The 71,674-nt window shown below is 38.0% G+C and overlaps 4 protein-coding genes across 8 annotated transcripts; 3 read left to right on the plus strand and 1 right to left on the minus strand.

Moving 5' to 3' along the window:
- Positions 1-2,225: 2,225 nt before the first annotated feature.
- Positions 2,226-24,392, plus strand: pah (phenylalanine hydroxylase). The gene is made up of 13 exons (XM_028450325.1): positions 2,226-2,366; positions 4,591-4,713; positions 13,307-13,490; positions 16,682-16,770; positions 18,774-18,841; positions 20,095-20,291; positions 20,362-20,497; positions 21,539-21,608; positions 21,698-21,754; positions 21,997-22,092; positions 23,134-23,267; positions 23,348-23,463; positions 24,035-24,392. The coding sequence occupies exons 1-13, from the start codon at positions 2,301-2,303 to the stop codon at positions 24,076-24,078; spliced, it is 1,380 nt and encodes a 459-aa protein (XP_028306126.1). The 5' UTR covers positions 2,226-2,300; the 3' UTR covers positions 24,079-24,392.
- A 1,001-nt stretch (positions 24,393-25,393) lies between these two features.
- Positions 25,394-33,393, plus strand: th2 (tyrosine hydroxylase 2). Its single transcript, XM_028449796.1, has 12 exons — positions 25,394-25,676; positions 27,705-27,858; positions 27,929-28,017; positions 29,050-29,117; positions 29,760-29,810; positions 29,896-30,041; positions 30,623-30,758; positions 30,836-30,905; positions 31,257-31,313; positions 32,052-32,147; positions 32,231-32,364; positions 33,233-33,393. The coding sequence occupies exons 1-12, from the start codon at positions 25,428-25,430 to the stop codon at positions 33,336-33,338; spliced, it is 1,356 nt and encodes a 451-aa protein (XP_028305597.1). The 5' UTR covers positions 25,394-25,427; the 3' UTR covers positions 33,339-33,393.
- A 7,826-nt stretch (positions 33,394-41,219) lies between these two features.
- On the minus strand, positions 41,220-57,813 carry nup37 (nucleoporin 37). 3 transcript variants are annotated; one of them, XM_028450003.1, is made up of 10 exons: positions 57,749-57,813; positions 56,417-56,624; positions 56,212-56,333; positions 51,964-52,036; positions 51,794-51,888; positions 43,016-43,106; positions 42,417-42,592; positions 42,292-42,342; positions 41,461-41,554; positions 41,220-41,388 (listed from the first exon to the last, which is right to left on the minus strand). In XM_028450003.1, exons 2-10 carry the CDS (start codon positions 56,570-56,572, stop codon positions 41,275-41,277), a joined length of 972 nt encoding a protein of 323 aa, XP_028305804.1. In that variant the 5' UTR covers positions 56,573-56,624; positions 57,749-57,813; the 3' UTR covers positions 41,220-41,274. The 3 variants fall into 3 exon arrangements, with proteins under 3 accessions (XP_028305804.1, XP_028305803.1, XP_028305805.1); XM_028450002.1 differs by having other exon boundaries at positions 41,461-41,587; XM_028450004.1 differs by lacking the exons at positions 41,220-41,388; positions 41,461-41,554 and adding an exon at positions 41,636-41,699.
- Positions 57,814-57,946: 133 nt separating this feature from the next.
- On the plus strand, positions 57,947-69,298 carry parpbp (PARP1 binding protein). Of its 3 annotated transcripts, none has more exons than XM_028450621.1 (11): positions 57,947-58,086; positions 58,333-58,511; positions 59,322-59,555; positions 60,196-60,285; positions 60,795-60,965; positions 61,029-61,183; positions 63,146-63,323; positions 63,627-63,808; positions 64,528-64,609; positions 67,217-67,388; positions 68,560-69,298. In XM_028450621.1, the coding sequence occupies exons 2-11, from the start codon at positions 58,362-58,364 to the stop codon at positions 68,826-68,828; spliced, it is 1,683 nt and encodes a 560-aa protein (XP_028306422.1). In that variant the 5' UTR covers positions 57,947-58,086; positions 58,333-58,361; the 3' UTR covers positions 68,829-69,298. The 3 variants fall into 3 exon arrangements, with proteins under 3 accessions (XP_028306422.1, XP_028306424.1, XP_028306423.1); XM_028450622.1 differs by having other exon boundaries at positions 57,961-58,098; XM_028450623.1 differs by lacking the exon at positions 59,322-59,555.
- Positions 69,299-71,674: the final 2,376 nt, after the last annotated feature.

A 71,674-nucleotide genomic window follows, 5' to 3' on the forward strand; every position in this document is an offset into this window, starting at 1 on the left:
ACTAAAACCAGCAACAAACGCTGGCAACTGATTATATTAATATTCCTCACATCATTATTAGCGCAGCACTGCCCTCCTGTGGCTGCTGCAGGTTTTACACTGTCCTTGTTCATTTTATTTACAGTGAACATTTAAATTATATAATATATGTGACTAATATTTGTGCTGTGCTCCTTTTTTAATTACAGTAAATGTATAAAAGCTCATTTCCGCCAATAAAAACTAAAAAAAGTTAAATAAAATAACAATTCTTAATCATTATTATTATTTTACTATTCCTAGTTTTGTTTATGTTTTGTACTGGTGGAAATGGGCTTCCATATAAATGTGACTGAAACAAGAACATATTTTTTTGTCACAACTAAAAACTACTGATAAAGTTTATTGTCACATTAACTATTTTAATTTATATATATATATATATATAATTTTACTTTTTTTTTTAAATCTGCTTATTTATTTCCTACTGGGAAAGATCAATTATTTCTGATTCTGATTGTTTAAATGCATGTGTTTGATCTATTTTGACGGAAATAAAATCCTTTAAAAATAAAAACATTTTACAAATATTTTTTGCAGTTATTAAATTTTTTTAATATATATATATTTTATCAATTAAAATATTAATTATTATGTATTTCTAGGAAATATTGTTTTGCTTAAATTAGTCTTATTGACGGTAAATTAAAAACATTTTTGATAAATAGTGAATGTAATTACTATTTTCATTATTTTGACTATTTTGGGTCACGAACCATTATTGCAGAATATCTTATTCAACCCAGTCCAACCACTTTGGGTCCCAAACTATAAGATGACAATCACTCACATGTATTTAAAATATGTTCACGAGCATTTAAATGTTCTACATTGTGAGGTTAGAACCTGATTTTCCTTAAATCTGGCTCACAAAAATGGTTCTGTGACACTTTTGGGTCCCAAACCATGAGTTGAGAACCACATTACTACACACTATGGAATGTTTGACAATTATGGATCGCAAACCTCAAGGTGGGAAGAACATTTACCCATGGAACCCATTTTTAGGAATCTGGATGATGACTCAGCACAAAATGATTGTTAGAGTCAGGGATAGATGTCACGTTCCTTCAAAATAAAAGCTGGAATTTATTACTATCACCAAGGAGAGAATATTTCCACCTTTGTTTTCACTTTTTGCAGAATTACATCAAAAGTGCTGAACGGATTTAAAGTGAATTATAACTAAAGACTGACCTCAGTCTATGAAACATTCCATTACACTTTGGAGGCGATCCCGATCAATATATTGATTCTGGATCAGTTCTCACTGTTACCAGGAAGTTTACTATTATTATCGTCATCTTTAAGACGTAAATCCTTGATTTAATCAGAAATAAAATGGGTTCAAAGTGATCAAAAAAGGTGGTGAAATGGGATTTTAAAAATCACAGAAAATGGTTTAAAGTTGCGAATTAAAGTGAACAAAAACAGACAGAAAAAGTATTTAAAAAAGGTTTAAGTGTCAATATTGGAAAAAATAGTTTAAACTGGTAAATAATAGTCATGACGCATGGTGAATGTGGTTAAATTGGCAAAAATAATCATGAAATATGGTGAAAAGAGGTTAAAAGTGACAATAATGGTGAACATATGTGACATTAGGTGTAAAAGTGTTGGTTTATAAGCACTGAACATGTCTGGAAAGTGGAAAAATGTGCTGAAAATACATTAAAATGTGATGTAGAAATGCCAGAAATGGGAGAAATGTAGCAAAAAGACATTAAAAGGAGCAAAAATATGGCAAGAAAAAGTGATGAAAATAAGTTCAAATATGTCAAGTTTGGTATAGTTGTAGAAAAATGGTAAAAATAAGCAAAAATTGGTTCTTAGTTTCTTGAAAGCATCTGGGGACCCTCTTTCAGTGTCTCACGACCCCAAATGGGGTGCTGATCCCAAGGTTGACAACCCCTGAATTAATCGAGTTTCATTAAGTGTAATAATAATAATAATAATAATCCATACTGCCATTTGATTGGCTGACAGCATTAATGAGCCGTCAGACAGGTGTGTGTGTGTGTGTGTGTGTGTGTGTGTGTGTGTGTGTGTGTGTGTGTGTGTGTGTGTGTGTGTGCGCGCGCCAACTCAAAGCAGATGTTTTGATGTTTCACAACATCTGTCTCGTGACGTCACGTGGGGGGCTCCGTTAAATAGAGCGGAGGCCACAGTGTTACCTCACACCGAAGTAACGCTGTGAGCAGAGCAGAGCCTTCATCATCATCATCATCATCATCATCATCATCATCATCATCATCACCAGGATGGACGCAGCTTACAGGAGAGTGAACGGAACCCACGGAACGGACGGAGAGCAGCAGAATTCTGGGGTAACGACCCCATGTTCATCAGACACTGGTTTATCACATGTTTACAGCTTTCATTTAGAATTACATTTAAAAAAAAAAAAAATTATTTCTGACAAAAACAGTTTTGTCTGATATTTTTTTTTATCCTTTTATGTCTGTAGCTTTAGAACAAACTATTAACATGTTATATTATCATGTTCATCTGTTACTTTATGGCTTTCATAATAATATGAATGCATCAAATGTATAAAGCGATTTTTTAGAACTCAAAGCAGTTTTACATAAAAGACAAATGAAGAAAAGAAATAATTAAATAACAACAAAAAATTAAAGGTTTAAGGAAAAACTATTCTCCTTTACATTCATCAGCGTTTTTGCTTCATTTACAAATAAATATAAACTTTTAAAGCATTTTTCACTTAAAAATGAAGTTTAAACAGCAAACCTCTGTGTACTGATCATTTCAGCTTTTTAAACAATTACAATCCTTGTTTTTAACTTTTGTAACCATGTGTTTTTCCTAAAGTCGACAAACTTCATTCCCAACCCTGGTTATCAGCTTTTATTTTGAAAATACAAATCACAGTAGCAGGATTATTTTCATCTGCTGACCAATGCATCACAAGTTTTCTGATCTTTCCTTCAAAATGTGAGCAGTCAGCAAGTTTTCTATGTTTATGATTTATTACCAATTGAGAAACTTTTATTTGAACACTTTTGATTTAGCTTTTCGTTCTTTTTTTGCTGCAGAAATCCTTCGTCTGCTGCAGCTTTTTATGCTTTTCCTCCTTAAAATTAAAAAAAACATCAGTTTCTAGTGTTTTTCCTTCAAAGTTAAGAGTAACGACAAACTGTATTTATGATCACATAAAGCTTTGTTTGCACATTAAGTAATTATTATTTCATCTTCAAACAAAGGCATCAACTTTTAATTTATTCCAACAAAGTTAAGAAAAAAAAGACCCCTTAATTGAAGCCTTTAAGACAAAAATATTTCCACATTTCTTATATTTTCTGCTCTCTGTGGGAAAAAAACACATTATTGTTTGATAATCTTTATTTTCTGAGCTGACTGATTAAAAAATACTGTTTTTTTATTTTATTTCCGCGCCTTTTTCAGGTGTTTGACGTGTAAGTAAAAGGTGCGACTGCAGGGATTTGAGCTCTTTTTGCTCCAATGGAAGCTTCTAGAATGAATGCTGTTGTACAAAGAAAAGCTGACACTAAAAAGCAGAAACTGCCTCAGGCTTCGCTGATTATTCCCACATTACGGTTACAAAACAGACGCTGCGTTGCCAGGTTGGGAGGGAGCAGTATCTGGCAACGCAGCCATGACATCGACCTCTATGAGTTTAATGCAGAACAGTATGATTATATAAATGTTTCATATTTTTAAATATGTATTTAACTATTTATTATCGTATTTATCTATAAGAATTATATTTAGTGGTAAGACTTGATTTAAAAAAAAAATTGAATTAATTAGAGACTTTGTAATTAATTAATCTAAATTAATCTCATAACAATATTTGAACATTTTTCTAATTTAAATGTTGGTCTTTGACTGAATCAATGAAAACAATAAATGAGCTTAAACAACAAACTTAAATTCAACTATATTCACGCTTTTCATATTTATTTATATTTCTGAAAAGCAGTCGTCTGAATAAGTGGAACTGTAGCATATTATTTAAAAAAAAAAAGACGACAAAGAACTTGCTGGAATTAATACGCGGAAGTCGAGGAAACATCAAAGCGACTAGCAGATGCCTCTGAAGAAGACTGGCAGTTGACAGGCGAAACATGTCAGAAATCAAAGTAAATTTCCTGAAAAACAGTTGTTTGACAAATTAACATTAACATAAACATTAACTTAATTTTCCATTTTTTAAATTTAATTTACTGGTGGGAAAATGACTTTGTAAATAATTAATTAATCTAAATTAATGGTCTTTCAATATTTGACACAAGAAGCAATGTAATTAATAAATTATTCACAATTAACGTGATACAGTCCCAGCCCTAATTATATTATTGAATACTAAAATAAAGCGTATCGCTACAGTGCGAATTAGCAATAGATAGAATTAAATCGAGGGCCAAATGTGGCCCCCGGGCCACCAGTTGCTTATATTTGCAGTAAAACATTTGAGGGTTCACAGTTTGTTCCACATTTGTGTTGAGATTCTGTCCCTGGGTTGGATTTCACAGTGTGTGTGTGTGTGTGTGTGTGTGTGTGTCACAGAGTAAGAGGAGAGGATCCATGTATCTGGAGGAGGAAACGGATCAGAAGTCTGAGGTCATTTCCTTCATCTTTTCCCTGAAGGAGGAAGTGGGAGCTCTGGCCAAAGCTCTGAGGCTTTTTGAGGTAAACAAGTTCTGATGAACTACGTCCAGACCTGCGTAACGTCTCCACGCCAAATAGAACGTACCACGTTCCCGAGAATTCAGTCAAATGACTCGGTTCCACCGAATGAAAAAAGGTCTCAGAGAGATTGTTGACATCTGCTCATAGAACAGCAAGGTCAAATTACAGCCCGATGCATTAACGGAGAAGTAGTTAAAATGGGACCCCCGGGGGACCCCATCGCCCCTGTGGCACATACGGAGTAATGGGCCGCATTCATATATTGGTATGTGTCAATGATTCGGTTCCACCAACTGTCGCAATATTTGAGTCACAAATAAATGAGAAAACAACTTTAATAGAAATTGTCGAAAAAAGGGGGGTGGGCCCCCTGGGCCCCATTTCAAAAAAAGGGCTCTGAGCATCTAATCATATTTATTCATATACTATATATATACAAACTGCATTTTGATCTAACGAGAACTAACGGAGGAGTCGTCATTTGAAAAATGGGGCCCCCGTGAACCCCCTGGGGCCCCCGTAACAAGTACAGGTTAATGGGCCCCTCGATGTATACACATCTATAGATTATAGCTCCCAAATTTCAGCCTGATCTGTTCAGAGTAGCAGCGATTTTAACTAGTGTACACAACAACAACAACAACAACAACAACAACAACAACAACAACAACAACAAAGTGAGGGCATTTTGAGTCCGGTAGCCCGATGTCACGTACTGAGTTTATAACTCGAACCCAATCTAATAAACAATTAAAACACGTGTCCGTTCACTGTGAAAACAATTTTTTATTTTTTTTTTTGCAAAAATTAATTTTCCGGTAGTGTGCATAGGCGCGCATGTATACTGTATATATGCACATGTACAATCTCAGTACGATGCAAACTCAGTATATGACACCAGATTTATCATAAAAAAATTCACATGCATCTCTAGTTCTTAGTAAACAATTCCAGACATTATTCACCAAATATTTCAATAAAAAAAAAAAGATTTGAAGCTATTTTTCAGGCCTAAAGCTGTAAATGTTACTGTTCTCAGCATTTAAACCAAAACACACACACACACACACACACACACACACACACACACACACACACACACACACACACACACACACACACACACACACACACACACACACACACACACACACACACACACACACACACACACACAATCCTCTATGAAGAGCAAATCATTGCATTAAAGCAGCAGATCACTCTTTAAATGGTTTTATTTTCTTAAAAATTTGAAAAAAAAAGGAATTAAATTTATTTTTTTAAATCCATAATTAAATGAAATTATGTGTTGACAAGTTAATAAACAGGAGAATAAAACAGGAGGTAGAATTACATTTTTGTGACAGATACAATGTTTTTCACTTAACTTTTAATTCAAAAAGAAAAAAAAAACTCACTAATTTTTAATCAAACTCTCCACTCCATACATTTTTAAATATTGTATTTCAGTGTTTTTATAAATGTAAAAAAACATTTTGTTCACCAAAAATAAAGTTTAGTTTTTCTCTAATATTGAGTAGTGTTGTGGTGGTCAAGACCGGTCTTGGTCTCGAGACCGGTCTCGAGACCAAATTTTAAAGGTCTTGGTCTTGTCTCGGTCTCTGAAGCATTTTGACTCGGTCTTGTCTTGGACTCGGGCTGCCCGGACTCGGGATTTTCCGTCAAGACCGTTCGAGACCAGCACTAATTCCTGCTATTTTTAAACATTTTTATAATGTGATAATAACACGGAGAAGAACGGGATAAAACAATCCTTTATTCATTAATTAATCCACCCCGTATAATGACCGCAACCTTCCTTAATGTGACTGTGTGTGTGTGTGTGTGTGTGTGTGTGTGTGTGTGTGTGTGTGTGTGTGTGTGTGTGTGTGTGTGTGTGTGTGTGTGTGTGTGTGTGTGTGTGTGTGTGTGTGTGGCTGCGGTGTCAGTTTGGACCGCGGAGCGCAAGGGAGATATGAACTAATCACCGGTAAAAATCCCAGTAAAACTCCTGAAAACAATCACCAGTAATAAATATTATCTCCCTGGTAAAGACAGTAGCTCTAATAACTGGTAAAATGATAAACTGATGATATTACAGCCTGTGAAGGATGGATAGGTGACGCACTTACTCTGCTTCTGGGTCCTAGTGCCAGCCGAGCGGTGAAGCCTGTTCCGTTTACCGTGTTTACTGAGGTCCGTGTGTGTTTAATAACTCCGTGTGTGTTTAATAAGTCCTTGTGTGTCCGTGTGAAAGTCTGCATGTTTATGCATCTGTCCATCCACTCTTTTCATTATATCCATGTCTTTTAAGGCTTTATTACATAATATCGGCTGTAGTCCGGGCCGCCGCCATCTTGGATTATGTCGTCACCAGCGCGTCATCGCCGCGCATCACAGAATGAGTCAAATAACTGTAAAGAGGTCTTATATTAGTCTATTATCTTTTAAAGTGGTGTTATTTTTTTGTGTCTTTAGACTCCAATTACATGTATGTATACAATATGTTCCCCACAATATAAACAGGTTCACAATATAATTAATTTTTATAGTTTCTGTTTCCAGAATAATAATAATAATTCTCAACAAGAACAATTGATTAATTTGTCACATGACTGTTCCAGGGTTTGTTTGTTTTATTTAGTTTCACATCTACCTGTAGCTCTATGTTTTTTTACACTGATGACAACTTGTTTGTAGTTTTATTTCAGAAAGTTTCACTTTTACAGTTACAGTTGGAAACCTTTGTTAATTGAATATCCTAGTTACATTACAGCAACCAAATTAAACTATATCAACTAAGTGAATTAATAAAAATAACCTGTGTAAAGGCTTTTTCAAACTAAAAAAATATCTTGTGAAATCTGTGACCTGTTAAACCTGAACAACTGAAAGAATCAGAATCAAGAATCATTATTTCTTGGCAGAAATGCTTTTAAACACTTGCTGTACATTCAGCTGACATAAAAATCTTGTTTTCAAATATGTAGAATAATTGTGAATTTATCAGTAGCAGTAGTAGTTTTAATATTTTAGTTAATTTTTTGCAGGCACCTTTTTTGTCCGTCAAATGTATTTAAAATAAACTAAAATTAAAGAGAGAATGTTATTTAACTGTTGAACCTTGTCATAATTTTATTTATTTATATATTTTTTTAAATTGAAAAAAAAATGTTTATGGTCTTGGTCTTGGTCTTGGTCTCGGCTTGTCTCGGTCTTGGTCTTGACTCGGTCTCGGCTCCCGAAAGTCTTGGTCTTGTCTTGGTCTCGGTGCATTCTGGTCTCGGGCAAGTCTTGGTCTCGGATAGTGCGGTCTTGAACACAACACTAATATTGAGTCTTTGAAAGTCTTGATTTTCAATTTAATGACAAAATTATTAGTTTTTCTGATCCACAGTTAACTTTAATGTGTATATATATATATATATATATATATATATATATATATATATATATATATATATATATGTTTCTGTTTGAGTCCTTCTCTGAGTCCCAGCTGTGTTTATCCACATCGTTTGGCAGTAAAAAGTAAAGATCCGCCCCCACCGCTGACCCTCAGAGGGGGCGGAGCTAAACAAACGTTTATCTGTGTGTGTTTGTGTGTCAGAGCTGTGGTCTACTGACCCAGCGACGCCTCCTGATGCATCATGGGAACTCACAAACACAACTAAGCAATTAAATACACAATATTGAGTTTTTGTGTAACTCAAATTTGAGTTATTTTTCATTTTTAAAGAATTGAAAATGGTGTTTTATACGTTTATGTTTTTGTCTAATCTTTTTTATATTTACTTTATTATACAGTTACTGTTCAACACTTGTTTTTTTAACTCCAATCAATAAAAGATACATTAAACTATTATTAGCTCACGTCATTGATCTCTGATCAGATTTTATGTTTTCAGTGAAAATAAACCTACGATACGAACAAATATGACATAATAATATAATAAACATAATAAATGCACTGATACTGTCTTATCAGTGCAATGACAATAAATATTCTATATAATTTACATAATAATAAATGTGATAATTTGTCCCACCATGTCCTTCTGTTGCTCACATACCGGGGAGACTCTTAGGGTTACCATGGCAACTGGTTATCATCATAGCAACAAGCCACTTTAGCAATGCATCACCCTAGTGACAATTCACTGTAACAACAGTTTACCACAGTGACGACCTACCACAGCAACTGATTAGCGCAGCAACAAGCCCATGCAGCAACGCATCTCTCTAGCAACAAGCCCATGCAGCAACGCATCTCTCTAGCAACAAGCCCATGCAGCAACAAGCCACTGTAGCTACAGGTTACCAGAGTGATGATCCACCACAGGAACTGATTACTGTAACAACAAGCCATGTTGCTATGGCATCATTCTAGTACCTCCATTATTGGCCTGCAGTGAGAGCAGCCGTACGTGGCCCAATTTAGCCTGTACATAAAGCCAGGATTGCTCCACTGTCTGGGTGACGTCAAGGCTTGGTTAGCCCAGAATTTTTTAAAACTGAATGAGGGAAAAACAGAAATAATGGCATTTGGATGTACCCTCACAGACTTGGGATCACTCCAAAAGTATTTGCATCCCAAAGTCACCAGCCTTGGCGTCACCATAGACAGTGATTTTAAATTTGATAAACAGATCAATGGCGTCTTAAAATCGGGTTTTTATCATCTTCGTCTTTTATCCAAAGTTAAGCCTTTTTTATCATTTAATCTTTTTGAACAAGTCGTGCACGCTTTTATTTCAAGCCGTCTGGACTACTGCAACGCACTTTACTCGGGCATCAGCCAAAAGGCACTTTACCGCTTGCAGTTAGTCCAGAACGCAGCGGCACGACTTTTAACAGGGACCAAAAAGCGTGAACACATCACCCCAATCCTTGCTTCTTTGCATTGGCTCCCTGTTAAATTTAGAATTGATTTTAAAATTTTATTGTTTGTTTTTAAAGCTTGGAATGGACTGGCCCCTCAGTATATCACAGACCTCATCCAAATTTACCGACCCCAGCGCGCTTTGAGGTCTGAGGGCCAGCTCCAGCTCGTGGTTCCGAAGGCGAACCGTAAAACTAAAGGGGACAGAGCGTTTTCCGTTGTCGGCCCTAAGCTGTGGAACGCTCTGCCCCTCCACATCCGTACGGCCCCCACTGTGGAGTGTTTTAAATCTCGTCTCAAAACTCACTTTTATTCTCTGGCTTTTAGCACCGCGTAAGTTGTGTGGTCCTCTGTGTCTTTTATTTTATGTTATTGAGTTTTATTCTTATTTATAGTTTTTAATGTGTTTTTATTTATATTTATTCTTTTAAACTGTTTTATTTTTATTTATTGTTTTATACTCATTTAGTGGGAGAGCTCATTTGTAATGTTTTGGTTTTATTGTTGTGGTCGCATGTTCAGCACTTTGGAAACGTTTTGTTGTTTAAATGTGCTATATAAATAAAGTGGATTGGATTGATTAATCCTGTTTTGTGGAACAGGGCCCTGATGTTAGATGTTAGCGACTTCATCCTTTTCATCTTTTTGCTTCTCGTTCACGGCCAATCAAGGCGTTTAATCCCTGCGGCGTGTTCTGGATCTACATTCCTGGAATTCCTCATCCACACATGGCAACCCATACAGCGTCCAAAGGAATCCTGGTTTCACCTCCAACACTCACATGTTAACCAATCACATCGTTTTATATAAGATGAATTTACTGATGTCTGTAGGAAGTCGTAGAACTTCAGGAAACGTTAGAAAGTCGCTGTATTGGTTTTTACTGGTTTGTTTAGTTTGTTGTGTAAACGTTAGGTTTGTTCATTATTGATCATTAGCCATAGAACGTCAGAGGAAAGGCTGTCAGACTATTTGGTTTTATTCAACGTGTTTTGTTGGTAACTTGGACATTATTGATCATATGGAGGCCTAAAACCTACCATATATTAATAATTCATCATAATTCTAACATTTGGTGACATCTGATTCATGGAGGCCAACATTTCAACTTTTTGAATTGTTAAAATGTTGATTATTTAGCATTATTGATCATGCTAAATTGTGTTATTGATCGTGATAAATCAGATCAGACTTCTCATTCTTTTTTTTTTCACCCTCTCCTCCTATCAGCTGGAAACACCTGCAATGAACCAATCAGCTGATCCGCCCCGTGAGCCTCCCTCTGAGGCCCCGCCCCCTTTTCCCTACAGCTTTTCCTATAACTTCTTTGAAGTTTGCAGTGTGCAGACAGAGTGATCATGCTCTGATGGGTTAAAGGGCTGATCACATGATCCAGCACGAGTGGCGCCGTACGCTAGCCTGGGGTAACACGTCAAGCTAATCCCAGACGACGTCAAGTTAATCCCAGACAATGTCAGGCTAATCCCAGACGGGTGAAGATCAGAAAATCTCACAAGATGAATTTTAAACCAAAAAACGACTCTGCAAACGTTCATTGCACTGATATCATATTTAAGAATAAATAAACGATAGAAAGTTGTCGTAAACCTACAGCAGCAGAATTTAGAAAATACAACCAAACTTCATAGAGTTTCTGCTACGATGTTTTCATGTTATTCACTCTTTGTTTCTCATCTTCGGTTCTTAAATTTAGCGTGAGGAGGTTTTGGAAAAAACAAACTGTTGAAGCATTGCTGCGTTGCTGTGTTGCTGCGTTGCTGTGTTGCTGCGTTGCTGTGTTGCTGCGTTGCTGTGTTGCTGCGTTGCTGTGTTGCTGGGTGTTACAGCTTCTCAACTTCAAAGATAATTCTCAGGTGTTGGACTAAAGTCTGATCCAATGGCCACAGAATAGACTAAAGCAAACAATGTGTCCTGAACCCCTTCAGACATTTAACCTGAAGCCATGTACCTCCTACTCCTGCACACTTTAAAAACATCATAATGTAATGCTAAACAATGTAGCGCTACAGGGAAAATGCTCTCTTTTTGTTGCAATTGTGTGTTTGGGTCATTTTGGGTATTTTGTTGTTAGTCCATTTTAGAAACTTTTAAGTATTTGTGATTATTTTGTGTATTTTTGGAGTTTGTTTTGCCATTTTGTGTATTTGTTGTTATTGTTTTGTTTTCGTAGTATTTTTTGTGGTTACATTTTTTGTTATTTTGTGCATTTTTTGGAGTCATTGTGTATTTGTTGTTATTTTATGTATTTTTGCCGTTTTGTATATACGTATATGATTTGTATTTTTGTTGTAAATTGGTCTTTTCATAGTTACTTGTGTATTTTTATGATATTTTGTGTATTTCTTTGCAGTCATCTTGTATTTATTTTGTGTATTTTTATTATTCCTTCATTGCTTGTGTGTTTGTTTTTTGTCATGTTGTGCCCAAAAACACATTTTAATGCGTTACCTCACTATAGACTCTCTATGGTGAGATAACGGAAGCGGAAATACATAGTGTAATCCTGACGTGACGATGACATGATACGAGAAAGCTGATTGGTTGAACTCTCCAAAATGGCCACGCCCACATATGAAGGAATATTACATGTTTGAGGCTAAACGTTGATATAAATGAATCTAATGAAGACATTTCTCATCCATCTACGCTCTGGATGTTCCGGAACATTCCACCTGTAATAAACTGGTTAAATTGGATGTAAATCTTTCATGTTATTGAAGCCGTTTTCTTTACGTTTGTACTTTTTTTAAACACATTGTTAATCAGTGAAGTAAACACGGTGAGTCAGCACTTTCTAACCACTGATAGAAGTCAGGGCCGTGTGTTTGTCGTTTTGTGTTACGTGAACAATGGGATCCAGATGGGCGCCGCCCTCCTCTGGCTCTGGCCAATAGGAAACGTCCTCCCTCTGCCGCCCCAAACATCCCATAAACACAAACACATTGGGGCCTCTCAGCACCAGCACACGCTCTGTTTGCTCACATCAGGTTCAAGGCAAAGAACGCTCGGTCACACCGGCCTCCACTTAGCGTCACAGCAGTGTTAGCGTGATAGCAGTGTTAGCGTCACGCCCTCTAGTGGCACACAGAGGGTAACATCCATTTATTCAGAGTTAAATCAGTGTTCAACACCCTTTTCTCTGTAACTAACATTATACTAGACATAGGAAACATGTGGCCCTCAGGCTATTTTAGCACAGCCCCCAAAGTAAACCCACATGTCCCCAGGAAAAAAAAGACAAAATTACACAAGAAAAATACTGAGTAGTTTTAAAAAAACTACAAAAAAACAGGTAAAATATACAAAAGAAAAATGACTCATAATAAAACACAAAATAAACAAATACACAAAATGACTCAAAAAATATAACAAAATTACACAACATACAAAAATACATAAAATCACTCCAAAAAATGACAAAAATACACAAAATGACTCATAACACACAACACAAAAAATAGACAGAATGACTCAAACAAAAATACACAAAAACTACTCCTGACACAAATCAACACAAACACACAAAGCATTTGTTGTTTCCTGTGTTAAAGCTCTGATTGGTTTTTATTCTAATGCTGACATGAATGTTGATCATGTGACCCTCAGGTGTTGTGTGCATATATCTACTGTATGTGATATATATCTATGGTAGAAGCTCTCTGGTCTCACCACACATCTTGTGTTCCTCAGGACAAAGGCATCAACCTGATGCACATCGAGTCTCGTCCGTCGCGTATGAACAAAGACCAGTACGAGTTCTTCATCAGCCTGGACTCCAGCGCCTCACAGGTTCTGGACGACGTCATCGACGGCCTGCGCACGCAGATCAGCGGCCACGTGCACGAGCTGACGCGCAGCAAAGAGAAGAACACAGGTGAGCCAGAGCATTAAACACGCCAGTAAGAAAAAATAACAAGACATCAGACAAATATTCACCCAAACATTCTCTATGTGTTGCATATTGTTCAATCAGATTATTTTGATGAGCAGAAGCTAGCTGCTGCGTGCAACATTTTTAAAGCAAAGGTCAAAAGGTGGTGAAATGTGATTTTAAAAACCACTGAAATTGGTTAAAAGTTGCAAATTAGAGTGAAAGGGTTCAAAGTATTGGAACAGCAAATAATGGGTGAGACAAATGGTGACTGTGGTTAAATTGGTAAAAACAATCATGAAATATGGTGAAAAGAGGTTAAAAATTACAATAATAGATCAACTACTGTCTGCACACACAATCAAAAGACGAAGGGAGGCTGGCCCCACTGACTGTTCGTTGATTTTTGCGACAGCGCTGCAGGGCTTGTGGCCACTAGGGGCGCTTGACGTGAAAGTTACAGGTCTAGCGCCCCTAGTGGACAAAAGTTACACAATGTTACTTTAAATAATGAGGCATTATGGGAAGTTGCATTTACGAGTTACTAGTTTTGGGGTTATTTACACACAAGTTTCACCTTTGACCTCAGTCGTTAGCAGTGTTGGTGTTTGTTTTTTAATTATTTTTTGCAGCATTTAGAATTTTGCTCTTAGGTGAACAATTAAAGTCAATGCAAAAATGTATGTTTTTAACTAGGGATGTAATGATTCACTCAACTCCTGATACAATTAGATTCACAATACTGGGTTCACGCTACAATTCTCTCAGTATTTATTTTACAAAATGGGACTGTAGACAAATGATGACTAAAAATATTCCTTTATTTTTTTTGAGTACAAAACTATAAAAAACTATACTGTTCCTTTTATTTTTCATTGTCAAAAGAATCCCTTGATAAACTATTCAAAACAATGCAATTTAACTAAAAATAAATCTTGAATGAAATAAATAAAGGAATAAAACAAATGAAGAAGAAGCCTATTAATTTAAATTCCGATTCCATAGTAAACAATGCAAAACTGCATAATAGTGCTTTTTCTTTTTAAAAGTGCAACTGAAAATGTATTTTGTGCCTTAACATTTGGACTTTAAAAAAAAAAAAAACAGTCTGCACTGTATTTACGTCAGATATTTGTTTGGACCAGCAGAGGGCGCTGGTAACCCAGTGGTCGGTTGGCATCCAGATATTCTTGCGGTGACGAAGAGATGTTATGCTAGCAGACAGAGCTAATAGAAAAACGTGACTTTTACAGATATTCACGTAATATTACAGATATTCTTTCGGTGCTAAAGGGGTAAGGAATCATTTATGAACATGTTAAAGAGTAGAAGGTGGCAAGAAAGAAAGTAGTAGCTGATTCCGCCCGTCGCCTACACTTTTAGACGAGAAGGATGAATATATAGCGCCCTCTGCTGTTTAAAAAAAGTACTGCGATTAAATTTTCAGAGCATCAATGTGAACCGTGATACCTATGAATCGATTTTTAACTTCCTTACGATTAATCGTTACATCTCTAATGTATACATAAAAAAATATTATGACATCAGAATATAAAATTACTAATTATCTTAAATGGTTTCTAAGAAAAGACTTCTGGATAGCGCTGAATGCTGTTTAAAAAAGTACTGCGATTCAATTTTCACAGTATCGATGCAAACCCTGATACCTATGAATCGATTTTTAACTGCTTTACCATTAATCGTTACATCCCTATTTTTAACTTATGGAGACAATAAATCATTGTTAAAAACAAATGAGCAACAGTTTGAATTTCTGTCTTAATAACTGAATTGTTGCCAGTTGTTTAAAATCTGCGTTTAAACGCTAACAGCTGCTGACCTGCTCACAGAGCAAACAATAAAACCTCACGACTGGGAGTCCAACTAACAACCCTGGACATGCAAATGTAAAATGAATGCTTTGATAATATAATATAGTAATTAGAATACCTTCAAAATAAAAGCTGACATCAAAGTGTTGCTCACCTGATCATCGGTCCAGCCTCTGAATCGTTCGAGGGTTAAAACTTGATGTTCACCTCAGAGATCTGATGGAAGACATTTGATCAGGTTTATGATTGATGATTGTGATCAACTGATCAGCTCAGAGAGGAGGAAATACCGTTTTTATAATTACACTGAACAGAAAAGACGAGAACGTCAGGTGAGGGCTTTAGCTACGATATATAACATTACATTAAATATGTTACATATATATATATATAATTAGGTTTGAGGGACCTCCCCATCTTTGTAAACATGTGCTAGCAGCCCCATCTCATGGGTAAAAATGTCAATTACGGACAGACTGAAACACCTGAAACAAACTCACTCAGTGCCAATGACGCGATAACTCGTCATTTGAGTTTTTTCACAGATTACTAGAAAACACCCTGGAGGAGGTCCCTCATCAATATCTAAGATGTAATGTGATGTAGTGACCAACTGTGCCCTGAAGGTGGCAGCAGCGCACCTTTAGATGAGAGATTAGCCACTGATGCTAACATTAGCTAAGGAGGAAGAAGCAGGAAGAGTGAGATTATGGCGCTATGAAGTGATATTGTGATGTATCCAGTAGCTCACAGCTCCACATACTAACACACAACATGTGGACCTGAGTGGATTATTGATAATGTTGTGATTGTGAGATAAAACCATCAACTAACCGAGCAAAACGGGTCATCACTGTGTGTAGAGAGGAAGAGGAAGTTACGTCTGTGTGATTGACGGGGGGGCGGAGATACACGATACAGTTAGCAAAACATTATATTGTGAGCCAGATAGCAAAATAATAATAATTTTGCCAAAGCCTTGTCTCATTGTTATTATTATTATTATTATTTAGAAGGAAACCAATGTTCAGATGTTATAGTTTTCAATAAAGCAAAAAAAACAAAAAATAAATAAAATTCTTCAAAATCAATGACAGATTTATTTTTTTTTTTTAGAAAAAGCCTGTTTTCTCAGCTTTTTGCTCTGAAACTGGTGATTTGTGTAAAACTTGCTCTACAACAAAAAATACAGAAAATGACTTTAAAAATACACAAAATGACTCCTAACAAATAAAACGACAACAAAAACACATAAGACGACTTTAAAAAGACACAAAACAACAATAATGAAACAACGTCAGATTGGTCATTATTCTAAACGCTGGCGTGAATGTTGATCATGTGACCTTGGTTGTGTTTCAGTGCCGTGGTTTCCTAACGACATCCAGGACTTGGATCGTTTCGCCAACCAGATCCTGAGTTACGGCTCAGAGCTGGACGCAGACCACCCGGTGAGAACATGTTAGAATATAATAAATAAATAATAAACATGTTGGACTGAACGTGGTCCCACAGTGGAATCATATGGTTCTCAAACTGGGGTTTGAGAGCTGTAGCTTGGGGTCCATTAAATAATTAAAATATTTATATTATTCATGTTCTTTCAAATAAATGTGCAATTTGTTTTGTTGGTAATACATTAAACACATTTAATGTGCTATATGAGACTAGAACAGGTACTTCAGGACAGGGGTTCTCAACCTTGGGGTCAGGACCCCATTTGGTGTCGCAAGACACTGGGAGGGGGTCGCCACATGCCTTCAAGAAACTAACAATATTTTTTGAACAATTTGAGCCCATTTTTGATTATTTTTACCCTTTTCCTGCAGCTCCACCAAACTCACCATATTTTAATCTATTGTCATCATTTTTTCTTGCTATATTTTTCTTTATTTTACTGTATTTTTACTCCCATTTCTGACACTCCTCCATCACATTTCAATGACTTTTGTGTGTGTGTGTGTATGTGTGTGTGTGTGTGTGTGTGTGTGTGTGTGTGTGTGTGTGTGTGTGTGTCTGAGATGAAACGCTCTCACTCTTTTCTAATGCTAAATACTGATGTCACTGCTTTGATTGAGTTTCAGTAATTACAGATAATTGGGCTTAAAGGGCCGACGCGTCGTCTGCACAACTTTACAAAAGCTTCACTTGAATATGGATTTATTTTATACTTTTGCTACAAAGACGCTGAGCCTCAGAATCATAAATCTGTGATTTAAGCCTCAGATGCTCGTATGACACGTGTGTGTGTGTGTGTGTGTGTGTGTGTGTGTGTGTGTGTGTGTGTGTGTGTGTGTGCGCGTGTGTAACAACAAAGAGTCTTTGTATTTTTGCTGTCATTTTTACTCTTATTTTGTTTGTTTTTGTATTGTTTTGAGTGTTTTTATCTTTTTGGACATTTTTTTTTCTTATTTTGTATGTTTTTATCATGTTTTGTGTATTTTTATTGTCATTTTGTATTATTTTTTTTATGTAGTTTTGTCTTTTTTGTTATCATTGTGTGTACTTTACTCTCATTTGTGTATTTTTGTTTTGTATATTTTTCTCTTGTTTTGTATGTTTTTATGTCGTTTGTATTTTATACTGTATTTTGGTGTATGTCTCTTATTTTGTATGTTTTTGTGAAGTTTTGTGTATTTTTTTGTCAGTTTGCATATTTTTCTCTTATTTTGTATGTTTTCATGGTGTTTTGTGTATTTTTGTTGTCATTTTGTATATTTTTCTCTTATTTTGTATGTTTTCATGGTCTTGTGTGTATTTTTGTTGTCATTTTGAATATTTTTCTCTTATTTTGTATGTTTTCATGGTCTTTTGTGTATTTTTGTTGTCATTTTGTATATTTTTCTCTTATTTTGTATGTTTTCATGGTGTTTTGTGTATTTTTGTTGTCATTTTGCATATTTTTCTCTTATTTTGTAAGTTTTTAATGATGTTTTGTGAATTTTTGTTGTCATTTCTTGTCTTTTTCATATTTTGTATTGTATGTTTATGAAGTTTGCTTTTTGTTTTCATTTTCTATGTTTTTGTTGTCGTTTTGTGTGTTTTGGGGCTCATGTGGCCCCCCCAGGCAGCCAGTACTCAGTTTCGATTTACTAGACTTTACCAGTGAAACAAAACATGTCACTCGTACAAGTAGACTTATAAATGTTTACTACTAGTAAGCCTTATATGCTAATAATAAAATAGCTTTTCAAAAATATTCTAACCAATCAGGGGGCTGGATTTGGTTCTAATCCCTCCTACTTCACTTCTATGAGGTCTACTAGTACTACTAGTGAATCTTTTGGCTTTACTAGTAGAACTAGTGAGATATTTTGAGTGTACTAGTAGTAGTAGTAAACAATAAATGTGTTTTATAGTCGTTATAAAACTAGTGCTACTAGCAACACAAAGGTATTTCACATGTGACTACGAGTACTAGCTAAACTATGGTTGATATCATGTATGTTTTCAGGGCTTCACAGATCCCGTGTACCGAAGTCGCCGGAAGGAGTTTGCCGACATCGCCTACAACTACAGACAGTACGTGCTTTCTTCACTAATTGTCTTTATGCATAAAACACGTGTCTCGGGTCTTCTTTGAAAACAAGTGCTGGATAATTACTGGCAGGCAGTAGAGAGGACGACTCAGTAGGTCCTCGCTGAACTCTAAACGAAGGCTGCGTTCCAATATTCCGTCCTATCTCCTTTCCTATCCACTTTTCCTTAACCCTGTGGACAACATCACAGGGTTAAGGAAAGGTGTTAGGAGACTTCCTAAAGAACTTCTTGGTGCGACGGTGGCTTAGGTGGTAGAGGAGTCGTCCTCTGATTGAGAGGTTGAGGGTTTGATCCCGATCTATGTGTTGGGCACTGAAAATGTGAGTGTGAATGAGCTGATATGTAAAGCACCTTGTGACCTCTGTCTGTAAAAGGTGCTCTAGAAATTAACTTACTTACTTCCACTAGGTGACATAATAATACGGCTGTGATAAAGGTTAGTGACGTCTGCCGTGGTGAAAAAACTATACTTTTCCTAAAATGGACTAAAAGCTCATTTCTAACACTTTCCACTGATATAATTTAATAAATCACAAGGTTTGAATGTAGATCAAAGGAACAAAGGTGAAACTAAAAGAACGTCACATTGAGAATGGTTGCTCACACTCACCTTCCACTCACTAATCAACATTAATCCAAAGTTACATTTAAGCCAGATTTAGGCCTACATAATGTTGTAGACATACACATGTACAACCACACAAAGCATTCCTCGGTGAATGAAATATGTTGAATAAAATACAATGTGGCTAAAATGTCTTTGATCCATTTTTTTTGAACCACAGAGTATCTGATTTATGTCAGTTATAATCTGGTAATATGGGTTACATATAATATTATATGGGTTTTAGATTATTTAAAGTTGATCTGTGTCCCTTTTCAACCAGTTTCCGTGAACACTCTGATGAGTGAGTACCTTTGATTGTTGTTGCCGCAAAGAATTGTGGGTCATCATTATGTGGTCTCCTTTAGTAAAGGATGCATCAGTGTTTCCTAGGCTAAAGGAGGTTATAAAGGAAGCATTAAGCATCCTTTCCTTAGCTTTTTGAGAATTGGAACACTCCTTATCATGGCCGCCACTTAAACACTTCTGGGGGTCAAAGTGGATAGGAAAGGAGATAGGAGGGAATCTTCAGAACTAGTAGCTCTATAATCATCTTCCCTTGAGATGCGTGTGCAAATCACTGGAGGAATTGTTGACGTTGACGTTGGTTTGTTGTGATGAATGTTCCCAGCGGTCAGGTCATTCCAAAGGTGGAGTACACAGATGTGGAGAAGGCCACGTGGGGCACGGTGTTCACGGAGCTGAAGACTCTGTATCCGACTCACGCCTGCCGCGAACACAACCGCGTCTTCCCGCTGTTGGAGAAATACTGCGGCTACCGGCAGGACAACATCCCTCAGCTGGAGGACGTGTCCCGCTTCCTGCAGTGTGAGTCCCTGAGGCTCTGAGGAGCATCCGCTCTACTCCGGGACTCTCGCTCACTCTTTCTTCTATGCAGCGTGCACAGGTTTCAGGCTCCGCCCAGTCGCCGGCCTGCTTTCGTCCAGAGACTTCCTGGCAGGACTCGCCTTCCGTGTCTTCCACTCCACACAGTACATCCGGCACAGCTCCAAACCCACGTACACACCCGAGCCGTAAGTATGCGATCCATAATTGTTTATGTACAAAATCCAAACCAACATGTTGACTAATGTCTTTATTTGGTGGCAATAATTAAAAGTTAGTTTTGTTGTAATTACTGCTTGTGTCGCTGAAGACAATGACGAGAAATGCAAGAAGGCCACTTTGTTGTATTCATCATTTTTTGTCTGTAACTTTGACGACACTCACGACCAGGTGTCAAAATGATTGATATCGTGATAATTCATGAAACACCGTACAGCCCAAGTATGATATCCATTTTCAACATCTTCGAATTGATGAAAATATTTGAGGTTTTGGACTGCTTCTAAATGCAGTACGACCACCTCTCCACAGAGTGTCGCCGTTTCACTTTTTCACTGTGCAGCATTTCCAGTAAGGGTGAGGAAGGCGGTCGACGAAGCGCAAAGATTCCAAGAGGAGGGAAAAAATCCTCATGTTTCCTAATCTGACATTTGAAAAGAGACCATAAACACAACAATATTGGTAATTTTGTGAAGCTCCGTGAGAAAACCAGGAACAAGTCGGCAGAGAAACGGAGAAAAAGACAAAGACCTTCATTTTTTGAGAAAATAGTTACTTTTGTTTTTTGCTAGTTGAAGTTATAAATAAAGCACTCCATGCTTCAAATAATCATATGGAAGATTTTAAAACGGTAAAATGTGTCTTCCTGTAAACTTCTTGTTTCAGTGCAGAGCCGCGTCTGTTTGTTCTTGTTTTCGTCCAATAAACTACCTGTTGAAGTAAAACACATGGCTACTGAAGCATCTACTCTGATTTTGAGTCCGACTAACGATGCTTTATGAAGTGTGTGTGCAGCAGCAGAATAAGTCAAATAACTAAAGCCAGAAAGTTTGAAACCCTGACCAGAGTCACTTCCTTCTCCTCCTCACAAACCGCTAAATAACTCAAAACGGTCCTTAGCCGATAAAGTAATGACGTAATTATTTGAGGTTTTGGACAATATCGGTAAATAAACATTGAACAACTCTTCCGTTGTTTGTGTTCATGTTGTGTCTCTCTCTCTCTTTCAGGGACATTTGCCATGAGCTCCTGGGACACGTTCCTCTGTTTGCCGATCCCAGTTTCGCCCAGTTCTCCCAGGTAAATGTCGGCGCACCTCACATTGAACTCCAGTCTGACCCGGAATTTGATTTCTGAACCCAAACCTTCTCCAATCTATATCCACGCAGGAAATCGGCCTGGCGTCGCTCGGCGCTCCAGACGAGTACATCGAGAAACTGGCCACGGTGAGTTCTCCGTCCACACGACTGCAGAATCATGAGAACCTGTCCCTGCTTCTGTCCTCATGGTCCATTAAGCTCCTGCACACACTGACCAGTACTTCCTTAATCATCTCATGTCTGTCTTCCTCACTTGTGTGTCTGTCCATCATGTTTAACTTCTGTCTGTGTTTCTGTACGTCCATCTGTCCATAGGTCTGTCTGTCTGTCTGTCTGTCCTAATGTCCGTCCCTGGTCTGTGTCCTCAGGTTTACTGGTTCACTGTGGAGTTCGGACTGTGTAAGCAGGGCTCAGAGATTAAAGCCTACGGAGCCGGACTGCTGTCCTCGTTTGGAGAGCTGCAGGTAGGAGAGTAGAGTGGTGTCTGTAGACCACAGACAGACAAACAGACGTCCTGTTACACAACAGTGTGTGGCAGTGGGTTAGTGGTTTAATGTGTCACTGGGAGAAATGGAGGTCATGATTACATCAAGAGGAAGTTCACTCTGCACTGAGCGATGCTGCACTTCCTGTTTACAGAAGGAAACTCAGCCTCATTGACAAAACACTTTATAACATTTACTACTTCTATTAGAGTTACTATATTTACTCTTTACCAGATTTACTACCTATATTCGAGTTACTATCTTTATCCTGTACTACATTTACTACCTATATTAGAGTTACTATATTTACCCTTTACTACATTTACTACCATGATGATCTCTACTACCTTTGCTACATTTATTAGAGTTACTACCATGACCCTGTATTATCTTTACTTCCTCTACCACTCTTTACTACCGCTATTAGAGTTACTACCTTAACCTTTACATCTTTTACCATATGTACTACCTCTATTCAAAATACTATCTTTACCCTTTACTAAATGTACTACCTTTATTACCTGTACTAGCTTTACTACCTCTATTAGAGTTCATATCTTTTCCCATTACTACTCCTCACTACCTTTACAAACTTTACTACCTCTACTAGCTTTAGTAGCTCTATAGTAGTTACTACCTTTGCTACCTCTACTAGCATTAGTAGCTCTATAGTAGTTACTTCCTTTGCTACCTCTACTAGCTTTAGTAGCTCTATAGTAGTTACTACCTTTGCTACCTCTACTAGCTTTAGTAGCTCTATAGTAGTTACTTCCTTTGCTACCTCTACTAGCTCTATAGTAGTTACTACCTTTGCTACCTCTACTAGCTTTAGTAGCTCTATAGTAGTTACTACCTTTGCTACCTCTACTAGCTTTAGTAGCTCTATAGTAGTTACTTCCTTTGCTACCTCTACTAGCTCTATAGTAGTTACTACCTTTGCTACCTCTACTAGCTTTAGTAGCTCTATAGTAGTTACTACCTTTGCTACCCATATACAACTGCTTCTTGTGCTGCCCTCAGTACTGCCTGTCAGAAAAGCCCCAAATCATGGCGTTCGACCCTGATAAGACCTGCGTACAGAAGTATCCAATCACAGAGTACCAGCCAGTTTACTTTGTCGCAGAGAGCTTCGAGGACGCCAAGGACAAAGTCAGGTGTGACGTGATGTCTTTTAGAAAAGCTCCTCCATCAGAAAATACGGAAAAAGTTTCACGAAACCTTTTTGCGTTTCCAGGAAATTTGCAGGAACGATTCCCAAGCCTTTTTCAGTGCGTTACAACCCGTACACACAGAGCGTGGAAGTACTGGACAACACTCAGCAGCTCAGGAACCTGGCAGACAGCATCAACAGTGAGCACACACACACACACACACACAATACACAGGCACGTACACAAACACAAACATGCATACACACATAGACACACATTGTTTTAGGATATTGGACCCAGTTTAGTCGTTAAAAGCCCTTTGTGCAGTCACTCCTGTAGATTATACGAAGCTTTTAACTCATCCTGAGTTACCATGACTACCTGTCAACATTGAGCTGTTCTGCAAAGCTGCATTTAAGACAATTTCATGAAATAATTTATGAACGGTATCATTGCAGTCAAAACAAATTCAACGTTGCACACCCTTGAACAAAGCAGCAGCCATGTTGAAAATCTCAGGTCAATCTGAGCCTGATGCATCAGCCTGGACCAGAGAATACGTGTAGGAGAGAAGTGTGTAACTGCAGGTGCACAAAAAAGCGCCTAAGTCCAGATGGGAGAATAGAACCCTTAATAAGTCAGTAGATTTTTGAGCAGATTTGAAACTAGCACTTTGATAAGTAGCGCTAGGTTGCTGACTGTGTGCATTTTGTAAAGCACTCGTTTGAAAATATTAACGCTTTGTTTTCGTTAATTTTTGTGCCTTTCAGGTGAGATGGGAAAGTTGTGCGAGGCCATGCGGAAACTGGAGTAGCTGTGGGTGTGGTCAGACATCTGTGTGTTTATGCTAGCCAGCTAATACTATATAATACTGCTGTACTATGCAAGTTAAGTAATGCTAATCAAATAGTTAGCACATATTTTAGTGAGTAAAGATTATAGTTTAATTTACGGTAGAAACCTGTGGGAAAAGGTTTTCCTATTAATCGTATGTACTCGACTTTGAATATATCTTTTCAAAATAAGAGAGGTCGTCAGTCTTTTTTGTCCTTTATTTACTGTTGAGGCATGAACAGTTGTGTGTATGCATGAACGTTTTACTGAAACTAATAAAGCTCTTCTTTTAAATGTCGTCTTTGTCGTCTTTTCTACACCTAATACAAACTAGAAAAAATTGCATTGTCACGACAAAAAGAATTGCCAACTCATTTTCAGTGAACATAAGTTTGTACACATTTGGAAAAGCTTAGATATTTGTAGGCAGAGAATGAACAGCATTACGTTAACTCAATGAGAAGTCACAGGATTAAACAAACATTTAGTGAGTAAGTTACAGACTATGCAAATTTCAAACCAGGATGATTGTTCCAAGGAAGGTGGAGGTAGGCTCTGTTCACACTGAGGTAAAGCTACCTGCACAAGGCTCAGGATCAAAGTTCTACTTGTGGAAGCAAAGGGGTGAATGCTAAGCATTCCTGCTAAAGGTATAAGTTTAAGAAAAAGGAAGGTTGTAGAAATATTTTAAGTTACAGGATTCATTTCATGAGCAGCAGCTGTTTCACACCAGCAAACCTCATCAAGCGCTCTAAGGATTGCATAAGTTGCATTTTACAAATGAGATATTATCATTGTCACAAAGTAGCAGAACATTTTGATCTTTGAATGGTGTGACAAACAGGCTCATTTTAAAAATGTATATAAGTGCACAGCATTTTAGTGCTAAAATTGTATATTGACTGAGATATAGCAGTTTACAGTAAAACCATATAACATAATATTACATTAAAAGTAAGTGTTAGCATTTTACAAATAGATTGCAGCATTCCTACAATAAAACGAAACAAGTTTATTAGGTTTACTGAATAATAAAATTTATAATATATAATAAACTTTTGCTATTATGTATGGGGGGGGGGGGGGATGTTACTATTCCCTCACAAGCACTGGGAGAAAATGCAAATTCACATAAAACAAGGTTACAGGCCAGGAAGTGGCGTGTTTGTCGCAGTTGAACAGGCGTGCTTAATAAAGCGTGTGTGTGTGAGTGTGTGATTCACTACAGAGACAAACCATTATGACGCACAGGTGGGGAGGGGGGTGGATGGGGGAGACTGTAGGGAGAACCTCACCCCTTCTCACCCATCACAATATAAACCCCTCTGTATGAAGGTGTGGGACACACTCGTCTTTCATTCTTTGGAGAACACACACACACACACACACTCAGAGATGAAGGACATGAAGACGAACAGCAGTGGTTCACACACTTTCAGGGAGAAAAGCCTGATGAGGACCGCGTACCAGGACTTGGTCACCTCTGGTGTGGAGGAAGGGACAGTGACCCTGAACACCATGTTTAGTCCCACCAGCCGTAAAGACGTCGGCTTCTACAAAGTGGGAAAGATATTAGAGGTAAGACTCAAAGAAAGGTAATAAAACCTGCTTTTATTGTGAAAGGACCACGTGTTTTACAAATCCAACCGGCTTCCTGTGCAACTAACCTTTTGCTTTTATTATTCAGAAAAATACAAATATAATCTCTTTAAATGTTAGACGAGTGATGATTTGGTGGCGTTGTCATGGTGATCAATGTTTACACATTAAAAGGAAAAAGGGACTTGAAAAGTGTAACTGTTATTATTACTGTTCTTATTATTGTTGTTATTACTGTCATTATTACTGTCGTTTTTATTGTTGTTAATGTTGCTGTTGTCATTGTTATTACTGTCAATACTTATTATTGTTATTACTGTCGTTATTATTGTTGTTGTTACTGTCATTGTTACTTTCACTATTAATGTAGTTATTTTTGTTGTTATTACTGTCATTATAAATGTTGTTATTACTATTGTTTTTGCTGTCATTATTAATGTTGTTACTATTATTATTACTGTCGTTAATGTTGTTGTCATTACTGTTGTTATTATATTGTTATTACTGTCATTATAATTGTCGTTATTGTTGTCATTACCGTAGTTATGTTATTATTACTGTCATTGTTTTGACTGTTGTTATTATCCCCACAATGTGTGGAAGAGGGATATAGGGTTGAGCGCCGTCCGTCAGTCCAAGTTAAAGTGAACAGTTTTTCTCAGAAACTGTTTAAGATAGGACAACCAAACTTGATGTGTGGCTTCAGGGTATCAATAACTTAATGGTTCGAAAATGAGAAGTACACAATTATTTTTTCCGGAGTTATTGCCCTTGTTCCGTTTTTTTTTACTCTGTTCGAGGCATTTTCAAAGGGGACAGCTTTTCTTTGAAACCATTTAAGATAATTCGTAATTTTATATTCTGAGGTCATAATATTTTGTTATGTATACATTAGGGATGTAACGATTAATCGTAAGGAAGTTAAAAATCGATTCATAGGTATCACGGTTCACATTGATGCTCTGAAAATTTAATCGCAGTACTTTTTTTAAACAGCAGAGGGCGCTATCTATTCATCCTTATCGTCTAAAAGTGTAGGCGATGGGCGGAATCTGCTACTACTTTCTTTCTGGCCGCCTTCTACTCTTAAACATGTTCATAAATGATTCATTACCCCTATAGCACCAAAAGAATTTCTGTAATATTACGTGAATATCTGTAAAAGTCACGTTTTTCTATTAGCTCTGTCTGCTAGCATAGCATCTCTTCTTCACTGCAAGGATATCTGCATGCCAACCAACCACTGGGTTTCCAGCGCCCTCTGCTGGTCCAAACAAATATCTGACGTAAATACAGTGCAGTCCAATTGTTAAGGCACAAAATACATTTTCAGTTGCACTTTTTTTTAAAAAAAAGAACTATTATGCAGTTTTGCATTGTTTACTATAGAACCAAAATTTAAATTAATAGGCTTCTTCTTCATTTGCATTATTCCTTTATTTATTTCATTCAAGATTTATTTTTAGTTAAATTGCATTGTTTTGAATAGTTTTTCAAGGGATTATTTTGACAATGAAAAATAAAAGGAAAAAAATACAGTATTTTCCCCCCACAAAAAATAAAGGAAACTTTGTCTACAGTCCCATTTTGTAAAATAAATCGTGAGAAAATTGTATCGTGAACCCAGTTTCGTGAATCAAATCGTATCGGGAGTTGAGTGAATCATTACATCACTACTATACATCTGAGTTAGATTTAGGACATTTAGGAAAAGGTTGTGAGTTATAATGACAACCAATCTGGCGGGGAATGTTGCTGTTGTTATTGCTATTCTTAATACTCTTTTTCATTATTGTTGTTGTCTTTTCTGTTGTTCTGTTCTGTCTTTCTACTGTTGTTTTCAATATTTCTATTGTTGTTGTCGTTATTAATACTGTTGTCGTTGTTATTATAGTTATTGTTGTTTCATTTTTACTGTTATTATTACTATTATTGATTTTATGGTTGTTGACTTATGTACATATTGTTATTAATAGCTAATATACGCTGAACTCTAACTTCTCGCAGACCTTTGAGACCAAACTGCTGCACATGGAGAGCCGCCCAGGCCTGAGGTCCAAGAACCCTGAGTTCTACCTGAGATGTGAAGTCCACAGGTCGGACATGGACGTCTTCATGAGATCTCTGAGGAAAGTCGTTTGTTCTGTGCCTGAGGAGAAAGGTGAGCAGTGAGCACACCCACCCACAGCCCCCAGTCCACCTCCTGGTCTCACTGGTTTTATTCCTCCTAGTTTCCTGGTTCCCATGTCAGATGAAGGACCTGGACCGATGCAACCTGCTCGTCACCAAGTTTGATCCAAACATGGACCACGAGCACCCGGTGGGTGTCACACGCTAACGCCTGACATATCTGTACAGCCCTGTAACGCACCTAAGCTAAGCTAAGCTAAGAAAGGATAAACTTAGCCAAGATGATATAAACCAGGATATACTATAGGATTAGATAAACTAAGTTATGATTAAACAATACAAACCAAGATCAGATTAGATCAACCAAGCTAATGTATGATAAGCATAGCAAAGGTAGGCTAAGCTAAAATAAGCTAAGCTATAAAAAAAAAAAAAGATCAATTAAATTTAGTTAAGTTAATACAAGAGAACAAGATAAAATAAGCTGTTGTTCCTGAACAACAACAAACCTTTACCGTACATGCTAGAATAGACGCGCAGCATTGTTTTGAAGCTCGGATAGCGCGACCAAGGAAATGTGAAGCCTGGATGGCGTTACCGCAGTTAAGTATCTCACTTCACCGCAGTACTATCTCGTGGCCACGCATTTATTAACGCGTGGCCACGCTTTATTTTTTTTCTTCCAATGTTACCAGGGGGCTCTGTAACAATGAGATATTTTAAGATAAAATGAAGTAAGCATTGATAAGCAAAGATAAGCTAAAATGAAATGAGCTAAGGTGAGATAATATATGATAAGGTAAAATAAGCTCAAATGTGCTACAATAAGGTAAGATAACAGAAGATAAAGTAAGATTGAATAAGATAAACAAAATGGGATAAAATAAGGTAAGCTACGATAAGCTAAAATAAGTAATATATGATCACACGCTAAAAAGCTAAGATAAGGATAAGCTAAAATAGGCTAAAGTTAGCGATGATTAGACATTAAAAAGCTAAGATAAGCTAAACTGAGCTAGGATAAGCTAAAATAGGCTAAAGTGAGCGCGGATAAGCTAAAATCAGACAAAATACGCTAAGATAAGATAAGCTATACAAAGATAAATATACCCATATCCACTGAGGTCTTTGCGTGATAAGATCATCATACTAACGTTTCAAACAAATGTCAGTAAATATAATTATAACAACACAATCTTTTTCCCGGGGGTTTCATTGACAGGGATTCAATGACTCAGCGTACAGAAAGAGACGCAGCGTCATCGCTGAGCTGGCCTTTGCACACAAACAGTGAGTGATACACACACGCACACACACAGGTGTAGGGTCGGTTTTGTTGCTAGGCAACCCAGGTGGCCGCCTAGGGCGCCATCTGCTGAAGGGGTGCCAAATTGCACCCCTCCAAAATTTATAATAATCACCATGATAATAATGGTGAGAAACATGAGAGAGAGAGAGAGAGGATCAGATTATTATTAATCTCCATGGGGTAATGAGAAAGGCAAAGAGCGGCATATAAAGAAAATTATAGAAACAATAATAATAATAATATATATTATTATTATTATTCTTATACACACCCACGCAGAAAACAAGGAGGTTCTAAGGTAAAAGGACGGGAACATCATAAAAATGAGAGAATATATAAAACAGAAACAACAAGAATTCATGGAAGGTGAACATGTTAGAAACCCTAACATAAAACTTCAAATATGAGTTTAATGTTAGCAGGGCTGTTGCCTGTAATGTACCTACAGTATATGTAACCTATTATACAAATAAATTCATGTTTACCATTTACAATTATCCAGATGCAATGAGAAGGTATTCTATATAATTCTATTGTGTTATTTACACTCTTACCTAGGGCACCAAAAGCCGGCCCTGCACAAGTGTCATGTTGAACGTGTCAAACGTGTGCGTGTGTTGCAGGTTTGACCCTCTGCCTGTGGTGGACTACACAACAGAAGAGGTTTCCACATGGTGAGACTCACACACACAGACATTCAGACGGTTTGTCTGTGTTATGGGGACCTGTACAAAATGCAGTGTGTGTGTGTGTGTGTAGGGGGGAGGTGTACCGGCAGCTCCGTGGCGTCTATCCCAGCGTGGCGTGCCGACAGTTCCTGGACGGCCTTCAGCAGCTGGAGCGAGAGTGTGGCTACGGAGAACAGAGAATCCCTCAGATCAGAGATGTGTCAGCCTTCCTCAAAGGTAACACACACTAAACGCACACAAACACACACTAGACGCACACACACCAGGTCCTCGAGGCTGCTGCACCGCTCAGTTGTCAACACTCATTATAATAACAGTGTGTGTCAGATCACGCTGTTTGTTCAGCGCGCACACACACAGCACGCTGACTGAAGCCGTTCTGTGTTTGTTATTTTGTGTTTTCTGTGTAATTTTGTCATTGTTTTCTGTTTGTTTTTGTCCTTTTGAGTATTTTTGTTATAATTATGTTCGATTTTGTTGTCGTTTTGTGACTTTTCAGACATTTGTTGTTACTTTGTTTTAATTTGTGATACTTTTGGTGTCAGTTTGTATTTTTGTCATTGTTTTGTGTTTTAATAGTCATTTTGTGTATTTCTGATATAAATATGTTTGTTTTTATGACTTTTCAGAAATGTTGTGTCTGTTTTCTTTTTGATGTACTTTTGTCGATGTTTTGGGCGTTTTCGAGTCATGTTTTTGTATTGTGTTGTGTTGTGTTATTAAAGTGTATGTGTTAAACAAAGATGTATTTCTTCCAGACTCCATCATTTTTGCTCCGCCCCTTTTTTCTTCTTCAGGTAAAACAGGCTTCCAGCTCCGCCCAGTTGCCGGCCTTCTCTCCGCCCGGGACTTCCTGGCCAGTTTGGCGTTCCGGGTGTTCCAGTGCACCCAGTACATCAGACACGGCTCCGCCCCCATGCACTCCCCTGAACCGTAAGCCACGCCCCTTCTGGTTTCCTCCCACAATGCACCTGTGCAGCTTCCTAACATGCTGCTCTGTGTCCTTTCAGGGACTGTTGTCATGAGCTGCTGGGTCACATCCCCATGTTGGCAGACCCCGAGTTTGCCCAGTTCTCTCAGGTCAGCCCCCCCCCCCCCCCCGACCGACACACAGTTTCATCTAATAAGTCCAGTAACACAAGAAATGATAGGAAAATACACAAAAACTGAAAAAACAGAACAAGAGAGGAAAAATATAAAAAAAATTACAATAAAAATACACAAAATAAATAAATAAAAATAAATCCAAAAACACAAACAATAACAACCATAGTTGTTTATGTGTTAAAGCTCAGATCGGTCATTATTCTAAATGCTAAATACATGAATGGTGATAATAGACATATAATATAATGATATTAAAGACATTTACGTGCCCCTTGTTTTGATAAAAGCTCTGATAAATATTTAAATATTTTTTTGTCTTTACAGGAAATGGGTCTCGCATCACTTGGAGCTTCTGATGAAGACATTGAGAAACTTTCCACGGTAGGATTGACTCATTTATCTATTTATTGACATATGTATTTATTTATTTGTTTTTTTAATCGTTTATCATTGTATTTGTGTTTATTTATGTTTTATATCCACTCAGAAAGTTCATGGTTTGAAAACAGACTGTTTGCTTTTTAAATGATCATTGGCGCCACCTGGTGGCCAAAGACAAACAGTAAATGAGTAAATAAATAATTAAATAACTGATAAACCACTAAAAACCAATAAATTATGGACAAAAAAAGCACTAAATATATTTTTTTTAATAAATTACCAGTAACTGCTTGAATTTACTCAAACGTATGTCTGTCACTAAACTTCAGAAGTGCAAGAACAAAACACAATATGCACAACTATAACATTACCATTTCACCCTCACCTTCAAACAGTCACCTCTTCCCCACCCCTTCCATTTACTACCCCAACTCCCTCTCCCCTGTTCCCTTTCCCCCCACCCAGGTGTAACACGCCCCTTTCTTTTTATAACCTCCCTTTAATAAAGTGTTTCTAACCCTACGTTAGGGAGGGCTGCTGATGGTCACAATTATGCAATAAAATTAATGCATTTTTTAATTGTAATAATAATAATAATAATAAAGTGCAAGAAAAAGGTATTTAAACAAAAAATAATGAATGAATGAAATTAGTTGTGATTTAGTTCAGTCCTTTGTTTGCATTAATCTTTAGTCCTAGCCATGGCGTACTAAAACCATGTGACTGGTTTCCTCCCAGTTGTACTGGTTCACGGTGGAGTTCGGCCTGTGCAGAGAGGACGGAGAGCTGAAGGCGTACGGAGCAGGTCTGCTCTCCTCCTACGGTGAGCTGATGGTAAGGCTGAGTTCATTCCTCTAATGTCCACCCCCTGCTGGTTAATGTGTGTGTTAACCATGACCTTTGACCTGTGTTCCCAGTACGCCCTGTCTAAGGAACCCCAGCACAAAGCGTTCGACCCCGAGCAGACGGTGCTGCAGCCGTACCAGGACCAGACGTACCAGCCTGTTTACTTTGTGTCAGAGAGCTTTGAGGACGTTAAAAACAAGCTCAGGTAATAGTTCACTATATTATACACTTATACTGGTTATACTGGCAAGGTATGTGGAGACAGGACCGACTATAAGGGGGAATAAAGGGGAGAGATTTCTGGGGTCCATCCATAAAGTCAGTAAAATGATGGTCCATTGTTCTATGAATCTGTGATAACCACATTTATTTATTCATCTGAATAATATCCACTGTTATCCAGGAACGTTTATTATTATTATTATTATAGTCATCTTAAAGATGGAAATCCTGGTTTTAATCTGAAATAAAATGGGTTCAAAGTGACCAAAAATGGTGGAAAATGTGGTGAAATGGGATTTTAAAAACCACAGAAATTAGTTAAAATTTGCAAATTAGAGTGGATTAAAACAGACAGAAAAAAATGGTGAAAAAGGTTCAATGTGTCAATATTGGAACAATTAGTTTAAAATGGCAAATGATGGACATGACAAATGGTGAATGTGGTTAAATTGTCTAAAATAATCATGAAATATGGTGAAAAGAGGTTAAAAGTGACAATAATGGGTCGATATATGGAAATGGTTTATAAGCACTGAACATGTCTGGAAAGTGGAAAAAATGTGCAGAAAAGGCATTAAAATGTGATGTAGAAGTGTCAGAAATGGGAGAAATGTAGCAAAAATACATTAAAAAGGAGCAAAAATATGGCAAGAAAAAGTGATAAAAATAGGTTAAAATATGGTGAGTTTGGTGTATTTGCAGAAAAATAGTAATAATAAGCAAAAATGGGCTGAAAATGTTCATAAATAATGCGACTATGAGCACCAGGCTGGTAAACAGCGTCCAGTAATGCTGAGCACAGCAGTTCATCGTGTACGTAATGATTGTAACGTTGTTTCCTCTCTCCGTAGGAACTACTCAGCCAGCATTAGGCGTCCGTTTGCTCTGCGCTACGACGCGTCCACCTGCAGCGTGGAGGTAACGGGTCGACCAACGGAGAAGCTCCGCCCATCGTAGGAGTAGGAAGAGGAGGCGAGAAACAAATCCATCGATCGCGTCAACATCTTCACATACGGCGACTTTTTTCCTCTAAAATTAGTTTTTTAATCATATTGTTATAACGTGTTATAAATACAGAGTAGACAGTATTAATGCACAAAGTGACAATAAACATCAGCTCAGATATTTTCATACTGCATTTTATTTTAAAAAGATTTATATTTGAGAAAGTATAGAATGCTGTTTGTGTTTATGAGATTTCTGCCTCTTCCTGCACTTCCTATTTGTCTATTTCTGTGATAATATGTATATATAGATATATTACATTTCAATTAATTACGAAATAAATATAATATAATTATAATTATTTTTACATTTACATTTTTTTATTTCAAAAATATTGTTTTAGTTTTTAAAATTATTTTTTTAAAATTACATTTCATTTATTTTTACATTTTTATTTTGATTTAATAATTTAAAAGGATTTTTTAAATGTATTTAAAAATTTTAAACAATTAAAAATTTCAAATTACAATTTTAATCAGTTTTTATTAAATTTAATATTACTAGACATTTCAGCCGACCACATTTATTTACTGGCCCCAAGGTTGAAAACCCCTCGACTAAAGTGTTAAAATTATCAATGTATTTTTTTAACGTTTAAAAAATAAAACGAGAATCCAAATAAAATGTAAAATACATTTTTCTGAAAAACATTTATTTTATTATTTTTATTTAAATAATGTAAATTTTGTTATTCAAACTATAACTTTAATATTTAATTTTAACTAATATTCAAATCTTGTTTTCCCAAGCCTTGATTTTTAAAGTCTTGTGTCTGAGCACAACGTGTCACTATTAAATGTTATAAAGGAAGGGCTGACCTACTTCACTGTGTTTATAGTGAATCTAATCCTTGTAAACATATGTGTTACATTAAATGCTGCTAATAGTCATTCATTATTTTTATTAATAATGGACCATGTAACATAAAAACCATGTAAAAAAAAATAAAAGCTGTTTTTCAGGACAAACGTGTTCCAGAGGGTTTCTGTGTGTTTTCCTCCAAACCTCAGGTTTCCGTTCAGCGATGATTGATGTGTGTGTGTGTGTGTGTGTGTGCGTTAGTTAGTGCTTCAGAGGCTGAGAGCAAGCCAGGTCAACACGACCTCTCACACACACAGACACACACACACAAATTTCCAAATACATAGTTCTCGTGGGAGTTCTACTTTGTCGTAGAACTCCTCCTAGACTATTATTGCAGCAGTAATGACACGTACTGTATGTCATGTCATAGAGGCAATGTCAACTGTCAAGGATGTGCAGTCGACCTTTTGTGGAGCCAAAATGTCAAGGTCAAGGTCGAGTCAACAAAAACCTCAACGCTCTCAGGACGACGAAGCTCAGCCAAAACAAAAACAACAAAGTAGAACATGTGTAGAACATGTGTAGACCATGTGTAGACCATATGTAGAACACGTGTAGAACACGTGTAGAACATGTGTAGACCATGTGTAGAACATGTGTAGAACACGTGTAGAACATGTGTAGACCATGTGTAGAACATGTGTAGAACACGTGTAGAACATGTGTAGAACATGTGTAGAACATGTGTAGAACACGTGTAGAACATGTGTAGAACACGTGTAGAACATGTGTAGAACACGTGTAGAACATGTGTAGAACACGTGTAGAACATGTGTAGAACATGTGTAGACCATGTGTAGACCATATGTAGAACACGTGTAGAACACGTGTAGAACATGTGTAGACCATGTGTAGAACATGTGTAGAACACGTGTAGAACATGTGTAGACCACGTGTAGAACATGTGTAGACCACATGTAGAACATGTGTAGAACATGTGTAGACCATGTGTAGACCATATGTAGAACACGTGTAGAACACGTGTAGAACACGTGTAGACCATGTGTAGAACATGTGTAGAACATGTGTAGAACACGTGTAGAACATGTGTAGAACACGTGTAGAACATGTGTAGACCACATGTAGAACATATGTAGAACATGTGTAGAACATGTGTAGAACATGTGTAGACCATGTGTAGAACATGTGTAGACCATGTGTAGAACACGTGTAGAACACGTGTAGAACATGTGTAGACCATGTGTAGAACATGTGCAGAACATGTGTAGAACACGTGCAGAACATGTGTAGAACACGTGTAGAACATGTGTAGACCACATGTAGAACATGTGTAGAACATGTGTAGAACATGTGTAGAACATGTGTAGACCATGTGTAGACCATGTGTAGACATGTGTAGACCATATGTAGAACACGTGTAGAACACGTGTAGAACATGTGTAGACCACGTGTAGAACATGTGTAGAACATGTGTAGAACACGTGTAGAACATGTGTAGAACACGTGTAGAACATGTGTAGACCACATGTAGAACATATGTAGAACATGTGTAGAACATGTGTAGAACATGTGTAGAACATGTGTAGAACATGTGTAGAACATAGTGCGACCGCTGGGTTTACTTTGCATTTCCAGAAACAAGATCGGGTCAGAGTGTCGGTCCGTACAGTGTGAGAATATGAATCGTGAGCTGCGAACATTCAAACTGGAGCTGAGTAGAATGATTGAAAAAAATCACACAGTGTCTGCTTTTAGAAAGTTAATCTTTCCTAAAAGTGAAAGAACCAATAAGAGACATGAATGACCTTTGTGTCTTTGCTCTGGTTCAGCTGAGATGAGACGGATCTCAGGTTCGTCGTCCAGGAACCGTAAATCCAAAGCGAGTCAGTTGATGCTGAACAGACACAGACGCTGCTCTACTGCAGCATGGTCAAGAAAAAAGGCCATTCGTTATGTTGACAGGGTCTCTGAGCTCCAGAGGAAAACTGGAATACTGCGATGACCTGGCAGGAACGTCAGAGGAACGCCACGACCAAGGAGATCTGAGCTGAGAGGGTGACCATGTCCACAGAAATGTAAGCGTCCAACCCGAGGGACACTTTATCAAGATCTGTCAGCAGAGAGTGTAATCACCCTGACAATAACTAGCAGCAACGTTCATCCTCTCGCCTTGTTTCGTCTTTCCCAAAACCAGGAGAAGAAACCAGGTTGTTCGTTCCTTTCTCATCTGAACCCTTTCCATTATTTCAGCTCAACTTTTTTGCAGTTTTACTCTTGTTTATTTAACTGGAAGAAGAAACAGGGATTCAGCTTTTGCCCTGTGTTGTCTTTCTGTTTTTTTAGGTTTTTGTCTCCAGTTCACTATCTTTGTAACGTTTTCACCGTTCCGTGTTTCATTTTTGTCTTCTCTCGTCTCGCCACCGGTTTGTTTCCAGTTTTTCTAACATTTACACAAGTTTGATCTTTTGTCTTCACACATTGGTTGCATCTTTGGCCCATTTTCTGTCTCATCTTTTCAGGTTTTTGCATGTGTTTGTCTTTCATCTTCACGTGCTTTAAAACGCTCAAAAACCAACAATGTGTACTGGCAGGAACGTCAGAGGAACGTCTCGACCAAGGAGATCTGAGCTGAGAGGGTGACCATGTCCACAGAAATGTAAGTGTCCAACCAAAACCAGGAGAAGAAACCAGGTTGTTCGTCCGTTTCTCGTCTGAACCCTTTTCATCAGTTCTTACATAAGAGAGTCTAGAGTCTAGACAGAACATAGCAGCACAAACCATCAATGCATGTTAAGTCTTATCGAGCATTGTCAGAAAAGGGTTCTGTTTGCTAAAACAAATCTGCTCCATCTTAGCAATGAGAAGAATTTCATTGAGGCACCTTTTGAATCATGGAGGTGTTGTAGACTTAAGTAATATTAGTTTCTTAGCTGCAACCATGCCTATTTTGAGAGGCTGCTTTCGGTGGGAAGGAAAGGGCCTTGTCAAGTCAGTTTGTTTCATATTGTTTGGAAAACCAAATAAATATCTTACACCAGTTTTTTAACTGGAAGAAGAAAAAGTGATTTAGTTTTTGCCGTGTTGTCTTTCTGTATTTACATTTTTGTCTCAAGTTGACACTATATTTTTGTAACTTTTAACAATTCTGTGAGTCACTGTTGGCCCTTTTCTCGTCTAACCTTTTTGCTATAGTTTGTTTCCAGTTTTTCTAATATTTCCACAAGTTTGATTTTTTGTCTTCATGCCCTTTACTTCACGCTAACGTACTACTCATCCTAACGTACTACTCATGCTAACGTACTACTCACGCTAACGTACTACTCATCCTAACGTACTACTCACGCTAACGTACTACTCATCCTAACGTACTACTCATCCTAACGTACTACTCACGCTAACGTACTACTCACGCTAACGTACTACTCATCCTAACGTACTACTCACGCTAATGTACTACTCATCCTAACGTACTACTCACGCTAACGTACTACTCATCCTAACGTACTACTCATCCTAACGTACTACTCATCCTAACGTACTACTCACGCTAACGTACTACTCACGCTAACGTACTACTCATCCTAACGTACTACTCACGCTAATGTACTACTCATCCTAACGTACTACTCACGCTAACGTACTACTCATCCTAACGTACTACTCACGCTAACGTACTACTCATCCTAACGTACTACTCACGCTAACGTACTACTCATCCTAACGTACTACTCACACTAACGTATGTAATAAAGAATTATTGTGTAAATTACCAAATTATTACAATATTATTATATATAGTCATTTTAAATCTCAAATTGTTCAACGGACTCAATTTTCCTGAAATTATTTCTCATAATTTCGAAAAATATAATAAAAATTTGTCACAAAATCCTGCAGAGACTGATATTTGTCACATATTGCTTACATACTTTACATACATTTGTACGTCCAAGTACAAATGGGGAAGTTATTGTTGAAATTGCTTGTTTTCTCGTCTAAAATCTGCGACCCACTAAAGATCAAACTACTTAACATTCGGCCCCTGAACTAAGATGAGTTTGACACCCCTGGTCAGAGAATGACATTTCCACTTTCGTCTTCACCCGTCTTTGTCTTACGTTCTGACTGGGTTCGTCTTTTAGTCGTCAATGAGCTCAAAAACCAACAATGTGTCTGACAGATTTTGCTGCTGGTTTCTTTAATCCAGGGGTGCCCAATCCTGGTCCTCAAGAGCCCCTATCCACTAAAATATGCTGGATAGGGGCTCTTGAGGACCAGGATTGGGAACCCCTGCTTTAATCCATCAGATGCAGATTTGAAGAACATGTTTGAAAAACAGCCACCCACCAGATGGCGTCCTCGAGTCACTGGAATGGTAAGCCCATCATCAGGTTACTGTAACCACAGCTCTGATGCTTTCTTAGAGTGAAAGCACTGACCTGACATTAGTCAAAGCCTCACGTCCAACGACTGAAGATAACGATAAAAATCTCTCTTCACAGCAGCCGATCGTGTGTCGTAGGAAGAGTTCACATTAATTTAGTGAATGAAAGAAACTCTAAACGCAAAACAAGCTTCTGTCTGGAAAACTGAAGTTTCCTCTTACACGACATTCCTGAAGCAGCAAAAAGACTTGTTTCACTCGAGAGGCCCTGAAGGTTCCTGTTCAGTGATCCATCACCCACTCTGTACGGTCAGCGGAACTTTGACTATGATTGGGTAACTGGTAAGGCAAGGTAAGGGAACAGGTAAGGAAAGGTAAGGGAACAGGTAAGGAAAGGAAAGGGAACAGGTAAGGGAACAGGTAAAGTTAAATAAAAGACAAGGAATACGTCACTATAAAGGTAACAGTTTAGTAAGGTAAACGTAAAGGTTCGGTAAAGTGAAGACATATAGTAATGATGAGAGTAAAGGTAAGGCCAGATTAAGGTTAAATACAGGAAACAGTTAAGGTAAAGGTAACAGGTAAGGTAAGATTGGTTAAAGGTGATAATTGAGGAAACAGTTAGGTTTGGTAAAGGTAAGAGCATTAGTAAAAGTAAAGATAGTAATCAGATAAAGGTAAAACCAGATTAAGGTTAAATACAGGAAATAGTTAAGGTAAAAGTAAGGGTTAAGGTCAGATTAAATAAAAAGCAATGTTAAAGGTTATGAGTAAAGTAACAGTTTGGTAAAGTTAAGAACATTTTTAAAAGTAAAGATATAGTAAAAATAAGATTAAAGGTCAAATAAGGTAAAGGTAAGGCAGTGTTTTTCAACATTGGGGTCGTGATCCCATTTGTGGTTACCTGGAATTTAAATAGGGGTCCTAATGTTATTATTAAAATATTTTTGAAAAATGAAAACAACGCACAACTGTATTCTATTTTCTCAAATATAAATCATCAAATAAAATGCAGTCTGAAAATTTGGCACAATTTGTCACTAATTCTGTATTTGTAACACTTTAAGTACCGCGATCAAAAAGTCATTCTAGAAAAAAAAAAATTGATTTTGGGGTCGTCAGAAAATTGTTTTCTCGTAATGAGGTCACGATCCAAAAAAGGTTGGGAACCACTGGGTTAAGGGGAAATGTAAAGATATTGTAAAGTTAAGGTAAAAATAAGGAAAGAGTTGGGGTGAGGTCACTAACTATTAAGGCAACGGTTAAGGTAAGTTAAGAGTAAAGGTAAAGGATAAGTTAAGGTAATTACAGTGTCTTTCTTCCTCTCAGCGTGACCTGAAACGCCCTCAAAGCGTCCCAAAGCTCCTCCTGTAACTACACGTCGTATAATCCAGCCTCAAACTGGGATTTGTCCCACAGCTGGAGTCCGGCCAGTCCTGGTCACACATCCACAGCTCTGAGGGAGGGGCTCAGGGTGACCACGCCCCAACCAATCAATCAACGCATTCCATTGAACTCCGGCTTCTGAACGAGCTCATCTCAGAGTTTAGATTATTTAGACCAGGATTCTCAACCGTGTGGTCAGGAGCCCATTTGGGGTCGCAAAACACTGGGAGGGGGGCCCAGATGCCTTCAAGGAACTAAGAATTTTTTTTTTTTTTTTACCATTTTTCTGTAACGAGACCAAACTCACCATTTTTTAACCTGATTTTATCACTTTTTCTTGCCATATTTTTGCTACATTATTCCCATTTCTGACACTTCTACATCACATTTCAATGACTTTCCTACACATGTTCAGCACTTATAAACCCTTTTCCACCTAATGTCACATATGTTGACCCATTATTGTCACTTTTAATATCTTCTCACCATATTTAATGCTTTTTTTTTTTTTAATTTAACCACATCATGATTTTTCACGCCCATTATTTGCCAGTTTAAACTAATTGTTCAAATATTGACACTTCGAACCCGTTTTATCACTTTTTCTCTCCGTTTTTAGTCACACTAATTTGCAACTTTTAACCAATTTCTGTGGTTTTTTAAAAACCCATTTTACCACCTTTCTCATTATAACGCACAACCTTTTCCTAAATATAAAAGCTTAGAAGTATTTATAAGAAAATATTATCACATCTTAAACAGTTTCTAAGAAAAGCTGTCCCCTTTAATAAAGATACCTCAGTTAAAAAAAAAAAAAAAAAGGAACAAGGGCAATAACTCCGGAAAAAAAATAATTGCGTATGTGTCATTTTCTAACTCCATCAAGGTATTGATACCCTGAAGCCACACGCCTAATTTGGTTATCCTATCTTAAACAGTTTTTGACAAGAACTGTTCCCTTTAACTGGGACAGACAAACGGACGGAGCCCAACCCTAAATCACCCTTCCACATGTTGTGGCAGGGGATAAAAAAGAGTTAGATATATAGAGATATAGAGACAGAGAAAGAGTTGATATAGATAAAAAGATAGATGGAGATACAGAGATAGAGTTTGATAAATAGAGTTAGAGATACATAGATAAAGAGTTAGATAGAGATATAGTTTGATAGATAGTTAGAGATAGATAGAGTTACTGTAGATACATAGAGCTACATAGATAATTATAAACCCACAGACAGTGTGTCAAACATATTTTATTGAATATTAATCAAACATCTATATCTGTAGCGTCTACATCTCCGTCATCCAGAAGCAGAGTTTCCTGTCGCTGCCGAGCACGCAGAGCGGCAGCGTGCGGTGCCAGCTGAGCCCTGAACCCACGGTGGCACAGCCAATCACCACGGGCTGTGAGGACGCCAAACACACGTGATCAGATCTAAGAACCGTGTGTGTGAGGCAGATCTGAGCCGTACAGACCTGAGGGTGACCCAGGTGGTGGATCAACACCTGACTGCTCATCTTTCCTGGACAACCAGTGGTCGCAAACAGGTTCTCATTGGCTCTAGACCACCTCAGAGGGGACAGCAGAACCCTGGTCAAAACTCTAATCCAGCCCCACCACATGGACACTGTTCAACCATCTCAACCATTAAGCCCCGCCCCTTCATTACACTTTGGCTTTGCTCACACAAAGCTGGCAAGAGGAAGGAAAACATCTAGTGTTTGGAAGAAACCGTAAAAAAAAAAAAAGGTTTCAAAAATACAATAAAAAAAAAACGGCAAGAAAACCAAAAAGACACAAGACCAAAAAAACAACAAAAACAAACACAAAAAAAAGAAAAAACACAAAATGACAAAAAATACAAAAAACAAACAAAAACAGACACAAAACGACAAAACTCACAAAAACATGAAAAACTTTAATAAATGCAAAAAACACCCAAAATAAACAAACAAAAGCACAAAAAACAGGAAGAAATCACATGAAATGACTCTAAAAACACAAAATAACTAAACATGAAAAAACTAAATTTCTCCATAAAAACATAAAACAACAATAAATTTAAATTACTCTCAAAACGTACAAAAAGACAACAAATCCCATAAAACACAACATAAAAAACTAAATGACTGCAAAAATAAACAAAACAATAAAAAAGTAGAGGCCTAAAATGTTTCTTAATTAAATAAGTTTGAATCTCAGCTAAAATGAGAATAATTTAGCGTTAATCGGCCAAAAAAGTTGAAAACTATTGGATTAAAATCACTGATAAAAACACAAGTAAGCTCAGAGAGGGCGGGACTTACTTGAAGAGGCGGGCCTTATCCATGTGGGCGGGTCTTTTCTCTTGTGCGTAACTGCCAGAATCAGAAAAACAAACAGTGTTGGGACTTGAATCATCATAAATCAGCAGTTGGTGGCGTTCACTCACCTGGAACGCGTCACGTCCCAGATCAACCAGTCGTTCCCCGACACAGCGCCAACTTTGATTGGGTTAGGGAAACACCAGTCAGCGAATGAGAGTGTCCCACAGTCCAGAGACAGCATGGCCTCCTGCGTCACCAGGTTGTAGAACCGGATGGTGCCCTTCTTCTCCGCTACCATTAGCTGAGGAAGCATTAGCAGCTAGGTTAGCACTCATGTTAGCAGCTAGGTTAGCGCTCACATTTGCAGCTGGGTTAGCACTCACATTAGCAGCTCACATTAGCAGCTGGGGACGCATTAGCAGCTAAATTAGCACTCACGTTAACAGCTCAGTTAACACTCACATTAGCAGCTGGGTTAACACTCACATTAGCAGTTAGCGTTTATGTTAGCAGTTAGTGCTCATGTTAGCAGCTGGGTTAGTGCTCATGTTAGCAGCTGGTTTAGCGCTCTTGTTAGCAGCTGGGTTAGCGCTCATGTTAGCAGCTGGGTTAGCGCTCATGTTAGCAGCTGGTTTAGCGCTCATGTTAGCAGTTAGCGCTCACGTTAGCAGCTAGGTTAGCGCTCATACTGACTCTGAGGGGTTATTCTGATGCTTGTTCTCACCTTAAAGACTTCCTGTGAGTGCCAGCACACACTGACTCCAGGAGACAGAAGTCTGAAGATGACGCTTTCAGTGCCGTCCACGTCCCAAACCCTGAACACATACGCAATTCAGCTTTTATTTTGAAGGAAACGACCAGAAATGACACAATTCTCAACCCGAGCAAAACAACTACAGCTGTGATTAACACATGTTACTGTGTGGGTGTTCCAGAGAGAGTGGTGACCAGTTTAGATGGAGATGCTTTAAATACTATCATGGTTTATGGTGTTTTTAGTGTATTTTTGGAGTTATTTTGTGTGGTTTTAGATTGGTTGTTGTTGTGTTGCCTGTTTGTGTTAGTTTTGTTGTTATTGTTGTTGTAGTGTTGTGTGTTTTGAAATCATTTTGTTTGTTCTTTTTGAATTTTTTTTTTTTTGCATATTTTTGTTGTCATTTTGTGTGTTTTTGTTGTTGTGTTTAATTTCCTTCAGTTTATTTTGTGTGTTTTCAGAGTCGTGTGTGTTGGGTGAATTTCGTGTCATTTTGTGTGTTTCTCGAGTCATTTAATGTGTTTCTTGTGTCTTGTTTGTGTGTTTCAGGGGTCTGTACGTATGTTTCAGGAGTTCTGTGTGCTTTTGGAGTTGTTTTATGTGTTTCTTGAGTCATTTTATGTATTTTGGAATAGTTTTGCATTTTTTTGGAGTTATTTTGTGTCTTTTTGTCATCCTGCTGTTACATTTAATAAACATGACGGTGGATGACGAGTGATTTTAGTGGTTTTTGTGTTTATTTTGTGGGAAAACGCTCTTCTCCTCCTCAGTTCTGCTCCTCCAGCTGTGCAGACACACATTTTGAGACTTCAACAGGACGAGGCGGCGGCGGCATCGCGTTACACACAGTTTTGATCTGAGGAACCAGAGCGGAGTCACATGACCATGTTGCTCCCTGTCCCAGGAGTTCAGAGAGGGCAGATGAAAAACAGCAGAAGAGCAGCGAGGGGAGGATGGACTGGATCCTGAGCCAGGACCAGATTACGTAAGGATTACAAGCAGCTTTATCTGCAACATCATGGGAAACAAACCAGTGGATAGGGACAGGTGTGGCCGCAAAGGATTCTGGGAAAAGAATCTTTGAAGTTTTTGAATAAAAAAAAACTGTTTAAACCAGTTGAAAGGTTTTAAACGTCTGCAACTCATTTAAAGATAATTAAAAACCACTGACTCAAACAGAATCAGAAGAAAAATCAGCGAAAAATACATTTGATCTTTTTTTGACATTTTCTTCCATGAAATTAGACACGCTTTATTTCAACTTCTTTCAATTGTTTTTAATTTGTTCTTTTTCTTTTTTTTTTAATTTTATTTTCTTCTTTTAAAATGTTTTAAACATTTACATTTTTAATGGATTCATTGATTGATTTATTTATTTTTCAAGTTTTGCACTTTTTGATTTACATTTTAAATCAAATTACTTAACTTCTTTCAAATATTTTTTTTATTTATTCTTTGTTTTTTTACTTTTTGCTTTTATTATTTCTGATAAAATTCAACAACAATCTAACTAATATTTGTCTTTCAAAGGTTTTTGATTAATTGTATTTAAAAATGTTTAGCTTTATTTTTAAATACTTTTTTCTTCCAATTTTCACCTTTTTGATTTCACATTTTCTAGAGTAATTTTGGTGTTTTTGGAGTTGGTTTATTTTAAATGGGAAAGCATTTTTTGTAGTCACGTGATATTTTAATTTCACCATTTGGCTCACGGTGTGTTTTTAAAGAGTAATGATGGTCTAAACAACTGTTTATTTAAGGGTTATAAATGTTAAAAAAAAAAAATATATATATATATAATTATTACCAATAGGGGGCAGTAATATAGTGAGTAGTTTTAGGGTTTTCCTTCTAAAACTAAGCTTTTAGTTTCTCAATAGGAGGAAATCTGATTGATCTACAGTATATTTTCATGTAACCTCTGGCTGTGCGTCAGGGCTTGTTTTTAAAGGATAATGATGGTGGTGGTGGTGGTATACCAGAGCCACGTGAACCGTTGATCCAAACGTTCCAGGACGTGTTTGAAGGTGAAGGCTTGAGATAAAGAAGTGTGTAAACACTCTGAGGTCTCTGCGGACACAGAAATCACCTCAGACCACAACGGGGAACCACGACCGAGCCGCTTTCCTTCAGATCTGTGTCCGGGTAGAGCTGGGCGCGCCGATAAAAAACAGTGCAGTTGCGTCACAAAGAATCAAAGAGCGGCGCTCGGCTTCCAGGTTTAGGATCGGGTGATCCAGGAGAGAAAACAGAGAGGCCGCGGCTCCACGGCTAAGCTCCCGTCACTCTGAGTGGAGGAAATGGGACGTGCTGCGATGCTGAGTGATCCAATTTACTCCAGAGAGGAGAGACAAGAACCTGAGCTGGGAAAACTGTGGGAATCCAACACAGATCACCTCCCGGGGTCATCCAGGTCCACATGCTAAACCTCAGCATCGCTCCTCCTCACCAAGAAATGATTAAAATGTTTCATCCAAAGAGATGATTAAAGTCTGTGTAAAGCAAATTCAGCCATTTTCTTCTAAACACATTAAATTTGTCATTAATGTTTTTCTTAAAACATGTAAAAAGTCATTCAACCATTTATAATGTAATTATGGAGCTAGGATTCACAAACTGGGTTTTAAAATTTCTGTCTTCAGGACGGGTCAGAAATCATACGGAGCCCTCATTAGCATTAACCTGACCCTGCTGCTGAAGCACACCAAACTTTCACGGCCTCCAGAGGGCGCAATTCGGCCCCTAGCTGAAAACAAACCACATATTCGGACTCGGGGAAATAAAATGCGTCCACTGGTGCCATATTTTCCATAAAATAAGCACTTTCTTTGCACCACGAGTTTGTGTTTCGCCTCTAGCGGGCGCAGTTCTGACTCTATCCAGGAGAGATGCATATATTATATGTATTGACTCGGGCGGAGCAGACCTTTCCACTGACACGTTTGGCCTGATTGGAGCATTTTTCCTAAGTTTTTTGGTCTTTCACACTGCTCTCTTCCATAGACAGTACACAGAGGCGGCGCCCTTCCTCTGCATAGGCGTGGTCCTAGTGCCTCTAACTGACACGCCCTTAGCGTTTAAAAGCAGAGAGAAGTGCTTGTTCTTCCATGATTTTGAGACCTAATTTTATATATTTAGCAGTGTTGGAACACACTGTGGTACCAGACCCTCGTGAGCACCAGCTGAACAGTATTGGTCATAGATTCCATCATTCATTTTTCAACTCAAATTGCTTATTTGTTCTATGCTTTCATTTCAGAGTGCAATGACACAGTTACTGTAACTGGTAACTCAAAAATGTAGAAACGATTATGAACTGGAAACTCAACTAAAGCTAACTATGATAAGCTAATCCACCGACACACAGACTGGGCTAAGAGCTAATGCTAACCACTCCATATAAGGAATAGACCAAATAAAACGAACACTTCGTACAGTCATAAAACCACAGAGATATATTTCACGTGTTCAGACAAAGCTGGTGCCATTAGACTAATGTAACTATTGAGATTATTACACAAATATACTGAATGATTAAATCATCAGCTTGATCTGGTTTATTTATAGGAAATCAGAGTTATTTATTAACCATAACTTTATGTAACTCATTATCAGATAAATTAAACAAAATTCATCAGCAGTAAAAACACTAATGGAGTCATTTTTGCTTTTTTTTAGAAAATAATTTTATTTTAAGTGAGGAAATAAATGAATTACATACAATAACACTAATAGTGTGACCCACATACTCTAATATATTCCATAAAATATCAGCTCATGAGTTCTCTGAGTCAGCAGTTATTGTGGACTTTTTAATGTGTCTAAAGTTGATTTATTCACATTTATTTGTGTTTGTAAAGAACCTGTTTACACTTTAAGTTGGCAGTTGTTTATCGATATCGTGATAAATACCAGAAATTATCGGGATAACTTTTTTTTTAGTCCATATCGCCCATCCCTAGCTCAAAGTATAGGACAATTCTGATCCAATTTGGATGAAAGTCTGTGGGGTGATTGTGGAACCAACCCGTCACAACCAAACATAATTTCATGAAGATCAGTCAATGAAGGACTGAGATATGAGTTTCTGAAATTTTACCAATGATGAAAGATTTTTCTACATTTTTCAAACTGATCCAGAATCAGTTTTTTGATCCAGATCACCTCTAAACATTAATGAAATCTTCCACAACCTAAAAGGTCTTTCTTTAGTTACAATTCTCTCTGAATCAATGACGTACTTTAGACGAGCGGAGGTAATACAGTAGGTATCTGTACTCAAGTATCTCTGCTACTGAGAGACGTTTCCATCACCTCTCGTCGTTAATAAATCACGTGATGTCGGTAACAAACGTCACTAGTTTTGTGAATACAGTAAGTCTCTTATTATTGAATGCTTCTTTAATGTGATGCTCCTCTTTGTTTACAGACAGCTAAGCTCACGCTATGATTCTGCTCGCACTGACTCGGTTTAGTTGTCCTCAGATGACTTTCTGCGTTTGGCGCCATGTGAATGAAATTGAATTAGGATTATAAATCCCACGGCGGGCGAACGTATATTTCACTGGATAAACTGGAGACGATGTTGATCCAAAAAGTCAATTAGAGGTTTAGAACCGCTGCTGCTTTGGCTGTAGTTAAAGGTCACCTATACATAACTGATGTAGTTCATAATCCATTCACAGGCTCACATTAGCAACACGAGGAGAGGATTGGGAGGGAAACCAAAAGGATTAGCAGCGGGAACGGGACATAAACATAATGCAGCAGCAGTAGTAGTAGCAGGTGTGTATTACCCACAGCACAGCGAAAGATGACCTCAGAAGACCTCTGCAGCGCTGCCATGTGACCTGAAGGAGGCGCCGTTAAACGCCTCGATAAGCCGGGATCGGGTTTCATTACAGAAACCATCAACACATCAAAGCGACGTCTGACAACTTCACCACGGTTACTGGGAGAATCAGTGGAACTTTGTGAAACAAATGTTGCTACAATACAAACAGTTGGATGTTGGTTTGATATATTTGTTAAACTTTGTTATTATTATTGAGGAGGTTTGGAGTGTCCATCTTCCAGCAGAGGTCTCACAGGCTCCAAAACCATTTTTAAAGGAAACACCTTCAAAGACAGATTTGAATTTGTCGAAATTTTTGAAATATTGTTTTTTCATCTGTGAAAAACTGTAATGGAAACATGGCTGCTGTCTGGCAATGCAGATTATTTTATGTCTTAATAAGCATTTTAATGTAATTAATATTTTCACGTTGATTTCTGATCCTCCTAAAACATTAACGAAGCTTTTATTTACATTGCAGGGTTCTCTTCAGTGCTGTTGAGTGTAGGGGCCCTCGACGTTGTAATTTTGCTTCCCTACGGAGAGACGGTAAATGGATTGATTTATATATCCCTACACTGAAGTAGTCCCACAGAGCTTTACAATATCAGCTCATTCATCTATTCACACACCAATGGGACTGCGCTGCCATGCAAGGCACTAGTCGACCACTGAGAGCAACTTAGGGTTCAGTGTCTTGCCCAAGGACACTTTGACACATAGACAGGTATAGACTGGGCTCAAACCCCCAACCTCTCAATCAGAAGACAACCCCTCTACCACCTGAGCCACGGCCCATGGAGATCACGCTCCCTACCCTCCGTTTTCAGCAACATGAGTATTTTTATTCTTTCTTTTCTAATCGATACCGTCATCATAATTGTTGCACACAAAAGGATACACGAGTTATTTAAACTCTCTTTTTAATCTGATTGACAGCTTCTACCAGACGTAGCGTGTAGCGACACATGAAGCTGCTCGTCATCTCTCTATAAAAGCAAGGAATGTCTGTTTGTGTGTGTGTTTGTTCCAATATTACTGCAGGTCACACATACAGTAATGCCTCATTTCTATTTGAAAAGCGCGTCTTGGAATCAGTCTTTTTAATAAAATATTCTTTCTCGTCTCTACAGTGTGTGAGTATTTATTAGTGGAGGATCTACAGTGGATATATAAAGTCTACACACCTCTGTTCAAATGCCAGGTTTTTGTGATGTACACAAATGACACCAATATAAATAATTTCACCACTTTTTCCACCTTTAATGTGACCTATAACCTGTACAATGCAAATGAAGAACAAACTGAAACCTTTAAAGGGGAAAAATAAAAACTTAAGTTAACATGGTTACATAAACATACACACCCTTAAACTAATACTTTGTTGCAACATATTTGGCTTTTATTACAGCACTCAGTGTTTTTGGGTCAGTGTGGAACATCTTGATGATGTCCTATTTACCCACTCTTCTTCACTAAACTGCTCCAAATGTGACAGATAGTGAAGGTATCTCTGTGCACAGCTCTGTTCAGATCACCACACAGATGTTCAATCAGATTCAGGTCTGAGCTCTGGCTGGGCCAGTCCAAAACCTCCATCTTATTCTGGTGAGGCCATTGTTTAGTTGATGCTGTGCTTAGGGTCATTGTTGTGTTAAAAGATAAAGTTCCTCTTCATATTCATCTTTCTAACAGAAGTCTGAAGGTTTTGTGCCAACACTGCGGAACTGTTCATAATTACCTCCTCCCTGACTAATGCCCCAGCTCCAGCTGAAGAAAAACAGCCCCAAAGCATGATGCTGCCACCACCATGCTTCACTGTAGGTATGGTGTTTTTTTGGTGATGAGCAGTGTTGTTTTTGCACCAAATATACCTTTTGGATTTATGACCAAAAAGTTCAACCTTGGTTCCATCAGACCATAACACATTTTCCCACATGTGTTTGGGAGACTTCAAATGTGTTTTTGCAAAATTAAGCCGGGATTGGATGTTTTTCTTGGTAAGATAAGGGTTCCGTCTTGCCACCCCAACCTCATAGCCCAGACATATGAAGAAGATAGAGATTGTTGTCACATGTACTACACAACCAGTACTTGTCAGAACTTCCTGCAGCTCCTTCAATGTTGCTGTCGGCCTCTTGGCAGCCTCCCTGACCAGTTCTCTTCTCGTCTTGTCATCAATTTTAGACGGACGTCCTGTTCTTGGTAAAGTCACTGTTGTGCCAGATTTTCTCCACTTGATGATGACTGTCTTCACTGTGTTCCATGTTATATTTAATTCCTTGGAAATGCTTTTGTGCCTTCACCTGACTGATGTCTTTGAACAATGTGATCCTCTGATGCTTTGGAAGCTCTCTGAGGACCATGGCTTGTTCTGGAAGATGTGGCTACAAAAATATGAGGAAAAGCTACGAGAACAGCTGAACTTTATTTGGAGTGAATCAGAGGCACTTTAAATGGTAAACACAGCCCCGCCCCCAGTTTTAAGAGGGTGTGTACACTTGTGCAATCTCATTCTGTTTTTTATTTTTACTTCACCTCCCTGAAAGGTTTCAGTTTTTTTTTCATTTGCATTGCACAGGATATAAGTCACATTAAAGGTGGAAATAGTTGTGAAATTATTTATCTTGGTGTTAATTTTTTTACATCAGAAAAACCTGGCATTTGAACAGGGGTGTGTAGACTCTATATCCATATATATACACCAAGAATGACTAACTCGTAGATTTATAAACACTACATATATATATATAAAATACACTTATAAGCACTACGCCTCAGTTTCAAACATGATGGAGGTCGAACGCTTCATCCGATCTTTCCTAAAGTTCTTCCCGTTGATCAGTGACGAGTCACGGCCCTGGTGAAATGTATCCATGATGGTTCCTAGTCCTCACATACATGTTCCCATGGTTCCTCCTTTACTCTGGATCCCAACTAGAAGCATTGAGCGTGGAGCTTTGTTTTCACACTGAGGGCGTGTGGCCCGGTTCCGCCTCCTCACGGCAGCGTCAGGTTCCACTTTTGGCTGCTGAGTGGCTCCCAGAGGCTCCTGGGAACCTTGATGACGAGGAACACGGCTGCCAAAGCCAACAGAGTGACGGGGAGGTCATGAGCCCCCCCCCCCCCCCCACCCTTCCTCTGCCCTCCTCCCATAGTGAGGCTCCTGGAAGCTCTACTCCCGTTAACTCTAACGTCTATCCCTCGTTACGCCTCCGTCTTCCTCCCTCGTCCCATATTTTCTCAACATGACAGAGTTTAAATCTTTCAGCAGATGGAGCGCTCTCCTGTTTTCTCTGGCATGACCAGCATAAGGAGGAGGGGCGGGGGGTGGGGGGGGGGGAGAAATCAGCCATAAAGTGATCACTACCATTCTTCCTCTACCCAAGGTCATTACGCTCCAGCTTGTTACAAATGTTACGTCTTTGGAGCATTTTCACATCGTGTGTGTGTGAATAAAGAGCTGTAATGTAATCCAAGTGCATTGTGGGTGATGAAGCTAACCTTATACTGTCTGCTGTTCATTAACTAAACAATACTAAAGTTCTCATTCATCAAACAAAGGAGGATATGTGGTCAGGACGACCATCAGCTCTTTAACATCCTTCGACTTTCCAGATTACCAGAAAAAATTATTTAAAATGGTTTAAAAAAAAAAAAAAACAAAACAAAAAAAACTATAAGGTAAAAAATTTTTTTAAAAAAAATGTAATAATTAAAAAAAAAAGAAAAAACTGAAAAAGTGTGAAAATGTAGGAAACTCTTCCTTCACCTAATTGGATTTCCATATTTAACCAATTAGCTGAAAACGCCCTATGTTGTGCTTAGCGTTGTGTTTCTGCTCCATTAACAGAGAGCAGAGCTGAAACATCACACAGAGAGAGAGAGAGAGTAAGTAAGTAAAGGGCGTGGACCTGCAGGTGTGGTCGTCACTGACTGAAGCGATCTGTTTCCCCTCCGTGGGCTCAAACACCACATGGTTCACGTAGCTGGAGTGGCCCTCCATCACCTGGGGAGGGAAACACACCACCCAGCAGGTCAACAGACGTCACAGACCAGGATGCATGTGCACACTCTGCTCTACCTTCACTTCATGCTTCTCCTGCAGGTCAGAGGTCAGGAGGCGGAGCTTCCTGTCCGCCGCCGCCGTGCACAACCTGCAGAGAGACGAGGACCATCAATAAAACCAATAATCAATGAAACACACACTGAAACATGTGACAGACTACAAAGCTGGCTAACGTTGTACGGAGCTAAATCACCATGGTAACTTAGGCTGAACGACAAACCTGGTCGGAACACGATTTTGTTCTGGATAGGATGTTAGCGAGCACTAAAGCCCCACCTCCTGACCAATCAGTTCTCTTAAATAGTGAGCTGTCCAATAAAAGGAGGATCATTGTGAACACGTCTCTATGTAGAGCTGATGTGATGCTGACAGGAGAGAATAAGTAAAATAAGTCAGCTGATAATAAAACCTGCGTGCATCGGGCACTTTCAGACCTATAAATTAACAAATTAATTCATTAATTAATTCATGTAAACTGTGGTGGCGCTGAGAGCCTCAGTCCTGTAGATAATATAAATATTAATATATTCCACCTTATGAAGTAGATCTGTATAAACGCAGCATCAGAGACACAGACAAGGTAAAAGAGAAAGTTAAACTGTTTATTCCACGTTTATAATCTCACTAATTTAATCATTAACACTCATTAAATCCTGTATTAATTACTTTCTGCTTTTACTGCAGTAACAGTTGTTTTTGGTCTGAATTATGGATTTTAGTTCTTCATATTTTTAAAGAATTATTCATCAATAGTGACGTAAGTTTCTCTCCAGTTTCTGTGTGATTGTGATTGGTCTGACGCTGTAATCTCCTCCTCTGTCACTAGAGCGCGCACGTAGCCAGGCTGGAATGAACTCACTTATAGTTATAATCTAGATTAGTAGGACAACTTCTGTCTGATGGAGAATGTTTGGTTAGATGAAGCTAACAGAGATAAATCTAGGATAGAATTATCTAGCTTTGTAGTACAGGCCCATGGGGGGTATTAGATCAAACCCAGCTTAGGGTTAAGTCCAGATTTAACCTGAGAGTCCGGCTTCATCAATGAGAAAACACCTTAGTTACCATAGTAACACAGTCCTATCAGTGTGTGATCACACGATCAGTTGTTTGCTATGACAAATTGACTAAATAACACCTTTAACCATTTACTACTTTTAAAATGTTCAAACCACAGTCGGTCCTTTTTTTTCTTTAACGTGTCCGTCATTTATTTTCACTGCTCAGTAACAGATGATGTCACTTCCTGTTGGTCTCAGCATTGGTTCCTATTGGCTTCTCATTCATCGTAAAAGCTGCAGTCACTCTCTAATCATTAAATCTGTGATTGATTTCGTGGGTCTTATGACTGTGTACTTAAGCTAAACACTGTCAGCTGATTGGCTGAGCTTCAAACTGAGAAGAGTATAATGAAATAGTAAAATCCAGCATGGTCACAGACTTAGCTGAACCAGGTTTAAACCATAAGCCTGGTTCTACTGAGAACACTGATGAAATACAACCCCAGAGTCATTAGTGTGAATATTTGTTGTTTTGTGTTATTAGAGCCATTTTGTGTGTTCTGTATTTTAGTGGCTGTGTTGCTAATATTTGTTGAGTTGTGTATCTGTTGTTGTACTATGGTCATGAAGTCATTTTGAGTATCTTTGTCAGCATTTCGAGTTTTTAGAGTGAGTGTGAATTTTTGTTGCAGTTTTGTGTGTTTTTAGAGACATTTTGTGTATTTTTGTTGTCGGTTTGTCTTCATTTTCTTTATTTTTGTAGTCTGTCATTTTCTGAGCCATTTTGCGAGTCTTTGGTTTTTATCTCATTTTGTGCATCATTATTGTAATTTTGTGTTTCTTAGTTAGCATTTTGAGATTTTGGAGTCATTAGAGGGAATTTTTGTTGTCGTAATGTGTATTTGTTGTCGTACTGTGTTCTTAGAGTCAGTTTGTGTATTTCATTTTTCATTTTGTGTGTTTTTAGTCATTTTTGGTATTTTAGCAGCTGAATTGTTGTTGTACTGTGTTTTTACAGTCATTAGTGTGATTGTTTGTTGTTTGGTGAAGTATTTCAGTAGCTGTATTGCTAATATTTGTTGTGTTGTGTATTTGTTGTCGTATGATGTTCATGAAGTCATTTTGTGTTTCTTGGTTAGCATTTTGAGTTTTTAGAGTCTTTAGGGTGTATTTTTGTTGCCGTACTGTATTCATGGAGTCAGTTTGTGTATTTCATTTTTCATTTTGTGTGTTTTAGTTGATTTTTTGTCTTTTTAGAGTCAGTGTGAATTTTTGCTGTTTTGTGTGTTTTTAGACATTTTGTGTATTTTTATTTTCAGAGCCAATTTGAGTGTCTATGCTCATTTTGTTTGTTTTTGTGTATTTTTATGTCATTTTGTGCATTTACTTTTGGGGCCTGCACAAAATTAAACGAATGGTCGCATGTGGGCCCCAAGCCGGAAGTTGCATTGGAAGCGACTTGTGCGACATATCTGTAGATTTGTCCCTCTAGTGAGTAAACGTATGAACTGCATGTCCTTGTGAATGCACGCTGGCCTCAAGGCCCGCTCTGATTGGCTCTATCTTCAGCTTAAACTGCCAATAGGGAACTCAGTTTAGAACCTGCCTTTTCCCTTTTCTCTCCTCCTGTTGTACTCCACTTTTCAGATAAATATGGGGCGCTGACCTTGTGGTGACCTTCAGTCCTTCCATGTTATGTGTGTCTTTTCATGTTTTCTTGGACGGGATGTAACTTAAACTGAATTGCCCCTCATGGATAAATAAAGTTTTTGAATCTGAATACTCTGAACAATACGGCCCATATGGAGCGAGCGCAGAACTGCCAAAGATGTCAACACCAAACACATGAAAAATTAAGCCAAAACTGTAGATTTCGCTGTATATAGATCAAATGTTACTCCTATCCCTGATATATAAATATATATAAAGCCTTCATCCTGGACCGTGCTGAGTAAACTCACTTCACACAGAGACAAACAAGCGCCTGCACGCCACCTACGCACACCCACATGATTCCAGGAAGGACTTTCCCCTCTAATCAGGGTGCTGGCAATTATTCACACAATTACATTAACTCACTTATGACAAAAAAAAACACACACAGGCCTGAGCAGAATAAACAGACAGGCTCTGACTAGGAACAGGTGCGGCGTGGAAACACGTTTCACTCGTTAACGCTGTGATCAACCATCTGAAGAGGTGGTCATTAGTGATTTACAGGAGAAACGCCCACAATCTGCACATCCAGGGGGGAGAAGGTGCTTTTATTGCTGTGCTTTTATTTTGAAAACAGGTTACATTTTTTCCTAAAATGAAATCGTTTCACACGTCTACCACTAGAAGTCAGTGGTTCTCAAACATTTCAAACCGCGACCCCCAAAATAAAGGTTCCAGAGAGCAGGGACCCCCACTTAGCTGAAGGTGGTTATAATTATTATTATAATTATAGTCATCTTAAAGATAGAAATCCTGGTTTTAATCACTAATAAAATGGGTTAAAGTCACCAAAAATTGTGGAAAAGGTGGTGAAAAGAGATTTTAAAAACCACAGAAATTGGTTAAAAATACAAAAAATACAAATAAATGACTCTAAAAATACGTAAAAATTACATTGAAAACAAAAAAACACACAATGACAACAAATGTACAAAAAATAACTGAAAAACAAAAAAACAACATCAAAATTACTCTAAAAACACACAAAAAAAGACAACAAAATCATATCGTCCAAATTGTGCAACTTTTTTGTAGTTTTGGGATTTTAAAAATCCCAGAAGTTGGTTAAACTTTGCAAATTATGGTGGACAAAAACAGACAGAAAAAGTGGTAAATGGGTTCAAAGTGTCAATATTGGATTAAAATTGGCAAAAAATTACATTTAAAAAGTAGGAAAATTTAGTTTAAACTGGCAAATAATGAGCATGAAAAATCATGAATGTGGTTGAATTGGCAAAAATAATCATGAAATATGGTGAAAAAGGGTTAAAAGTGACAATAATGGATCAAAATATGTGACATTAGGTGAAAAAGTGGTGGAAAGGGTTTATAAGTGCTGAACATGTCTGGAAAGTGGAAAAAATGTGTAGAAAAGGAATTGAAATGTGGTGTAGAAGTGTCAGAAATAGGAGTAATGTAGCAAAAATACATTAAAAGGAACAAAAATATGGCAAGAAAAAGTGATGAAAATAGGTTAAAATATGGTCATTTGAGTGTCGTTGCAGAAAAAGGGTAAAAATAAGCGGTTTAAGTCACCACGCGTTACCTGATCATGGGGATCCTGTCGAGGCGAGACTCTGGACTCCAGGCCAAAGCGTCCACACGCAGCTCGTGGTGAAAAGCTCGAAGAACGTTGAAGTCGACTCCCTCTACCTCCATGTCCTCCTCCTGAAACAAGCACAGCTTTATTAATAAAGAACATTTAAACAGTCACACAAAGAACTGAAGGAGGATCATATTAAATCTCTGACCTGAAAGATAATGGTTCCCACCACCACGTACTGGTTTCCCCCGTAGGCCAGCAGAGAGGCCGAGCTCCCCGAGCAGAACGGACTGAACTCCACCACGTGCACGTAGTCCTCACACGGCACCGTGTACGTCGGACTGTGGCTGGCGTCGTCCTGCATGTCCAGGCCGTTGATAACGGGAACTTATATCTGACACTACAGGAAAGAAACGCTACGAGCCGAGAGGAAATCATCACAGACGTGAAATAAAAGAGGAAAAAATGACATTAAAAAAAACACAAAACATAACAGAAATAAACAAAAATATCACAAAAACAACAATGGCTTAAAAACATGAAACATTTTTCATAAAACACACAAAGTGGCTCCAAAATCAGTAGAAATACACAAAATTACACTAAACGTAAAATAAATAGACACAAATTAACACAAAACACAAAAATTACAATAAAAAATACCCAAATGACTAAATACACTCAAAACCATAACAGAAATACACAATTATCACGAAAACAACAGAAATCACTCAAAAACATAATGAATTACTCAAAAAGATAATAGAGACACACAAATGTATTCCAAATATAAACAACTCATACACACACAACAACAATAGAGATACACAGAATAAATGACTGCCAAAACACACAAAAGGTAGATTAATAATGATATATTGATAACCAAAAATGAACTCAAACAAACAATAACGACAATAAAAAATACACAAATGATTCAAACACAAAAAAAAAACATAATAGAAATAAACAAAATGATCAAAAAAAACAACAACAAAAGCAAATGACTTAAAACACAATCAGTTACTCACAGAAAGACAAACACACACAAACTGACTCCAAATATCAACAAAACAATAAATACATAAACTGAGTGCAAAAATACACAACCCACAAAAGGCAAAAACTTATTACAAAACATAAAATTGACAGCATTAATGAGCAAAAAAGACAAAACAAGAAATGCAATTTATATATATAAATAAATAAACACACTATAAAATCACATAGAAAATATTCCCAGATGAGGAGGAAAATGTTTCCGTTTAAAGAACCCATTTTTAAAAATCCCATTAACAGGATGTGAACACATTAAAGAGGTGAGTAGTGTTTATATCACAATAAAATAATAGCTTTCACATTGTGTTACTCATTACTATTAGTTACATTCAGTAACTCGAATGACTCCGTTCTGACAGCTTAATATATTTAAATATGGCACTGAACAGCTTCTCCTCACCAGTTTGTAACACCTTAGACTGAATTGTGACGGTAAATGTTATCTACACAGCAGGATTTGTCCCATAAAGTCAACACTTACCTCCTTGTTTAGCTTTGGCTCCAAACACGCGCGTTTCAGCTTCATGTGATGACATTCCGGGTACGTCACAGCTCATTAATATACGGGGGGTGAGTTTTTCCACTGTCTTCCCCCCCCGTCTGATGGTACGTTCCAGCATCTCAAAGCTGTGCGTTGATTGGCCGAGGAGCAGACACGTGACATGGGTTTTTAAAAATTCAAACCGCTTCCTGACTGCGTCATCAGAACTCGCTCAGCGTCAATCTGGAGGATATTTAAAACACATTTTATTCATTTAAAAGCCTCTTTTTGTGTGGGTATTTTGTAGTTTTGCGTTATTTGAACAAAAACAACAACCTGTAAGTTAATAGGTTTGTAAATGATCAGAAAATATACTTGTTTCAGTTAACTTTCACTGTTTTTACTTAGAAAGTTGGATAAAATTCTGCATTTTATACCTAAGTTATGTTATATTACGTTCTTTCTTTCTCTTTTTTAACTCTTTATTCCTTCTGTCAGAGCTCTGTCAATGTTAACACACAATTTGATGCTATTTTGTTTGCTTATTTGTAAAGTTGTGATGAATATTTATTTTTTTGTTTCAGCCTCAGGACTAATAATATTAATAATAATAATGGAGGACTGTGTAAATGTGCTGAAGCTGATGATGAAGACCTTCAGAAGGGAAAGCCACAGAGTTTTATCATCTGAGAGGACCACAGTACTGGGAGCTGATGGGATGCTGATGGTTTTACAGCTCGTCATGGCAGAGATCAACAAACAGGTGGGCTTATAATAATTCATGTTAAGTAATTCACAATTAATATGAATGAATTAATAGATTTTATAAGTGATAATATGATGCCAATACAGAATTTCAATGAAACTATTTGCAGGGCTCATTTTTAATCACAAATTGTTGAAATAACAAAATTTTCCTCAAATTATTCCACAAAATTTCCACAAATTGAATAAAAATCGGTCACAAAAATCAAGAAAATTAAACTGAAGATCCTGTAAAAATTGACGTTAAAAAACACACAAAAGTTATAAACAAAATTATCCCAAAAACAACAGTGACGACTTCAAAATGCAAAAAAATACTCGTAAAACTGACAAAGTGGCCCCAAAATTACATCTAATGTAAACAAAATATACATGACTTCAAATACACACAAATTAACTCAAACACAAATAAAACAACGTTTAAAAAAATATACAAATGACTGTAAAAACACACAAAACCATATCAGAAATCAACTAAATAATCACAAAAAACAACAGCAATGACATGAAAATATAAATATCCTGCATTGTTGGTCATTTGCATAATTTACACATCATTTATACGTAGAAGTGCAAATATTAATGTTTAAAATGGTCAACTTCCCGCCTTAAATCTGCATCCTGTTTGACCTCATGAACTAAAATGAGTTTGACACTCGTCGGTTAAACGAGACGCCCTCGGAGTTAAAATAACACTGGTGAGAAGGTGTCGGATAATTACCCAAGAATAAAACTGATGACATCAGCATGTGCTAATTGCAAGGCTGGAGGATAACTCTCTCTGCGTGCGTGTGTGTGTGTGTGTTAGGGCTGTGGAGAGTTCAAAGTGTGTCTGAGTGACGTGCTGATGGCCTGGAAACACTTACTGTTAGACAAACTCCACCTGCCCCCCCCACCCAGCCCTCGCCCCCACAGCTATGAGCTCATCATGGAGGGGTACCAGTCCTTCCTGAGGGTCTCCAACACCGTGGACCTGCCTGACATTCTCCTCATGTACAAACAGCTGAGGGTCCACTCTGACCCCCAGGAGCCCCTCAGCCCTGTGAGCATCTCATTTGAATGTATTGATTATTTAAAAGTGATAATGCATATTAATAAATAGACAAAAGGGTTGTTTTCATCTGGTGTTTCTGGCCAAATTTTAAAAAGCAACCTAGAATATAGAAGGTATTAAAATACAACATGACAAAAGAGAACAGGTAATCAATCAATCTTTATTGGTCATTGCACACGTTACAGAGCAACAACATTTTGTTTCAGTTTCATCCTGTCCAAGAAAAACATGAAAAGACAATCATATAACATGAGGACAAGGGCGGGAGAACTGTGGATCGCCACAAGGGCGGCGCCCCGTATTTAGACGAAAAGTGGGAAAATGGGAGAAAAGGCAGGTCATACACTGAGTAGATATGACAATTAACAGTAATTACTGATTAAAAAACAAAGCACCAAGCCAGGACTAAAACTTCCACACAGTAAATAACAACAGGAACACAGTTCAAACAAAATAATTATTCCATACTTAACACAAGAGAAACAATGTACAAAAATTTAATTAAAATAAAATAAACGGTTGTCAGTGTCAACATAACTGGTGGTCAAGAAGCCTTGTTTTTAGCTGCTGAGAAAATTATTTATGCTCCTATTTTATTTTATTTTTTTTTTACTTTTTTTAATCTCAGATCAGCCTGTTTGAGTTTCTCTCTGGAAACCATGAGGTTCAGGAGCCCCCGGCCACGCCCCACACGAAGCCACACCCCCTCCGCTCACAGGTTGGTCCTACGGTCATCAATCAGTCGTCATTGAACTCTGACACATTTAAAAACTGGAGGCACAACTATGACTTTATCTCATAATTAACACTTTCTATCTCATAATTGACTTTTTATCCCATAATTATGACTTTCTAACTCACAATTGTGACTTTTTATCCCATAATTATGACTTTCTATCTCATAATTGTGACTTTTTATCCCATAATTATGACTTTTCTAACTCATAAACTTTTTAACTCATAATTGACTTTCTACTGTATTAACTAATAATTGACTTTCTTTCTCATGACTATGACTTTATCTCATAATTATGAGTTTCTATTTCATAATTATGAGTTTCTATTTTAAGTCATTATTATCACTCTATTTTAACTAATTTTTATAACTTTCTATTCTAACTCATAATTATCACTTTCTAATTGTGACTTTTTCTCATGACTATGACTATCTCATGATTATGATTTTGTATTTTAACTCATTATTATGACTTTCTTGTGCTCTTTTAGGTGAAAATGGCCGTGCGTAGAGTTTTCTTCTCCTATCTGAGTTTGCTGGTCAACACTAAGGATGACATGGCGTTAGCGATGACTCTGGATGTGCCGAGTCGCTCTCTGGGACGTCAGGCGTTCACCGATGTGAAACACGCGGCGCGGGACAGCAACACGTCCCTGTTCCTGGTGAGAACAGATGTTCCAGGTGTTCCACAGCTGTAGGTATCTACATGTCTTCTCTCTCCTCAGGCCGTCACCTCCTTTATCAGAGCCGTCCAGCTGGGAGGGAAAGGTTACGCTCCATCTGAGTCCCACCCCCTCAGGAAGCACCTCAAAGGACTCACGCTCTTCGTTCACTTCCTGGACAGCCTGGAGGAGATACTGGGAGAAACCCCTGACCCCAGGTTGGTAGGACGCACTGGATGATGGGATTAGATACATCGAATCTCAATTATAACTTTTCATCTCGTAACTATGACTTTCTTTGTCATGACTATGACTTTCTCATAATTTTGACTTTTTTCTCATAATCATGACTTCCTAACTCACAATTATGACTTTTTATTATTCACTCATTTTAGGACAATATCACATTTCCTCCATGTTTTTTTTTACTGTAAAACACATGGTCTGAAGTTAGCTTTAGCAAGTTCAGCTAACGGCTGGACGTCAAATCTCTCAAAATCTCGTGTGATCTCAGTGTACTGTCACAGCTTAGAAATGTGAAATTACATTATTTAACTCCATTATTAATCTTATATTAATAATAAATTTTGTTGTAATGTTGATATTACACTTTATTTTGGTGAATATTTATGTTCTTGTATGCTGCTGGTCCTGAGAAACACATTTAGTTTTTGACTCAGCAGAATATAGCACCGTCTACCCTCCCTGTGAGGACGTGATGCTGGTTTTTCTGGATGTGGGCGTTTTTACATTCTCAGTCAAGATTCATTTCTGCGTTGAGGCAAAGCTGCTAGCGTAGCCGCATTAGCTTGTCAGGTTGTGTTTGTGCTCCTGTGAAGCTTCCCTCTGATGAGACGCCAGCAGCTCGGGCCAACGCGTGTCTTTCAACGGGCCTTTTTGTTCCGCTCTCAGCGCAGCGCCGTGTTTCCTCACACAAACACCTGTGGTCAGTGTAGCGCCGCGTGCTCAGCCAACCTCTGTTTGCCCAAATGATTCGGTTACGGAGCTCGGCTCACTCGCTGTCGTCACTGACCTCCAGACCAGACACGGGCAACTGATAGCCCTCAGTCTGAATATGTGGAACGCACAAAACAACAGGAAAATATACAAAAATACACAAGGACAAAAAAATACACAAATAAACAAAAACATACGCAAAACAACAAAACCGACACACAATTAAAAAATAAACTTAAACAACAGAAAAATATACCAAAAATACACAAATGAACAAAAACATACATAAAACAGAAAAATACACACAATTTAAAAAAACAAAAACAAACTCATACAAATACTCATAATGGGGCTGGGCAAAAAATCGCTTTATCAAATTTGTAGGTAAAAACAATTTTTATTTTGCAAATTCGAGTTTAAATTTTTTTTTTTTATTATTAGTATTAATATTTTTTATTGATTTATTTTTCCCAACCACATTTTTTCTGACTTTTTCGTGTTCCGTCCTTGTGGGTTACCGTACCAATGTGAGCCCGCCCCCTCTTTGCTTACATGTGTTTACCCTGTGAGTAGCTACAGTATATGTGTGCCTGTTTAAAGTTTTATTCACACTATGCTGAGATGCTAAGGGAAGAATTTATTATTTTTATTTGTAATATTATATTTTATAAAATATGTAGTTATCTGATTTCTTAATCAGAAAATTTAAGCTACTGTGAAGTAGCTGTTGTTCTTTTGCTTAAATCTGGTTAAAGCTTGAAATAGTTGAATAACAGCCTCATTTACTTTTTATTTTGTGATTGTTTTATGTATTTTAACTCTTCAGGACAATCACAGCAATAAAGTTGTACTTTTGACATTATATCTGATGTCTGCAGTAATTTTTAAGTGCATTCAAAATCAAATCAAAACTCAAATTTTTCTCAAAATGACAGAAAGACATACAAAACATGCACAAATTGACACAAAAATATACAAAACAATAAGTCTTTTTTTTTTTTAAATGATACGACCACCTTTTCTAAACCTCACTTTACCTGATGAAAAAATTAATCGTTATAGTTTTTCGACTTTCCCGAAAATGCATCAAAATGTGTAAAACTTTTGGATGTTTTAGTTTATTATCTAAATAATTGTATTTATTAAATGACATGAATTCAGTAAAGTTATCTTTCCAAGCCACACGTTCACAGATGTTGACGCCCTTCTTCTCCTGTCCTCAGCGTGTGCGGGGCCAGGCTGCTCGCTGCCATCAGGGCGGCTCTGCTCAAAGGTCGAAGCAGCGAAGACGAAGTTTACGCCGCGGCCGAGGAGACGAGTCTGGAGCTGAAGGAGAGGATGAGGGAGCTGCAGCAGAAACTCACGACTGAGGGAAGCAACAGCGGCATCAGCCCAGCTCGGGTACCTCTCCACAATACAATGGTTTTCCTGGATCTAGTCCTTCAGTTTTTCTTCGATTATAATAAATATTTTTGACAAAATGTGCAGAAAGTTAAGATGAATTGTGTAATTTTTGAGTTTTACACTCATTATTTAAAATAATTCCATCAAATTTAACTTTTTTCTTCTTGTATTTGATCTTCAAATTATTGAAATCATTAAAAAACTTGATTAAACCTTTAAATGCAGCTTGATTTCTTAGGAACTTTTTCCGTAAAATCTCAATTTTTTTCTTCATTTGTTTATATGTTTGCTGACCTGCAGCCTAAGGCACACGCGGTGAATCACGCCACCGCGCTGGGAGGCCGGGACACGGTGAAGCTGCTGATGGCGCTGCTGGATGAAGAAGCGACGGCTCCTCCGTGTGCGAACAAAGCCGAGCTGCTGTCAGAGGACCAGCCTGTCCTCTGTGGAGCCGAGAGAACCTGCATGCTCTCACTCTTCAGGTACTTGTATTTATACTCGTACGTTGCGTCCAAAGGAATAATGCTGTTTGTTTGTAAACATGCTGTAAAACTAACCAAAGCAAGCCACCAGGGTTTGTAGAAGAACCAAACCTTGGAGTCATTCTGTGTGTAACAGACCTGGTTTCTGGACTGGAACCAGGAACCAATTCAGAAGCTCATCTGGTCCAGGACCAGCCAGAGTTTTTTTAGGCCCTCAGCTCTGTCTGAGAGCCATAGAAAACACAAGCGTGGCTTTGTTTCCATGTAGCCTGCTGCAGTGCTGCAGTCCTTCTGTGTAACATTCACACGTCTGAAACACGTCCAAATCAGGCCCACAAAGTCTTCACATTACTTCAAACAGAGAGAGAGAAACAAACAGAGACTGATGGATGGATTTATAGAGACGGATGGATGTAAGTGGACGGATGTAGGCAGAGAAATGCAGACGGATTGAGAGAGATATTTAGATGTGGATGGATGGATGAATGTAGGCAGAGATGTAGATGATGTATAGAAACGGATGGATGTAGAAGGATGTATAGAGACAGATGGCTGTAGACAGATCCAGACAGATATTTAGATGTAGGCATAGATGTAGATGGATGTATAGATAGACAGACGGACGTAGACAGTCAGATTTAAAACAAATGGATGTATAGAGACAGTATAGATGTAGTGGATGGATGTAGATGGTAAATAACCATTTTTTTGTTCTCCAGATCTCCTGAAGTGTCCACGGGGAGTTCTCCAGAGCCGCTGAAGAATAGAGTCCAGAGCCGTATCAACCTGCTCAGAGCTAAGGTATGTTCCTCATGTTCCTCGTGAGGGTATCGCACAGTTGAAGCGGTGCCACGGACCGGCTTACCGTAAACACTCACTGCGCATGGACCGCTGTAAAATTGACGGACTGTACTGTCCACATCTGTCCATCCAGCTCCTGGTCCATGAACGTACAGTGTGAGCAGTCAGATCATGTCAGAGTGTGGGACTGTACAGTGTGAGAACATGTATCGTGAGCTCTGCACATGAGTCGCACAGTTTGAGTTGGAGCTGAGAACAATGATGTATCCCAGCCTTAACTCTGATTTAAAAATGTTCACATGTGATGCTGACTTCAGCTCTGCTGGCAGTTTGTTCCACTTCTTTGCAGCATAACAACTAAAAGCAGCATCACCATGGTTACTGTGAGTTCTGGGCTCCACTATCAATCAATCAATCAATCTTTATTTGTATAGCGCCAAATCATAACCAATGGTATCTCAAGACACTTTACAGTAGAGCAGTCTTAAGGACGGACTCTTCATTTTATGGATACACACATATGCATATATACGTATATACACATACATATGTATCCCACACCCAACATGAATTCATCATGGCGGCAAGGAAAACCTTCTGTTAAGCAGCAGGAACCTTGTGTGGATCCCATTCCTATGATGAACAGCCATCCACTATCTGACCTGTGTCCATAGATCTGAGAGACCTGCTGGGTTCATACCTGACTAACATCTCACTGATGTATAGACGTAAACTAATAGATTAAGACGGACGGATGTAGATGCATGGATGGATGTAGACCGACGGATGTGTAGAGACGGATGGATGTATTAAATAAAGGGAAAAAAACAAACGGTTCAGATATTTGTTTCTGTTTCAGAACGTGAAATCTACATTTTCCATATATTTGTCAGTTGAGACTTTGTTGAATGGGAGAAGAAGTGCTGAGTCACTGTTAGGAGCAGCTGAGTCACTGTTCGGAGCAGCTGAGTCACTGTTGGGAGCAGCTGAGTCACTGTTAGGAGCAGCTGAGCAGCTTCTCTCACACACACTGATTGCAGGAGCAGATGTGCTGCGGGCCCTGTTTTCCTCTTTAATGGCCGTAATGGTCCCAGGGTTGAAAACCACTTCCTGAACCAGTTCCAGAGCAATAGAAGCTTCTACATCAATTTGACTTTAAAGATAAAGAATCCACTTCAGCCACACTGTGGTTTCCTGCTGTCTGCTAAACGCCTTCGTCTGGGACAAACAGCCAAAGGATTAGGATCACCTGCTGCCTGTCGAGGGGTGCTGTGGTATCTGAGGCTCTACAGCATCGTGGTCAAACATATGGCCCGTGGGCTAAATCCAGACCACCAGGGGGTCCAATCGGCTGATTGTTAAATTACACAGAACATGTTACATGACCTGTAACCGTATTATTAATTTTTATTCATGTTTTGTATTTGTGCTGCTTTACGGTTTCACCTACAATTTATAACTTTTTCTTTTCTTTTAAATATATTCACAATTATTGATTAGATGTATGAATTTCACGGTATATCACACTATTTTGTTCTTTCTTTTTTAACTATATGGATTTCACGGTATATAACGCCGTTTCTATATATATATATATATATATATATATATATATATATATACCTCCTTTTCTAATAATTTAGAGCCTAGGTTCCTACAGTGGGGTATGGGTACGTGAATTGTCATAGGGGGTGCGTGAAAGAAAATTAAAAACAATGTCAACTTTGGAAACTAGAATATAAATAGAGATGCTAATGCTAGGTGAATGTTAATGCTAGGTTGTTGTTGTTATTGCTAGGCTAATGATAATGCTATGTTAAAGCTAATACTCAATTTTAATGCTATTGCTATGCTAATTCCATCATCTACGTCCTCACTTGCATTTTCTCCAGGAAATGCAAATATTCTTCTTATTATTATTATACATTATTCCTCAACAGATTAGGTCAAACTCACTGTAAGGCTACATTGTATATCATTTTACGTTATGATTGTTTTATTTAAGTGTGCAGGATTAAGGGGTACATGGCTTCAGGTTCAATGTCTGAAGGGGACCGTGAAACGTTTGGGAACCACTGGTTTAGAGAATCACCTATTTTACTGTCCTAAGGAGTAAATACTGTAAATACTGTAGGGAACATTGAAGTAATATTCACAAACTGCCTAGTAGTTATTTTATTTAGTTACAGCTGCTTTATCAGATAAAGACAAAGTGTGAGTGTCTTTGACGCTAACCCATGAGCTAACGTCTGAGAGCAGCTGATTGGACGTTTGTGGATCTGAGCTTTTTTTATCAGAAGTTCCAGTTTGGGCTCATTTACTCTTTTTAAAAAGTTCTCCTTCCTGCTTTGATCTCTTTGATGGTCTGAAGGATGAATCAAATCCTTGGATTGTCTTAAATCCTAATCCCACAGAAAGCAGCCATAGATCAAAGTGTGGATGAAAGGCTTGGTTTCAACTTTCTTCTTCTCTGCTTCCTAATGAGCGTTTGTGCTTTTGTTTTGAAGAGGATTCACTAATGAAGTAGAAAGACTTATTGGGGTGTTAGCTAAATGCTAATCCCGCTAACATGATTAAATATGTTGGTGTTTCTTTGGTATGTTCCAGCGCACTGACAGAGTGGTTCTGTCCCAGTTCTCCATCACCTACAGAGAACATGACGATGACCTACCGCTGAACCGTGTGCTGGACTTCCCCAGCAGTAGTCAGACCCCCACCTGTGTGCACCCCGCACCTAAGCCCCGCCCCTCCCCAGCTGTGGATGTAGACACGCCCACAGGTAGGAGCTAAATTGACAGAAACTAAGAATATTTTCTGAACAATTTGAGCCCATTTTTGTTTATTTTTACTTTTTTCTGTAACTACACTAAACTCACCATATTTTAACTTATTTTCATCACTTTTTCTTGACATGTTTTGCTCCTTTTAATGTATTTTTTGCTACATTTCTGACACTTCTACATCACATTTCAATGACTTTTCTGCACATTTTTTGTTCAGCACTTATAAACCTTTTCCACCTAATGTCACATATGTTGACTCGTCACTTTTTAACCTCTTTTCACCATATTTCATGCTTATTTTTGCCAATTTAACCGAGGGCTGCACATTTAATTAAATTTTAATCGTGATCACGATTTTGGTTGCCACGATTAAATGAATCTGATCGTTGGCAATACTTACATTTCAAATATAGGCTCTGCATTCTGTAATAATGTATTTATTCTGTTAGTCTTTGGAACATTTTAAATTCTTTGGTTATTTTTTTAATTTATCTTTTTTTATTTTAAAGCTTCATTTTGCTCTGTAAACTGTACACACATTATTTGTTTAAAAGTAGTGTAATAAAAAAACAGATTTTTTCCCCAACATGATAAACAATATTGAAGAAATTAATCGTGATTAACATTTTGACCATCATCGTGCAGCACTTATTTAACCACATTCATAATATGTCACGCCCATTATTTTCCAGTTTAAACTAATTGTTCTTACATTTTAAATTACATTACCCATACACACACACACACAACTTTTAACCAACTTCTGTGGTTTTTAAAATCCCATTTCAACCATTTTTTCCACCATTTTTGGTCACTTATAGCCCATTTTATTTCTGATTATGTCGCGATGACAGCGTTTCATTCACGTTCCTTTCCTTGTTTGACGGTGGATTCAATTTTAATTGGGCGATTCCGTGATTCAGAAATCAGTGTTCTGGTCGGACTAAAGTAGGGCATTACCGCCCCCTACTGTTAGAAGGTTAGTTTGTGCTACGTGGGATGAATAAATCCACTTTAACATTGGCTAAAACACATACATAAGATTCTTGGCTGTATAAGTAGCGTTTACTGTTTTAAGTGTAAAAAGTAGCGACTTATACGAAGGAAATTATGGTAATCATTCATTCTGAGTTTATATTTCCCTGTTTTTTTTCTCTGTTTTTGCAGCTGAGGCACAGCAGGAAGTCGTCCTGGTTCAGAGAAGTGGAAACGCACTTAAAGCAAAGACAGGAAAAGGCTCGACCGCGGGCAGCGTAACGACGGTTAAAGGAAACAAAAGAAAGCAGACGAGCAAAGATGGGGCAGAGAACGAACCTCCGGAGAAGAAACGAGTCACTGGTGCATCCGTCAAACCAAACCAAAGACTGAATAAAGCCTCCAGTAAGAAGAAGCTCATCACTGGACAAGGAACGCTCACCAGTTTCTTCAGAGTTTAAATAAAACTTTGGCGCTTCAGTTTTTTGGTGAAATACTGACGTTTTAACTTAACGACAAAACAGAAATACTGGGTTTGTTTTCAGAGGAAAAGTTTTTATTACTGTTTGTTGCCGTTATGCCAACTAGCTAATAGATGATTAGCCTAGATTAGCATGTAGCTACATATTGGATCAAGTCACTTCAACCAAGTTCATCATTGTCCATTTAAATGACTGTTAACTATTGAATTTTAATGGTTTCTACCATCAATTCTTTGGCTTCACTCGTTGTTGCTGAGAATATTTTACAAATGACTTCTTCTCACGTTTGTTTTTTGACATTTTCTGGCTCCCAAACTTTAAATATCCGACACAATAAATGCGTAAACTTTATGATGATCCATAAACTTTGACTCCAGCTTGTTGTTGCACTTTAACTCCATTCACTGTACACTTTTGTTTTGTTTTTAATAAATTTATTTAGTGTTGCACGTTTGTCTCGTACGTGTTTTTACTGTCAGAGACGAAATGCTCAGTCGTTCCAACATGGCCGATAAACTCTGCCGATCATACATCTCAGCACTGGAAGAGACAGAACATATGGCTATAAACAGAGGTTATGAAGAGTTTTTATCTTAAAGTGGTTGGTTTGTGGATACATTACGTACTGTCAGCGTTAGTGTTTCTACGCTCCATCTTTAAGTTCTGGCCCAGGGTCTGGATGGTCCTACGAGCAGCGCCACCTCCAAGCTTCATGTCCTACAACACAGCAGATAAATAGATAAGAAGACAGTCATCAACATCACCTGCCAGATTGGTTCTCAGTATATCTCCCAACCTTTTCCTAAATGTTCTAAATCTAAGAACTTAGATGTGCACATAAGAAAAAATATTATCACATTAGAATATAAAATGACTATTTTCAACGGTCCCGTTTGAAGATACCTCCAACAGTAAAAACAAGTTCTGATGAACCACGGCCGGGCAAGTGGCCTGCGCCAAGTATCACGTACCACGTTCACAAGAATTCAGTGAAATGACTCGGTTCCACCGAGTAAAACAAATGAAATTGTGTGACGTAAAATCGTAATCTACGCTGAATAGAATATCAATTAATGGACTAGTCATTTAAAAAATGGGGCTATTGTGGCACATACGTAGTAATGCACCAAATTTCATATATTATATGTGTCGATGATTCGGTACCACCAACTGTCACAATATTTGACTCACAAATACATGAGGAAACGGCTTTAATGGAAAATACCGAAAAAAAAGGGGGCTGGGCCCCTAATTGAATTGTGCGAGGCATAAACGTAATCTACAGTGAATTACCTTTAAAATGATATATCACATGACTATGTTCCCATAAATTTGGAAATTACCAGAAATGGGGGGCCCCATTTAAAAAAAAAAGGGCTCCGAGCATCTCATCATATTCATTCATAGTGTATTCAAACAAACGGCATTCCGATCTAATGAGAACTAACGGAGGAGTAGTCATTTGATAAGTGGGGGCCCTTGGCGCCCCCGTGACACATACGGGGTAATTGTCTCATTTTCGAACTCCATCAAGGTATTGATACCCTGAAGCTACATACACGAGCTAATCTTAAAAAGTTTCTGAGAAAAGCTGTCCCCTTAACTAGCATGGACGGACGGAGCTCAAACCTACATCACAAAGGATAATAATCCTGAGGGTAGATGATACAGCAGTGACACATCAGCCTCATCACTTCAACACTTTTCACCTTTTTTATGGAAAATCTGTGAATTATACAAATACAGACCAAAGCCAATCCATTGGTGAACAAAGTCATCCAGGCGTGAGCAACAGGCGACTCCCAAGTTAATGAACAAAACCACCTAAAAACCCATTTCACTTACAGAAATGTCTTCAACATGTATCAAACAACAAAAACAAACCAAAGAACCAGAACGTACAGTATTACTAAAAAGACAACTTAAATACACAAAACAAAAACATCATAAAAGATAACAATCCTAAAATGATACAATAATTAGTTAAAAGTGGGTCTTGAGCCTTTTCTTAAAAACATGAACGTTCTCTGCATCCCTGAGGTTCTCCACAGACTGTTCCTAAAGCTGGAACAACACCTCACCAGGGATTATTAAAAGGCCAGCGCTGGAGAACCTCAGGGTTTGTGAAGGTTCATAGGATAAAAGTAGTTCTGAGAGATAAGAAGGTCCAAGACCATGAAGACACTTACAAACCAGTAAGAGAACCTTAAAATGGATCCTGAAACACACGGGGAGCCAATGCAGTGGTCCATCTCTGAGCTGGTTGTCGTCTTGTGTTTGTAATTGTGAGATAAAGTGGTTCAGGCCCACACACACACACACACACACACACACACACACGGTCATATTAGGGCTAAAAGCTTTAGTGTGTGTCTACGTTCAGGACGGGGTCCAAACCACAGGAGCCTGAAAGTGAAGCAGCAGCTTTGTTTCCTGCCTCACCTTCTGTTTCTATTCCTCTACTCCAACTAAATGTCTCAGTTCCTTCACCTTCTGCTCCTCTGATGCAAATAAACATCTGTTGCCGTTGCCATGGCGATGACCACCAACACACGCTGGGATGGATTTGCCAGATAAACTAAGAGGAAGTGCTGCTGTTTCCATCTTTCCCACTGAGCTCTAAAACAAGTGAAAGGGTTAACGGTTGTTTTACAGGACATTGATAAATACTTAGTGCTTTTATACACTTCAGTTCAACTAAAGTTCTCCATATACAGGATTCAGACTCAGAGAGGTCGTCTAACACATGAGGAAGCAGCGTGAGAATCCTCCATGTTTAACGTTTTAATGTTCTTCCATTAAGAACAGTAAAACATAACCTGAAA

Source organism: Gouania willdenowi, chromosome 6 (genome assembly GCF_900634775.1).
Source record: "Gouania willdenowi chromosome 6, fGouWil2.1, whole genome shotgun sequence".
Taxonomy (NCBI): Eukaryota; Metazoa; Chordata; class Actinopteri; order Blenniiformes; family Gobiesocidae; genus Gouania; species Gouania willdenowi.

Bases quoted from the DNA above. Each gene is read 5' to 3' on its own strand.
- parpbp (XM_028450621.1), top strand. From the start codon at position 58,362: ATGGAGGACTGTGTAAATGTGCTGAAGCTGATGATGAAGACCTTCAGA. The intron at 60,966-61,028 runs GTGAGAACAGAT...CTCTCTCCTCAG, and splicing joins GCAACACGTCCCTGTTCCTG to GCCGTCACCTCCTTTATCAG. The intron at 63,324-63,626 runs GTACCTCTCCAC...GCTGACCTGCAG, and splicing joins GCGGCATCAGCCCAGCTCGG to CCTAAGGCACACGCGGTGAA.
- nup37 (XM_028450002.1), bottom strand. From the start codon at position 56,572: ATGCAGGACGACGCCAGCCACAGTCCGACGTACACGGTGCCGTGTGAG. The intron at 52,037-56,211 runs GTAACGCGTGGT...GTCTCTCTGCAG, and splicing joins GACAGGATCCCCATGATCAG to GTTGTGCACGGCGGCGGCGG. The intron at 41,588-42,291 runs GTAAGTCCCGCC...GGGCTGGATTAG, and splicing joins GATAAGGCCCGCCTCTTCAA to AGTTTTGACCAGGGTTCTGC.
- th2 (XM_028449796.1), top strand. From the start codon at position 25,428: ATGAAGGTGTGGGACACACTCGTCTTTCATTCTTTGGAGAACACACAC. The intron at 30,042-30,622 runs GTAACACACACT...TTTCTTCTTCAG, and splicing joins TGTGTCAGCCTTCCTCAAAG to GTAAAACAGGCTTCCAGCTC. The intron at 30,759-30,835 runs GTAAGCCACGCC...GTGTCCTTTCAG, and splicing joins CCCATGCACTCCCCTGAACC to GGACTGTTGTCATGAGCTGC.
- pah (XM_028450325.1), top strand. From the start codon at position 2,301: ATGGACGCAGCTTACAGGAGAGTGAACGGAACCCACGGAACGGACGGA. The intron at 2,367-4,590 runs GTAACGACCCCA...TGTGTGTCACAG, and splicing joins GAGAGCAGCAGAATTCTGGG to AGTAAGAGGAGAGGATCCAT. The intron at 4,714-13,306 runs GTAAACAAGTTC...TGTGTTCCTCAG, and splicing joins AAGCTCTGAGGCTTTTTGAG to GACAAAGGCATCAACCTGAT.